Below are 72,089 nucleotides of genomic sequence, written 5' to 3'. Positions count from 1 at the left end.
ATGCATTTGGTTAGGTATGCTTATGTATTATATATGGATAAAATACTTAAGCATGTGCTTGCAAGTAATATGTAAAAAACATAATTATACTTAATCAAATACATTATTGCCATTATTACTTTGTGGGGTTTTTTTAAAGTTTTTATTTAAATTCCAGTTAACAAACAGTAAACTGTTGAGGCTGTCTGGTAATTCAACCTAAGTATTCCCTGGATATAGCAATATCCTCAATGCTCAAGGCTACTCCTTTTTAATATTCTAGGACCTCGGAATGTTCTAGGACTGTTCTGTAACATTCTTTTCACCTACAGCTTGTCTTCCTCGTATTTTCCTCACAAAGAATAAAACAGAAATACAAATAAACATGTAGTACGTTGTTATAAATAATACATTATTAAAATATTAAAAAGTAAATAAATTCTCATTAACATACAGCATACTATTAGTTTCAAGTGTAAACTATAATGATCCAGCACTTCCTTACATCACCAGTGCTCATCACAAGTGCACTCCTTAATCCCTGTCGTCTATTTCACCCATTCCCCTGCCCACCTCCCCCCATAACCATCATTTTGTTCTTTATAATTAAGAGTCTATTTCTTGGGGCGCCTGGGTGGCTCAGTGGGTTAAGCTGCTGCCTTCGGCTCAGGTCATGATCTCAGAGTCCTGGGATCGAGTCCCGCATCGGGCTCTCTGCTCAGCGGGGAGCCTGCTTCCCTCTCTCTCTCTCTGGCTGCCTCTCTGTCTACTTGTGATTTCTCTCTGTCAAATTAATAAATAAAATCTTAAAAAAAAAGAGTCTATTTCTTGATTTTCCTTTCTCTCTCTCCTTTTGCCCTTTGCTTGCTTGTTTTGTTTCTTAAATTCCACATATGAGTGAAAGCATATAGTATTTGTCTTTCTCTGACTGACTTATTTTGCTTAGTATAATAACCAAATACAATGTTGCTGTTGTTTTTTGAACAAACTGTTGTCTGTTAGATCAATTAAGAATAAGTAGAATGAAAGTTTTCAGTCTACTTTTCACCTATTTTCTTTTTTTAAAAAATATATTATTTATTTATTTGACAGAGAGAGAGATCACAAGTAGGCAGAGAGGCAGGCAGAGAGAGAGGGGGAAGCAGGCTCCCTGCTGAGCAGAGAGCCTGATGCGGGGCTCGATCTCAGGTCCCCAGGATCATGACCTGAGCTGAAGGCAGAGGCTTAACCCACTGAGCCACCCAGATTCCCCACCTATTCCTTTTCAGTGCTCTTCCTTTATGTATATCTGTCAGACATATATTATGTTCCTTCTCTCTGAAGAACTTCTTTTAACAGTTCTTGCCAGACAGGTCAACTAGCAATAAATTCCCCCAATTTTTGTTTGTTTGAGAAACTCTTTTTTCTCTCCTTCGCCTTTGGAGGATAATTTCATAGAGTACAGGATTCTAGTTTGGTGGTTTTATTTTCTCAACATTTCAAATATTGCACTTCACTCTCTTGTTATTTGCATGGTTTCTTAGGGGAAATTAATGTAATTCTTATATTTGGTCCTCTACAGATAAGGTGGTTTTCTTTTCCCCCCTCTGGATTCTTTCAGGATCTTTTTTCCCTTTCATTTTCTGTCATTTGAGAATGATATGCCTAGTTGTTTTCTTGGCATTTATCCTGTTTTCTATTCTCTTTGCATCCTGGATCTGTGGCTTGGTGTCTGATATTAATTTGGGCAAATTGTGTCATTATTATTTCAAATATGTCTTTTGTTTCTTTCTCTCTTTTCTTCTCCTTCTGGTGTTTCCATTATGCATATGCTACCTTTTGCACAACTACCTTTTGTAGTTGTCCCACAGTCCTTGGTATTTTTTTCAGTTTTTGTTATTTTTTCCCTCTCACTTTTGGAGATTTCTGTTGACATATCCTCGAGTTCAGATTCTTTCCTCAGATGTGACTAGTCTCTAATAAGGCCAATCAAAGGCAACCTTCATTTCTGGGACAGTGTTTTTGATCTCAGCCCTTCTTTTTGGTTGTTTCTTTGGATTCAATCTTTGTTCTCATATTCCCCATCTGTTTTTGTATGCTATCTACTTTATCCATTGAAAATTCTTAGCATATTAACATAGTTGTTTTAAATTGCCCGTTGGGTTTTTTTTTTTTTTATTTTATTTATTTGACAGAGAAAGAGAGATCACAAGTAGGCAGAGAGGCAGGCAGAGGGTGGGGGGGGGGTAGGCTTCCTGCTGAGCAGAGAGCCCAATTTGGGACTCGATCCCAGGACGCTGAGATCATAACCTGAGTTGAAGGCAGTGGCTTAAACCACTGAGCCACCCAGGCGCCCCGCCAGTTGGATATTTTTAACATCCTGGCTATGTCTGGTCCTTAATGCTTGCTTTGTTTCTTAAAACAGTTTTTTACCTTTTAGTGTTCCTCCTTATTTGTTCTTGCTATCTAGACATGATGTACCAAGTCAAAGAAGCTACTATTGGGGCACCTGAATGGCTAAGTCAGTTAAGTGTCTGCCTTCAGCTCGGGTCACGATCCCAGAGCTCTGGGATCAAGCCCCACATGGGGCTCACTGCTCAGTGGGGAGCCTGCTTCTCCCTTTCCCACTCCCCCTGCTTGTGCTCTGTCTCTCTGTCACTCTCTCTGTCAAATAAATAAGTAAAATATTAAAAAAAAAAAAAAGAAGAAGCTACTATTAATAGGTCTATAGTGCTGTGGTGATAAGATACAGGGACAAGGGGAAGCATCTATAGTCTTATTGTTAGATCTCAGTTTTGATGAGCCTATGCTGCTGAACTGGGAATGCACAAGTTTTGTAGGGAATTTTTCTTTTCTCCCTTTAGGTGAGACAGGATGGCTGGAGTGACCTGGAGTTAGGTTACTTCCCTTCTTCTCCATGGAAGGCTAGAGCTGACAAGTGTTAGTTATTTTCTTTCCCACAAGTCAATTAGGCTCTGATTATATCCCAGCAGGTTGAGGTCTTGTTAACTAGTTTCCCCTGAGGGCAGGCCTTATTAAAAACAACGTGCTCTGGCCTCTTTCAAAATGGTTCCTTTCCAGTCCTGACGCCAGAAGCCCAGGAGGTCTTTTTCCTGGATGTTTACTGTGGGAACGCTGTCAAGCTCTTAGATGTAAGTCTTACAATATTGTGGAAGCCTCCATATGAGTACCTCCCACTGGAGTTTTTAATTTTCAGATTTGTCTACGCTGAGTCTCCAGAAATTTGTCAATTACAGTTTCGGTTTTCCCCCCTGAGCACTGGTTCTCCAGGGCAGTTTCCTCTTATGAGTCTGCTCCCATAAGCTGTGACTCACTGATTTCACTTGTCTGTCTTTATAATTTTGGACCAGGAGTTTGCCCTGTATCCTATCCTCTCCTACGGATCCAAAGGTTTGTTAATGTTTTAGTTTTTTCAGCTTTTTACTTGTTGTTAGGATAGAGTGGTGACTTCTAAGCCCAATTTACTTAGACCCAGAAACTGGAAGTCCTCCTTTATTGATTTTTAAGATTCTATTGATTAAATTTCACATAACTTAAGTACACTTATGTATGAGGAGTAAATGGATTAGAAGGATATTATAAAAAATAATTATGTTGTAGAACTATTAACTAGAGTGGATTTCAAGGGGTCATCTGCTATAGGAATGATTATTTCTAATATATAAAAGACTCAAACATGGGTAGAGAAGAAGTTAATATGATGAAAGAGAGTATCAGTAGAAAGATATGAGAGAGTGAGAGGAGTTCAGAGACAAGAAGAGTAAGAAAGTTGTTATTTTTGTACCCTTGGAATGGTGAATTCAGAATGTTAATTTAGGGGCGCCTGGGTGGCTCAGTGGGTTAAGCCGCTGCCTTTGGCTCAGGTCATGATCTCAGGGTCCTGGGATCGAGTCCCGCGTCGGGCTCTCTGCTCAGCAGGGAGCCTGCTTCCCTCTCTCTCTCTCTCTGCCTGCCTCTCCATCTACTTGTGATTTCTCTCTGTCAAATTAATAAATAAAAAAATCTTTAAAAAAAAAAAAAAGAATGTTAATTTAAATTCTCTACAGAAGCACAAAATTAAAACAAAAATAATGGAATGCATTCTTTCAAATGTAAATATAATAAATTAAAGATCCCTATTAATGGTCTCTCATTGTCACTGACTCATCGTTGGAGGGGCTCACACATGCTTCTCTTTCCTTGGCCCCATCCTATTCACGAAACTCTTGAGCTCTTAGGACTTGTTACCTCATTACCTTCAAGAAAAATTGTATGATGTCTTACTAAGTTTGTTTCAGATCTCAATAATAAAACACAGTTGACTTTGCATGAATAAAATCACTTTTTCTAGATAATTATCAATCCAGTTTATCATTATTTTTACCTGATGTTTCACATAAGTTTGTTTGTTTTTATTAACATATAATGTATTATTTGCCCGAGGGGCACAGGTCTTTGAATCATCAGGTTTACATATTTAGTACATTTTGAAACTTACTAAGTATTTTATAAAATGTTATAAAAATGTTACAGTAACTTTAAGATTTACCCTATAACTCTTGTGCATTTTGTGAGAAAGTTACTAAGATTTCTAAAGATGGGTCTCCACCATATGAAAATGTTAACTGATCTGCATTATTTGGCCATCATAGTGAACAAAATTTGACTTGTAGTCACACAATCCAGAACATGAGCCATTGCTTTTCAAAAGATTTTCTTTAACTCACAAGTTCCTCTATAGGGAATGGAACAATGTGGATACCACCTGTTAATCACATTTGTAACCTTGTGTGTACTTAACATAAAACCTGCAATTAGTAAGTTTTTAATACACTATTTTAAAAACAAAATATACAAAACTTTTTCTCTCATTGATTTTTTTCCATGTATTTCAGTTACTTTGTTGTAAAATGGGGGAATAAGGAGAAAAATTATATTTAGGAGTTGTTCTGTTTTCAAATCACTGAAGAAATAAGACCGAGATGAAAGTATTTATAAGCCTAGATATTTCCCCCAATATTGATACACTCTCATAAAAGTAACTAAGGTGCTCAAATGTTGTAGGTACTCACTAACCTCAACTTGTTTCAAATGAAGTAGGAGAAGGAAACCTGATGGCCATATCAGTTGTGGATATCTATTAGAAATCTGAGCAACTTTCTGCCACACTTAAACATTATTTTCAAGGTTGCTTAAGCAATGCAACAAGTTTGCTTAATTAACATAAGTCAAATCCTTATAATAGCCAGTCCTTAACGATAGTAAAGAGCTCTTTGGTTGCAGGAAACAGAACTGCCTCAAAAGAGTTCAAATTAAAAGGATGTTTATCATAAAAAGAAGAATTCTCTCATGGAAGCCAACAGCAGGAAATAAAGCCAGGCTTTACATGAAGTAGAAAATTGGCTGGCAGCCAGTCTCTCACATTCTGTCCTTCTGGGGATAATCCATCTTCTCCCAGAAAACCAGCTCTCTTTGTAAAGTCCTAATTTTTGTTTTTCAGTAATTGTAACTTGCACCAGAATCTACCTGATTATTTTTCTGACATTATTTCTAGTCTCCATGAATTTACAGCTCCAGTCCCCACTAAATATGCTGATTCATTCTCTATTTTTATATTGCACATTATTCAGAAAGAGACATAGTTATTTCAGATTGGATCATTGTCCATCCTGATCAAATCAATATGGCTAGAAAACTATAGTGGTATGATACCAGGGCTTGCCCTTACTGCTCCTGTTGGCCAGACCTGACTGGGTTAAAGAGGGTGCAGGTGGGAAGAGAAGAACTTCATTTCTAGTTATGCTTAAAGTACATTTCACTTATACTTATTTGTGATAGAATATTAAATTACATACACACCTCATTCTATTTTCGTATTGTTTCATTGCAAACTATCAGAGTAGGTATTTTTACTTACTTTTTTTTTTTAAGGATTTTATTCATTTATTTGACAGAGATCACAAGTAGGCAGAGAGGCAGGCGGGGGGTGGGGGGTAGGGGTGGGCAAGGAGCAGACTCTCTGCAGAGCAGAAAGCCCAATGCAGGGCTCAATCCCAGGACCCTGGGATCATGACCTGAGCTGAAGGCAGAGGCTTTAACCCACTGAGCCACCCAGGCACCCCTATTTTTACTTACTTTTAAGTATTATAAATATCTGTGTATAAGGGCGCCTGGGTGGCTCAGTGGGTTTAAGCCTCTGCCTTCAGCTCAGGTCATGATCCCAGGGTCCTGGGATTGAGCCCTGCATCAGGCTCTCTGCTTGGTAGGGAGCCTGCTTCCTCCTCTCTCTTCCTACCTCTCTGCCTACCTGTGGTCTCTGTCAAATGAATAAATAAACCCTTAAAAAAATAAAATAAAATATCTGTGCATATAAAGGAAGCATACCTGAGTCAATCATTTAAACTCCCTCGAGGATACAGTACTGGAAATTGACACCCGGAAGCCACTACATCAATGTTAAACAGAAGGAATGCTATTTGATACACCTATGATATACAAGTTTAAAACCTATGAATATACTATTTTTTTAATAATTTGAAACCAAAACAGATCAGGCATATTTCATGTGACACTTAAGATTTTAAATATATTTTTCCAACTCCAGGTCCTCCTTTATCCTTGATATAATTGATACTCAAGTAATGATTAAACAAACACCATTAACTGCTTCAGAGTAAGTGCTTTAGATTATTGGCCAAGGTTAGGTGATGTCAAAGATACAAAGATGTAAAAGGAAAAATTAACTCTTTCTGAACTCATCATGTCTCCCCTTGACCTTGCTGACTGTGCTGTAGCCAAATAGGTATCCTGGCTCTGGAAATCTTTCAGAAATTGGAAACCCAGGACACTCTTCCCATGTTTAGACCTCTTCATTGTCTGTACCCTAACTGTGACATTCTCTCCCTCTAGATTCCATCATCTTTGGTATTTGTTCTAATTTTACCTTCTAATGACCCCTCACTGTCCTACTTAAAATTGTGACTGTAACCTTTACTACTCTGAAATGTCTTCTGCATTATTTCTCTTTTTATCATTTATCATCATTTCATCTACTACCTACTTAAATTTTTGTCTGTCTCCTGCAACTAAATTATGCCCTTCGTTGGCAGGCAGTTTTATCTGGTTTTTTCCTCTGATAAAATCCTACCTAAATCAGAGTGTGACCCATAGTAGGTATCCACTAAATATTTGTTGCATGAATGAATGGCTCAGAGGAAAAAGAAAACCCAAAAACTGTCTAAATATAATACAACAAATGGCCTTTTAAGTTGAAGGTATGTTCACATTCAGACTCACGAACTTGGGGCCACTAGAGACTAAGTCTGGGCTTTATGATATAACATCATGTGATATCAAATAGGAAATGTAGCCTGAAACCAAAATTAAAAGAAAATATGATTTTTAGGGGCACCTGGGTGGCTCAGTGGGTTAAAGCCTCTGCCTTCAGCTCAGGTCATGATCCCAGGGTCCTGGCATCGAGCCCCACATCAGGCTTTCTGCTCAGCAGGGAGCCTGCTTCCCTTCCTCTCTCTCTCTCTGTGCCTGCCTCTCTGGCTACTTGTAATCTCTGTCTATCAAATAAATAAATAAATAAATAAATCTTTAAAAAAAGAAAATATGATTTTTAGTTTCAAATACATATGTCTGTACATGATAAATGCAAAGCTCTTCAGTTTTATTGGGATTATAAATATGCTTCAAAAAATTGATGTAAACTCCATAGTTATGATTGGCAGAACCCCACTGATACCCATTAGCGATTGAAACTGTCACTTTTGAGTTTTCTTGGTCTATAAATTTCCTTTGGAAAAAATTCTAAGTCACTTTAGAATGCAAGTGGATGGGTCTTAATACTCTAGTCTTCACTCTTCACTTTAAATCTGAGGTGTCCTTACAGCTATTAGAATTAACTGTAAAAGAAAATATCCATAGAAAATAGATTTTAAAATTTTAAGTCTTGCTGGTATATATAGTAATCCCAGTATCGGTGATACATATCACATATGGTTATGTATAGAAACCCAGCAGAGGGTTATGTATAGAATTCAAATCACTATACATCTAAAACAATATAACTAAAATAGTATGTCAGCTATACATCAGTTTAAAAAAATGGTTTTGCTCCATAACCCCTCTCAAGACATTAAAAAAAGTGTCTCAAAGCAAAATTGGCCAGTCTTTATTTTGTTTGTTTTTTTTTAAATTTTTTATTTACTTTCCTTGTGAGTTTTCTCAAGTTTAGTTCAAGTGTGTATCTGAAGTACTCATGTGGACATTTTGGATACCAAGGAGTTTCTCCATTTTTAATTTCTTTCTTTATTTTTAATTCCAGTGTAGTTAACATACGGTGAATCTGTCTAGTCTTAGACTTTTTTTCATCGGGAGATTTTCATTACTAATTCAATTCCTTGCTGGTAATCCATATGTTCACATGTTCTATTTCTTCCTGCTTCAGTTTTGCAGATTGCCATTTGTTGGTAGATAAATTTTCATAATATTCTGTTATGATTATTTGCATTTCTATGGTGTTGGTTGTTATTTCTCCTCTTATATTTGCTATTGTTTATTTGATTACTTTCTCTCTCTTTCTTTTGATGAGTCTGGCTAGAGTTTATATCAATTTTGTTGATCTTTTCAAAGAAACAGTTCCTGCTGTCATGGATCTGTTCTATTGATTTTTAGCATCTACATTTTTTACTTCTGCTCTAATTTTATTTTCTTCCTTCTGCTTGTTTTGGGTTTTGCTTGTTACTCTTTTTCTAGCACCTTTTAGGTGTAAAATTAGATAGAGATTTTTCTTGTTTTTTGAGGTAGGCCTGTGTTGCTATAAACTTTTCTCTTAGAACCATCTCTGCTGCATCTCAAAGGTTTTGGGCCATTGTGTTTTCATTTTTGTTTGTTTCCACATGTTGATTTCTTCCTTAATTTCTTGGTTGACTCATTCATTCTTCAGTAGCATGTTATTTAACTTCCACGTACTTGTGGTCTTTCCTGATTTTTTCTTGTGCTTGACTTCTAGTTTCATAATATTGTGGTCAGAAAAGATGCATGGTATGGCTCTGATCTTTTTGAATTTGTTGAGACTTGTTTTGTGGCCTAATATGGGGCTCATTCTGGACAGTTTTCAATGTGCATTCATAAAGAATGTATATTCCTGTTTTCAGTATGGAGTGTTCTGAATGTATCTGTTAAATCCATCATATCCAAAATGTCATTCAAAGTCATTGTTTCCTTGAGTTTGTTTGAACTGTCCATTGATGTAGGTGGGGTGTTAAAGTCCCTTACTATTATTGTATTATTATCAGTTACTTCCTTTATAGTGGTTACTAGCTGCTTTATGTATTTGGGTGCTCCCATGTTGGGTGCATAAATATTTACCGTTATTATGTCTTCTTGTTGGATTGTCCCCTTAGTGATTATATAGTGTTCTTTGTCTCATTACACTCTCTGTTTTAAAGTCTTTTGTGTCCCATGGAAGTATTTCCACACCCACTTACTTTTCATAGCCATTTGCATGATAAATGCTTTTCGATCCCCTCTCTTTGAATCTGCATGTTTCTTTAGGTCTGAAATTAGTTTCTTATATTCAGCATATAGAAGGGTCTTGCTTTTTTATCCATTCTGACACCCAATGTCTCTTGATTGGAGCATTTATTTCATTTACATTTAAAGTAATTATTGTAAGTATGTATTATTATAATTTTGTTTAATGGTTATTTTGTTTTATGATTCTTTTTGTAGTTTTTTCTGTTATTTGTTTTATGGTTATTTGTTTTATGGTTGTTTTTGTAGTTTTTCTCTGTTCCATTCTTCCCTTGCTCTCTTCTCTTAAAATAAGTTGGCGTTTTTTACGTGCTTAGATTCCTTTCTCTTTATTTTTTGCATATCTATTAGTGGTTTTTGATTTGAGGTTACCATTCAGTTTTTATAGAACAACTTCTGCACTTAGCAGTCTATTTTAATTTGGCCACTTAAGTTTGAACCAACTCTTTTACTCTATACTTTAGATTACTTTTATGAGTAGCTTAACTGATTTTTAAAGATATACTTATTTTTACTGCTCTATTGTGCTTTTTACTTAGTCCTGCTTGTGATCTTTCTTTTCTGCTCACAGAGCCTCCTTTACAATTTCTTGGGGCTGCATTAGTGGTCATAAATTCCTTTAACTTTTGTTTGACTGGGAAACTATCTCTCCTCCAATTCCAAATGATAGTCTTGCTGGATATTCTTGGCTGCAGATATTCCTTTAAGTATTTGAAATATATCCTCCCTTTCCCTTTTAGCCTGCAAAGTTTCTGCTGAGAAATACACTGACAGTCTTATAGAATTGCCGTTGTATGTAACTCTTTTCTTGTCTCACTGCTTTTAACATTCTATTACTACTTTTTACCATTTGAATTACTATGTGTCTTGGCATGGACATCCTCGGTTAAATTTGGGGGAGGATTTCTGTGCATTTTCGATCGAAATTCTATTTCCTTCACCAGATTCAGTTATTATTTCTTCAGATACATTTTCATCCTCCTTTTCTCTTCTCTTTCTGGAATCCCCATGATGTGAATGTTACTACATTTTATGGAGTCACTGAGTTCCCTAAGTCTCTTCTCATTTTGTATAACTTTTTTTTCTCTCATCTGCTTGACTTGATTACTTTCCATTGCTCTGTCCTCCAGGTTACTGATTAGTTCTTATCCTTTCTCTAGTCTATTTAATTCCATCTAGTGTTTAAGTTTCATTTATTGTGTTCCTTTTTTCTGGTTCTTTCTTAACTCTTTGTTAAGGGATCTTACTAACTCATCTCACTAATACTCTCCACTCTTGACTCAAGTCCAGTCAGTATATTTATGACCATTTCTTTAAATTTTCTATCAGGCATATTACCTATCTCCATTTCACTTGGGTCTCTTGATGTGGTTTTGTCCTATTCTTTCATTTGGGATGTATTCAACTGTCTCATTTTGTCTCATTCTCTGTTTCTCAGTGATAGGAAAGTCTGCTCTATCTCCTGCTCTTGAAAGTAGTGACCTGGGGCACCTGGATGGTTCAGTGGGTTAAGCCTCTGCCTTCAGCTCCAGTCATGATTTCAGGGTCCTGGGATCGAGCCCCACATCGGGCTCTTTGCCATGCGAAGTGTGCTTCCCCCTCTCTCTCTCTGCCTGCCTCTCTGCCTACTTGTGATCTCTCTCTCTCTCTCTCTCAAATAAATAAAATCTTTAAAAAAAATTAAGTAGTGACCTTATGAAGAGGACGTCTTACATTACCCTGCAATTCGATGTCCCCTGTTTACTCGAAACTGGTTCTTCAGAAGTGCCTCTTACATGTGTGGTGTGTGCCCTGATGTGGCTGAACCATGTTTTCTTTCAGTCCAGTTATCTGCAGTGGCTCTCTTTTCCTGTCTTGGGCAGGATTCGATCCCTGTTGTGTTAGTGGGCCAGTCTGGGGCCGCATGGGGCTTGAGGGAAGTCAGACCAAATATTTTCCAGAGAAGCAGTAGCACCAAACTGCATGGTACTTTACCTGTGTTGTCCCTTGAGAAACTTCTTCGGTGGGAGGGGCCTGCAACCAGTTGTTTGTCCCCAACCTACAGCTGGAGACAGTCTGACTGGTTTGTGTGATTATTTTTCCCTCTCCCCAGGGCAGGAGTCACTTTGGAGTAGTGACTCCATGCTGGTCCTCAGTGAGAGGAGACTTATTGCTGCCAGGACCCAGGCCCCATAAACCACAGGAAGGAGGCAGTGTAGGGTTGTGGTAAGGTTTGAGCTGTTCTCAAACAGCTAGGGGAGGGGGCCCATGCTGCTGAGACACGCAGGCCTGGCTGAAGGGGGTGGATCCCCAAACCGCACGGGGCAGGGCACCATATAAGCAAGTAAATGTCCACAATGCTGGTTTCTGCAGGTGGCCATGTGTTTATGTTAGAGAAGAGGGAAGAAAACATTGCCTTTTTGCTCCTTTATTTTTGGAGGAGTCTCCCAGAATCTCTGTCCTTCCAGGGCACACTCTGAGAGCAGTAATTCTCCCTCCAGTATGCCCCAGGTGTTTTTCAAACTGCTGTTTCTATGCTGTATGTTCATAGGCTGTTTGTTCTGCTGTCTCTTTAAGGTCAGGGACTTCCCGCTTCCTCTGGCCCTCTAGGCTTTCCCAGAAAGAAGCCCACTGATTTTTAAAACTCCAGGCTGTAAGTCCTGCCTCTAGTAAAAACTCAAGAAATTTATCCCCTGGTTTTCACAGCCAAATACTATGGGGATTCATCTTCCCTTTATAGGCTTCCTTGTGTGATAGTCTGTTTCTTTCCCTTCTTCATGCCTGTGGGTCCCTCCCTCCTATGGGCAGTTCTGTGGTCCTTTTTGCCCCCACTGTGTCTCCACCCTTCCTACCCTCTTCCTTGTGGCTTTTTGTCTGCATTTACTTGGGGAGTTCATTCTGCCAGACTTTGGGTCATTTTCTGCATTATTTATACGGATATGAGTGTTACCTAGTTGTATCCCTGGGACAAGGTAAGTTTAGTGTCCTCTTACTCCGTCTTCCCAGCAATGACCTCATTTGTTTTTTTAATATGTCAGCATTACAGGTTTGCCATATTTTAAAGTAATTTGAACTCAAATGTGGAGACAGTTAACAAAGGAACCCAGATCTAGGCTGTGTGTTCTCATTACTTCTTCCTGTCACATGTGGGTTGGTAAAATATACAGAATCTCCAATATTTAGCTGGATGAAAACAATACCTCTCTTGGCTCATCTTTAATTTGGTGACTAGACCCACAAAGGCACTTTGGCAGCCCTTTGTTTTTCTTGCAAAAAGCAATAAACATTTATGCCAGCACCACAAGCCACAGCCTCAAGGGCAATAAATAGAGAATCAAACAAATAAATGGGAAGAATAGAATAAACTATGCTTCCCCAGGGATGGCTATAATTAATGAGTGATTTTAAAAAATAAGTGGATTCTTTCCCTTTTAAAAAAATGTGATTTTTGAAAGGAGGAAATGGATGAACCATGTATTTCATAGATAAAATGGAAACTTGAAGTACAATAGCTTAGTACATTTGTAAATGCCTCTCCTAATCCTCCCACTACTATGGCCCTTGAGATGACACAGGCATATTACTTCTGAGTTATAACAATAGAACGTACCTATTCTTAAAGCTGTATGTTCCTACCTTGACTGATTGATTTAAAAGTAGCCGGAGTAATCTGCTAGTAGATTCAGATAATACTAACACATTGACTAGGATCATTATCCATGACACTCTAATATTGCTATTTCAATCTCATGCTTTTTTAACTGAATCGAAGATGTCATTTAGTCACAAACTCTATGGGGATAGAAACAATACAAAAGAAAATTTTGCCATTTCAAAATGCTTATTAAGATAAAAACATTATGGTTACTAGGTACCAGGTGTAGAAGTGACCTTTTGGAATATCTGCCAGATAACAGTGATTCACCCTTTTTGGGTGAATTGTTTATACAAGTCTTCATGAGTTCTAGTAAGTTCTCACAAGTTAGAGTACCGAAAAACCATGTCATTCCTATCGGACTGGACACCATCTCCAAACTGGGCTGGATTCTTTCTCCTGAGAATTTGTTATTGGGACTGAGGGCCAAAGAGTTACTCTCTGTATGGCTGGGACTGTAATGTTTGTAGGGAATGTCTATAAGTGATCAAGAGAAACTCAGTAGTTTGCAATAATTTCTATTCTTTCTGGAGGTCCAACTTCATTCTTGTTTTCAAGTTCCTATGGCAATGCTGAATTTGTGTAACAACTCTCATTCCCACCTTTTAAGTTTAAGGAAATTCTAGCAAGCTTCTTTACTTGGGAAAAAATAAATTCTAAACTATGGGATTATGGGAAGAGAAATCAATATACTGCTTATGAAATTCTTGTGAGTCCTTTGCTCCAACAGAGCCTGTCAGAGTGGAAAATGTTAATTTGATGGGACAAGACAACGTGGCTCTGAAAAACAAAGTAAAAGAAAAAATGTTGTTAATGGCATGAACTCTACAGGGAGTAAAGACTGAATTACATCATATTAAGGTAGGCTTAAGTACTTTTCTCTCCTAAGGGTAGATTTACTCAGACCTTTTGCGTGCATTAAAGAGCAGAACAAAGATTCTGCCCATTGGGTCTTCTGGACTAAAAGAGTAGCCTTGACTCCATGGTTGTCTTTTATAATTCTGTAATCTAGCCTTAAAGTAGTTAGAGGTTATAAGGAGAAGAATTAAGTGTGTAATTTATTCATTCATTCAACAAATCTGTATTTACTGCCTATTATGTGACCAGCAATGTACTAAGTACTTAGGATTTAGAGGCAATCTGGATCGACTGTGTTTTTGTAAATTGGAAGGAGATAAATGTTGCTGCTCTCCTGGAAGAGGAGAGGGAGGATTTCTTGGTTCCTAGGCTACAATTTTTCAAGAAGATGGTTCTGGCTTCAGCTTGACTGATTTTAAGAATTCGGATTGTTATCAGTTCTCTCCATCTCTGTGGCTCTATTGTCCTGTCTATTTTCCTGATGATAGGCTCATTCCATATGACAGTAAAAATAGTTACTATCACCTTTGATCACAGTTAGTGATCTGTATTAGATCTTCCAGGGCACCTAAGCACAATTGAATATGCAAGAATTTTGTTAGGGAAAGTGCCTGAGAGAGAATTGGGAGGGAACTGGGGAAGACAGGGTAAGCTATAAGACCACACTGTAAATCTGACGTGGAAGGAAAGTTAAGTAGAAGTGTTCTAGGTTGCTATGTAATCTAAAGAATGTTCATAGAAGGGCCATCAGGGAGTCCTCAAGTCAAAGCTGGTTGTTAGAGAACAACTGTGTTGCCCAGGCATGAGTCTGCTTTACATTCATGCTGCATACCAACACAGCATGCCAGCAGTAGAGAGTATGGCCTTGATGGAGACGTAGTTAGAGATTTCAGAGTGCCGCAGCTAGGGCAGTTAGCTAATTAAGCTCCGTTGTTTGGGAGGTCTGTGAGGCTTATTCCCAAGGAGGTTTAATGATCTCTAAGTAAGAACACAAGCTTCTCTAGTACAGTATAAAAATTGGTACTCCAAAGCTCCCCCTGCCATTCACTGAATCATAATTAACTTAATTTTCTTAAAACATAATTAGCATAATTAACATTAATCAAAATAACTAATCACTTAGTTATTTTAGAAATCATAATTCCTGAGGTGGGTAATATTGGGTCCCATATTGGGTCCCATGATTTCATAACCACATGTTAATCCATGGAATAGAGGAGAGGTGGTTTCTAAAAGGAATATTACACAGAAAACTTAGTAGATATGCACTCATATGCATGAGTTTATATACATATTAATGTATGCGTATGTGCATGTGATGCACCAAGACGTTAGTGCTTTATTTGACCTTTAGTTTTAAAATAAGACAAATGAAATAAATAGTAAACAACTTGAAGATAAGTTTTCTAAAGATAAATCCATAAAATAAAAAGTGTTAGTTAAGTTTAATATTGAAGTTGAGATAATGGATTCTCTAATATGATCATATTAGTATACATTGCATATATTATATCAATCTGTAGTGACCTATAGTATATGTATAAATTATATAGAGATTATAAATTGACCTTATCTTTTGAGAAGAGGTGATTTGATGAGACAGTTTTCCGCAAGTCTCTTTCATTTTTGCACATCTTGTGAATAAGAGGCATTTAGAGCTTTTGCTCCAGCCAAACTTTTCAAAGATGTTTATATAGCTAACGTCATAGAAAATAAAAATCATGTCTCCTCCATAATGGAGGGCATGTTGGTTTTCTTTGTTGTGTAATAATGATAACATCTTCCTCTGGAGCAAACGGTTAGGCAGTTTGCTTACAGCCATTATAAATGAATAGACTCCCTAAGTGTAGGGTTTCTTAGCTGTACTGCAAGCGCTCTTCATGCACACTATCTACCTGGGACCCACAGCATTATCCTCAGGACACTTGCGCGGGAAAAGGAACTGACACAGCAAGAAGTTCAAGCTGCCTGGTGTGCTATGAATAATTACAGTGCTGTGTTCCTCACCCAGGAGTCTCATGTTACACAAGCATTCCATGAAACTGTGAGAGACTAACTCATTAGCTTGCAAGTAGGTTGAAATGTTATTCTTTACAATTTTTTTATTAATATATAATGTATTATTTGCTTCAAGGGTACAGGTCTGTGAATCATCAGTCTTCCACAATGCACATCACTCACTATAGCACCTATCCTCCCCAATGTCCATAACCCAGCCACCCTATCCCTACCCACCCTGCCGCCCAGCAGCCCTCAGTTTGCTTCCTGAGATTTAGAGTCTCTTATGGTTTGTCTCCCTCCCGATCCCATCTTGTGTCATTTTTTACCCTCCCTTCCCTCCCCTCCCTCCTTCCTTACCCACCACAGCCCCTGGCCCTGCCTCTCAAATTCCTCACATCAGAGAGATCATATGATAATTGTTTTTCTCCAATTGACTTATTTCCCTTAGCATAACACCCTCCAGTTCCATCCACATTGTTGCAAATGGTAAGATTGTATTTCTTTTGATGGCTGCATAGTATTCCATTGTATATATATACCACATCTTCTTTATCCATTCATCTGTTGATGGACATCTTGGCTCTTTCCATACTTTGGCTATTGTGGACATTGCTGTTATAAACAGCAAGTGCAAGTGCCCTTTTGGATCACTACATTTGTATCTTTAGGGTAAATACCCAGTAGTGCAATTGCTGGGTCGTAGGGTAGCTCTATTTTCAACTTTCTGAGGAACCTCCATACTGTTTTCTGGAGTAGCTGCACCAGCTTGCATTCCCACCAACAGTGTAGGAGGGTTCCCCTTTCCTGCATCCTCACCAACATCTGTCGTTTCCTGACTTGTTAATTTTAGCCATTCTGACTGGTGAGGTGGTATCTCACCTTGCTTTTGATTTATATTTCCCTGACGCCAAGTGATGTTGAGCACTTTTGCATGTGTCTGTTGGCCATCTGGATGTCGTCTTTGCAGAAACGTCTGTTCATGCCTTCTGCCCGTTTCTTGATTGGATTATTTGTTCTTTGGGTATTGAGTTGGATAGGTTCTTTATAGATTTTGGATACTAGCCCTTTATCTGATATATCATTTGCAAATATCTTCTCCCATTTTGTCAGTTGTCTTTTGGTTTTGTTCATGTTTCCTTTGTTGTGCAAAAGCTTGTGATCTTGATGAAGTCCCAAGAGTTCATTTTTTGCCCTTGCTTCCCTTGCCTTTGGTGATGTTTCTAGGAAGAAGTTGCTGCAGCTGAGGTTGAAGAGGTTCCTGCCTGTGTTCTCCTCAAGGATTTTATTGGATTGCTATCTCACATTGAGGTCTTTCATCCATTTTTTGTGTGTGTGGTGGAAGGAAATGGTCATTTCATTCTTCTGCCTGTCACTATTCAGTGTTCCCAACACTATTTGTTGAGGAATCTGTTTTTTTTTTTCCGTTGGACATTCTTTCCTGCTTAGTCGAAGATTTGTTGACCATAGAGTTGAGGGTCCATTTCTGGGCTCTCTATTCTGTTCCATTGATCCATGTGTCTGTTTTTGTGCCAGTACCATACTGTCTTGATGATGACAGCTTTGTAATAGAGCTTGAAGTCTGGAATTGTGATGCCACCAGCTTTGGTTTTCTTTTTCAACATTCTTCTGGCTATTTGGGGTCTTTTCTGGTTCCATATAAATTTTAGGATTATTTGTTCCATTTCTTTGAAAAAAAACTGGTAGTATTTTGATAAGGATTGCATTAAATGTATAGATTGCTTTAGGTAGAATAGACATTTCACAATATTTGTTCTTCCAATCCATAAGCATGGAATGTTTTCCCATTTGTGTCTTCCTCAATTTCTTTCATGACTACTTCATAGTTTTCTGAGTACAGATTCCTTTCCTCTTTTGTTAGGTTTATTCCTCGGTATCTTATGGTTTTGGGTGCAATTGTAAATGGGAACGACTCCTCAATTTCCCTTTCTTCTGTCTTACTGTTGGTATATAGAAATGCAACTGATTTCTATGCACTGATTTTATATCCTGCTATTTTAATGAATTCCTGTATGAGTTCTAGCAGTTTTGGAGTGGAGTCTTCTGGGTTTTCCTCATAAAGTATCATGTCATCTGCAAAAATTGGAAGTTTGACTTCTTCTTTGCCAATTTGGATGCCTTTTATTTCTTTTTGTTCGTCTGATTGTTCTTTTTGTTGTCTGATTGCTGAGGCTAGGATTTCTAGTATCATGCTGATTAGCAGTGGTGATAGTAGACAGCCCTGATGTGTTCCCGACCTAGGGGAAAAGCTCTCAGTTTTTCCCCATTGAAAATGATATTTGCTGTGGGTTTTTCATAGTTGGCTTTGATGATATTGTGGTATGTATCCTCTATGCCTACACTGTGAAGAGTTTTGATCAAGAAAGGATGCTGTACTTTGTCAAATGCTTTTTCAGCATCTATCGAGAGTATCATATGGTTATTGTTCTTTCTTTTATTAATGTATTGTATCACACTTATTGATTTGCAGATGTTGAACCAACCTTGCAGTCCAGGAATAAATCCTGCAGATGGGTCATGGTGAATAATCCTTTTAATGTACTGTTGGATCCTATTGGCTAGCATTTTGGTGAGAATTTTTGCATCCATGTTCATCAAGGATATTGGTCTGTAATTCCCCTTTTTGATGGGTCTTTGTCTGGTTTTGGAATCAAGGTAATGCCGTTCTCATAAAATGAGTTTGGAAGTTTTCCTTCCATTTCTATTTTTAGAACAGTTTCAGGAGAATTTGTATTAATTCTTCTTTATTTTTTTTTAAAGATTTTATTTATTTACTTGATAGACAGAGATCACAAGTAGGCAGAGAGGCAGGCAGAGAGAGAGGAAGGGAAGCAGGCTTCCCCTCTGAGCAGAAAGCCTGATGTGGGGCTCAATCCCAGGACCCTGGGATCATGACCTGGGCCGAAGGCAAAGGATTTAACCCACTGAGCCACCCAGGCACCCCTTAATTCATCTTTAAATGATTGGTAGAATTCCCCTGGGAAGCTGTCTGGCCCTGGGCTCTGTTTTTTTGAGATATTTTGTTGACTGCTTCATTCTCCTTGCTAATTATGGGTCTGTTCAGGCTTTCTATTTCTTCCTGGTTCAGTTTTGGTAGTTTATATGCCTCTAGGAATGCATCCATTTCTTCTAGATTGTCAAATTGGCATATAGTTGCTCATAATATGTTCTTATAATTGTTTGTATTTCTTTGGTGTTGGTTGTGATCGCTCCTATTTCATTCATGATTTAATTAATATGGTACTTTTGTCTTTTCTTTTTGATAAATCTGGCCAGGGGTTTATCAATCTTATTAATTCTTTCAAAAAACCATCTCCTAGTTTCGTTGATATGTTCTACTGTTCTTTTGGTTTCTGTTTCATTGATTTCTGCTTTGATATTTATTATTTCTCTTTTCCTGCTGGGTTTAGGATTTCTTTGCTGCACTTTTTCTAGCTCCTTTAGGTGTAGATTTAGATTGTGTACTTGAGACCGTTCTTGTGTCTTGAGAAAAGCTTGTATTGCTATATACTTTCAGGACCACCTTTGCTGTGTCCCAAGAATTTTGAACAGTTGTGCTTTCATTTTCATTTGTTTCCATGATTTTTTAAAATTATTCTTTAATTTCCTTGTTGGCCCATTCATTCTTTAGTAGGATGCTCTTTAGCCTCCATGTATTTGAGTTCTTTACAACTTTCCTCTTGTGGTTGACTTCTACTTTCAAAGCATTGTGGTCTGAAAATATGCAGGGAATGATCCCAGTCTTTTGGTGCTGGGTGAGACCTGATTTGTGGGTCCATGATGTGATCTATTCTGGAGAATGTTCCATGTGCACTAGAATGTGTATTCTGTTGTTTTGAGATGGAATGTTCTGAATGTATCTATGATATACATCTGGTCCTGTGTGTCATTTAAGGCCTTTATTTCCTTGTTGATCCATTGCTATAGTGATCTGCCCATTTCAGTGAGGGAGATATTATTGTATTATTGTTGATGTGTTTCTTTGATTTTGTTATTAATTGTTTTATATAATTGGCTGCTCCCATATTAGGAACATATATATTTAAAATTGTTAGATCTTCTTGGACAGACCCTTTAAATAGGATATAGTGTCCTTCCTCTCTTAGTATAGCTTTGGCTTAAAATCTAATTTATCTGATATAAGGATTGCCACCCCAGGTTTTTTTTTATTTCCATTAGCATGGTTAAATGTTTTGCACCCCCTCACTTTAAATGAGGTGTCTGGAGGTGTCTTTGGGTCTAAAATGAGTTTGTTGTAGACAGCATATCAATGGGTCTTGGTTTTTTTCTCTCTCTCTTTTTTAAATCCATTCTGATCACTGTGTCTTTTGATTGTGGCATTTAGCCCATTTACGTTCAGAGTAACTATTGAAAGATATGAATTTAGTGTCATTGTATTGCCTATAAGCTGACTACTACTGCATATTGTCTCTGTTCCTTTCAGGTCTGTTACTTTTAGGCTCTCTCTTTGCTTAGAGGACCCCTTTCAATATTTTGGTATGGCTGGTTTGGTGCTTGCAAATTCTTTTAGTTTTTGTTTGTCTTGGAAGCTATTTATCTCTCCTGTTTTAATGAGAGCCTAGCTGGAATAGTATTCTGGGCTGCATATTTTTCTCATTTAGTGCTGTGAATACATCATGCTAGTCTTTTCTGGCCTGCTAGGTCTCTGTGGATAGGTCTGCTGCCAATCTACTATTTCTACCATCATATGTTATACACTTCTTGTCCCGAGCTGCTTTCAAGTTATTCTCTTTGTCACTGAGACTTGTAAAGTTTACAGTTTGATGATGGGGTGTGGACCTATTTCTATTGGTTTTTGAGGTGGGGATTCTCTGTGCCTCCTGCATTTGGATGCTTGTTCCAGTCACCAAATTAGGGAAATTCTTTGCTGTAATTTGCTCCATTATACTTTCTGCCCCTCTCTCTTTCTTCTTCTTCTGGGATCCCAATTATCCTAATATTGTTTCATTTTATGGTATCACTTATCTCTCAAATTCTCCTCTTGTGGTAGTTGTTATTCTCTATTTTTCCCAACTTCCTTATTCTCCATCATTTGGTGTTCTATATTACTAAATCTCTCTTCTGCCTCATTTATCCTAGCAGTGAGAGCCTCCATTTTTTATTGTACCTCACTAATAGCTTTTTTGATTTCAGCTTGGTTAGATTTTAGTTTTTATTTCCCAGGAAGGTATTTTATTTCTCCAGAAAGGGATTCTCTATTATCTTCCATGTTTTTTTCAAGCCCAACTAGCATGTTGATAATCGTCATTCTGAACTCTAGTTCTGACATATTACTAATGTCCATTTTGATTAGGTCCCTAGCCATTGGTACTGCCTCTTTTTTTTTTTTTTTGTGAGTTTTTCCACCTTGTCATTTTATCCAGATAAGAATAGATGAATGAGAGAACAAAAATACTAAAAAGGTAACAACGACCCCAGAAAAATATCCACTAACCAAATCAGAAGAGACCCAAAACTGGGGGAAGAAGAAAAGGGGGAAAAAAGAGAAAAAAATACATACTTACATATATATGTGTGTGTGTGTGTGTGTGTGTGTGTGTGTATACACACATATACATATTAGATTGGTGAATAGAACAGAGCCACACACTTGATTTTGGGTATATTTTGGTCTGTTAGAAGAAACTACCTCCCAAAATTTTAAAGAAAGAAAAACTTATATATAAAAAAATAAGGGTAAACACGATGAAGGGATGAAATATTACTATAAAGATGAAAACTTAAAAAGAGTCTAAAAAAGGAATTGATTAGATAAAAAGTTTGTTGAAAAAAGAAAAAGGAAAAAATGTGATCAGACTGAGACTGGAACAAAGCCATGTGCTAGATTTAGGGTATATTTTGATTAGAAGATACTGTATTCCCAAATTTTAAAGAATGAAAAACCTATATGTATACAAAAAATAAGGCTAAATACAAGGAAGGGATAGAATATGACTATAACAATGAAAACTTTAAAAAAAAATTAAAGGCTTTGATGAGATAAAATAGTTAAAAATGTTAAAATAGTGGTGCCTGGGTGGCTCAGTTGGTTAAGCAACAGCCTTCTGCTTAGGTCATGAAACCAGGAGTCCTGGGATCAAATCCCATATCGGGCTCCCAGCTCCATAGGGAGTCTGCTTCTCCCTCTGACCTCTCCTCTCATGCTTTCTCAAATAAATAAAATCTTTAAAAAATGTTAAAATAGGAAAGATTAATTTTTTTTTAAATAGAAAAGTAAAGCAATTAAAAAATTTAACTTTGAAAGACTAAGGAATCATGGGGGAAAAGCCATGATTTCTATGTGTTTCTTTCCCCTAGCTCTGGATTTCTGCAGTTCTCATTGATCAGTGAACTTGGTCTTGGCTGGATGTTCTTGCTGATCTGGGGTAGGGTCCTGTTGCCATGATTCTCAAATGTCTTTGCCCAAGGCAGAATTGCATCTCCATTACAGGGGCCAGACTAAGTAATCTGCTCAGTTTTGGTCTCAGGAGCTTTTGTTCCCTGAGTGCTTTTCATACAGCTTTGGAGGATGAGAGTAAAAATGGTGGCATCCCAGTATCTGGCCCCGTAGGAGTCAAGAGCTCAGGGCCCCCCTCCTCAGTGGAAATACACTTGCATACACCCAGAGTGATCAGCAATTCTAGAAACAGAAAATCTATGACTTTCTGGAAAGTAGGACATGTGGAGAAATGAACCTGAGGTGATAAACAGGAAGAGAGACTGTGAGGGGAAGGGCCAGCTCCCAGCAAGTGGTAGAAGAACAGAGCACAAAATCGGAACTTTTAGAAGTCTACTCCAACTGAGGGATGTTGCTCCAGAGGCTAAGTGCAGGGTGGGGATGGGAGAGCCCTCATGGGGACAGTGTGGTCTCAGGACCTGCAGGGTCACAAAAAGACTGGGGGTGCCTGAGTGTGGCAGAGTTCCCAGGTATCAGAGTGGGAAAGCTGGCTGCAGAGACAGAGCCAAGGAATGGGCTCCCAGCTCGGGGTTACCTTAAAACATGATCCAAGGCACAGTTGGGCTGCTGCTCTTTGAGCAGGAACCCCATAAGTGGCAGATACAGGGAGACCCCATCCTTCCTCCTCCCAGAGAAGTGACATGGGATCACTCTGCAGGAATCAGCTGGGTTTGGAGACTCCAAAAGAGGCCATGAACCAGAGATCACAGGCTGGATGAGCATGGAGTGTGGCCAGAGATCATGGAGACTGAAGTGACTGATACTCTGGGTGTATGCAAATATACTGTCCAGGATGAAAGCCATTCGGAGTGGGTATCTTGTGTCCGATTCTCACCCAATAGCAGCAATCCCATTATTGTCTCCTGTGGCTGGGACAAGCTGGTCAAGGTATGGAACTTGGCAAACTGCAAGCTGAAAACCAATCACATCGGCCACACGGGCTACCTGAACACTGTAACTGTCTCTCCAGATGGATCCCTCTGCGCTTCTGGAGGGAAGGATGGCCAGGCCATGCTGTGGGATCTCAACGAAGGCAAACACCTCTATACACTCGATGGTGGGGACATCATCAATGCTCTGTGCTTCAGTCCTAACCGATACTGGCTCTGTGCTGCCACAGGCCCCAGCATCAAGATCTGGGACTTGGAAGGCAAGATCATTGTAGATGAACTAAAGCAAGAAGTTATCAGTACGAGCAGCAAGGCAGAGCCACCTCAGTGTACCTCTCTGGCCTGGTCTGCTGATGGCCAGACTCTGTTTGCTGGCTACACAGACAACCTGGTGCGTGTGTGGCAGGTGATCATCGGCACCCGTTAGAAATATGGCAGAGCTTTAGGAATAAAACATTGGTTTTCTGAAAAAAAAAAAAAAAAAAAAAAAAAAAAAAAAAGATGATAGAAGATCATCTTCTCTTCTATCTCCTGTTGAGTTTGTAGGTGTTCAGAATGCTTTGGTAACTACTTAGTTGAACTCTTGGGACCTGATGATATTTAGGTCTCCTATTCTTCTGCCATCTTGCTCCTCCCCCACTCCCCACTCATTCTTCACAGTTCTTAATAGATGCAAGTAAATGAATGAGATTCCAAATATGTAATATACTATTTGTGATAGACAGCAGTATGCATGACATTCAGGATTTTGTAACTGAAGGAAACCTTTAGATCATCTAGTTCCCAACTGAAAAGTTAAAACAGTTAAAAGAACACACACTAGAGAGGTTAACAAAATTGTTCAAAGTAACAAATTGATAAGAATCAGTTAAATTCACTGTCAAGTTTGCTTTATTCTACCTGCATTGAGTTAACCCCTGTCATTTAAAATGTGAAAGTTAAAAGCAGTGAATAAAAAATTTGGTACCAATGATGGAGAACACTGAGCACTGAGGACTAGTATTCTTTCAGTATTCATATGAATGAGAGCAAATAATTACACAAAGTATGTTTTTTGATGCCTATAAGAATCTTCTTTAACTGGTTATCTGTTCTATAGGCACCCAAATTAGAAAGATATTAGACTGTAACAAAATATGGTAGGATGCAAAATTTCTTTCATGTATAGACACACTGTGTTTAGATTTCTTTCCTATCTTGTTCATAATCTCATAAATCTCTAGGTCATTTTATTTACTAACACACTGTAATTTTAAATTCTATATCATGGTCCTTTTTCATTGATCTACTACCTTATATTTTCAACTGTTTACTAAAACAAGAGTTGGCAATGTATTTGATTTGTCCTGGTTTTCCCCTGGTCATTATGTACCAGAGCACTTTCTATTTATGTCCAATGAATGTGGAACTGCTTAACTACAACTACACAGACTGCAGCTTGTTTGCTGTTGAAATCTTATTTGCAAACTTCTATTTGGTGATTCAGCTTCTGTTCTTAATTACTCCAATTTTACATCTTCCAATATTTACAACTAAATATTTGCCTTACTAAAAACTTTCGAATTCAAGACAAGGACCAAAATCATGTAATTAGCAAGTAGAAACAGGTTTATCAGCCTAATGTCAGACAGAAGGGATCTGGACTTTAAGATAACCCAATGTACTAAATATTTATGTGAAGGAAGACAAAACAATAACCTGAAGTTATTTACTGCTGCCAGGTCAGAGGTTTGAGAGAGAAAACAGTTTAGACTAAATAGTTGAACATCTTTGTTTTTAGTGGGGAGAGGCAGTGACATACTGAGTCCAATGTTTATTACATTTTCCATGAATTACCCAAAGGAAATGCCAAAAAAAAAAGTCCGATCCCATTCAGAGTTCTCCATTATATTTCAATTTTGTTCTTACTGGACTGTATATTAAAACTATTTTTAAAGTGATTTGTATTACTTTTAAAAAGATAAATTTTTCTTGCAAGTGCCTAAAGAATATTTTTAATAACTAATCATGAACTGGGATTCAAAGAAAATCTCAATTTCCGAAAGTAGAAATCACAGCTTAGCTTACCTTTGAAAACCACAATGCAAAAAAAAAAAAAAAAAAAAAAAAAAAGTTAAAACTTTTTTAAAAGCTAGCAGTAAACATCATCAACAACAGAGACTTATAAATTTTAACAATACCTTTCTAAATAAATGTTAGATCAAGTAGCTCAGAAATATCTAGATGTTAAGAACAGTAAGAATAGTACATAGGCATCTTCTTGGATACAAGTAAGAGTAAAAATCACAAGATTTTAGATTCAGATGCTTCCATTAAGACATGAGAAAGCTTGAAATTAAGTGGGAACTAAGAGTCTTAAGACATTTAAGACAACAAAGTAGACCAAAATACAGAACTTAGTGAAGACCAAACAAATTGGCAAACCTGGTAAATAAAACTAGTAATAATTTAAGAAGGCAAATATCATACACAATACTGGGGCACTTGAGGGTGGCTCCGTCAGGTACATGTCTGCCTCAGGTCTTGATCCTAGGGTCCTGGGATCAAGTCTCCACATTAGGCTCCCTGCTCAGTGGGGAGAACCTGCTTCTCCCTCTTCCCTGCCACTCCCCTGCTTCGGCTCACTCACTCACACACTCACTTTCTGACAAAGAAGTAAATTCTTTTAAAAAAAATACACAAAATTTTGGCACATCTGGTCTCACTGAAGGTTAGCATATACAATTATTTTGTATTTTAAATCTTTCACCACTGTTTTATTTTCCTCAATGTCTGGTGAAGTTTTGGTATCGTTAGGATTTTTTAAATTGAAGTATGATTAACATACAGTGTTATACTAGAATGTATTGCTTTAACAATTCTATACATTACTCAGTGCTCATCATGCTAGGTGTATTCTTAATCCCCTTTATCTATTTTACCCATCCTCTCAACTAGCTCCTCTCTGACAACCACCAGTGTGTTCCCTGTATTGAAGAGTCTTTTTTTTTTCCCCCTGTTTGTCATTTTATTTGCTAAATTCCACATGTGATCAAAATCATATGGCATTTTTCTTACTGTCTTATTTCTTCTTTCACTTAGCATCACACCCTCTAGGTCCAACCATGTTGTTGGAAATGGCAAGATTTCATTGTTTTTTTATGGGTGAGTAATAATCTGTTGCATGTACATACTACTTCTTTATCTATTCATCTATCAGTGGATACTTGGGTTGTTTCTGTATCTTAGCTACTGTAAATAATACTGCAGTAAACACGGGGGTGCATATATCTTTTCAAACTAGTGTTTTCTTTGGTTAAATACATAGTAATAGAATTACTGGATTATATGATAATTCTATTTTTAATTTTCGAAATTTCCATACTGTTTCCACAGTGGCTGAGCTAGTTTGCATTCCCACAGCGGTGCACCAGGGTTCTTTTTTTCTCCACATCCTCACCAACATTTGTTTCTTCTGTTTTTGACTATAACCATTATGACCAGCATGATACCTCATTGTGGTTTGGATTTACACTACCCTGATGACTAGTGATGTTGAGCATCTTTTCATATGCCTCTTGCCCAGCCATCTTTATATCTTCTTTGGAAAAATGTTTCTTTATGTCCTCTGCCCATTTTTTAAAATTTAAATTCAATTTAGTTAACAAATAGTGTATTAGCAGTTTCAGGGGTAGAATTTAGTGATTCATCACTTGCATATAATACCCAGTGCTCATTACATCAAATGCCCTCCTTAATGCCCATCACCCAGTTAACCCACTCACCTCACCCTCCCCTCCAGCAACCTTCAGTTTGTTCCATATAGTTAAGATCCTCTTAAGATTTGCCTGGCTGTTTTTATCTTACTTTCTCTTTTCCTTCCCTTCCCTTTCCTTTGTTCATCTGTTCTGTTTCTTAAATTCCACATATGAGTGAAATCATATATTTGTCTTTCTCTGACTGACTTACTTTGCTTAGCATAATACCCTCTAGATTGCATCCACATTTTTGTAAATGGCTAGAGTTCATTCTTTTGGATGACTGAGTAATATTCCATTATAAATACACACATTCCATTTTATGCACACACACACACACACACACACACACACACACACACACCACTTTATCCAGTCATCTGTTGATGGACATCTGGGCTCTTTCCATATTTTGACTATTGCTGTTATAAACAATGGGATACATATGCCCCTTTGAATCCCCGGTTTGTGTATCCTTTGGGTAAATACCTAGTTTTGCAATTGCTGGGTCATAGGGTAGCTCTATTTTTAACTTTTTGAGGAAACGCCATACTGTTTTCCGGAGTGGCTCTACCACCTTGCATTCCCACCAACAGCGTTAAGAGGGTTCCCATTCTCCCTGTCCTCACCAACATCTGCTATTTCTTGATTTGTTAATTTTAGCCATTCTGACTTGTGTGGGGTGGTATCTCATTGTGGTTTTGATTGGTATTTCTGTGATGCCGAGTGATGTGGAACATTTTTTCATGTGTCTGTTCGCCATTTGTATGTCTCCTTTGGAGAAATGTCTATTTGTGTCTTCTGCCCATTTCTTGACTGGATTATTTGGGTTTTGGGGGGGGGGGGGGGTGTTGAATCTGGTAAGTTCTTTATAGATTTTGGATACAAGCCCTTTACCTAATATGTTATTTGCAAATACCTGTTTCCATTCTGTAGATTGCCTTTTTGTTTTTTTGAATGTTTCCTTCACTGTGCAGAAGTTGTTTTTATTTGTTTGTTTTATCTTATTGTAATGCCACTGGTTCATTTTTGTTTTTGTTTCCCTTGCTCTTGAAGGCCTATCTAGCGAGAAGTTGCTGTGGCTGGGGTCAGAGGTTGCTGTCTATGTCCTCCTGTAGGATTTTGATGGATTCCTGTCTCACATTTAAGTCTTTCATCCATTTTGAGTTTATTTTTTTGTATGGTGTAAGAAAGTGGTCCAGTTTCATTCTTCTTTGTGTGGCAGTCCAGTTTTTCCAACACCATTTGAAGAAACTGTCTTTTTTCCATTGGATATTATTCTCTGCTTTGTCAAAGATTAGTTGACCAGAGTTGAGGGTCCATTTCTGAGTTCTCTGTGTTCCATTGATCTGTGTGTCTGTGTTTGTGCCAGTGCCATATTGTGTTGGTGATTATAGCTTTTTAATAGAGCTTGAAGTCTGGAATTGTGATGCCACCAGCTTTGGTTTTCTTTTTCAACATTTCTATCACTATTTGGGGTCTTTTATGGTTCAATACAAAGTTTAGGATTATTGTTCTAGTTCTGTGAAAAAAAAGTTGATGGTATTTTAATAGGGACTGCTGTGTAGATTGCTCTAGGTATCATAGATATTTTCACAATTTTTGTCCTTCCGATCCATGAGCATGGGACATTTTTACATTTCTTCGTGTCTTCCTCAATTTCTTTCATGAGTATTCTATAGTTTTCTGAGTAGACATCCTTTCCCTCTTTGGTTAGATTTGTTCCTTGGTATTTTATGCTCTTGGGTATAATTGTAAATGAGATCAGCTCCTTAATTTCCCTTTCTACTGCTTCATTGTTAGTGAATAGAAATGCAACAGACCTCTGTGCATTGATTTTATATCCTGCAACTTTGATGAGTTCCTGTATCAGTTCTAGCAATTTCTGGGTGGAGTCTTTCAGGTATTATACATAGAATATCATGTCTGTGAAGAGTGAAGTTTGATTTCTTCTTTGGTGATTTTGTTACCTTTTATTTCTGTTGGTTGGTTGCTAATGCTGGGACTTCTAGTACTACGTTGAATAACAGTTGTGATAGTGAACATTCCTGCTGTGTTCCTGACGTTGGGGGAGGGGAACTCTCCATTGGGGTTGATACTTGCTCTTCCGCATTGAAGATGATATTTGCTGTGAGTCTTTCATATATAGCTTTTATGATGTTGAGGTGTGTTCCCTCTATCCCTACATTGTGGAGAGTTTTTATCAAGACAGCATGCTGTATTTTGTCAGATGATGCTTCTGCATCTATTGAGAAAATCATACAATTCTTACTTTCTTTTATTAGTATGATGTATCAAGTTGATGGGTTTGTGATGTTGAACCAGCCCTGCAGCCCAGGAATACATCCCAATTGGTCATGGTAAATAAACCTTTCCATGTACTTTTGGATCCTATCAGCTAGTATCTTGTTGAGGATTTTTGTGTCCATGTTTATCAGAGATACTGGTCTGTAATTCTCCCTTTTAGTGGGGTCTTTGTCTCATTTTAGGACCAAGGTAATGCTGGGTTCATAGAATGAGTTTGTAGGTTTTCCTTCCATTTTTATTTTTTGGAACAGTTTGGAACAACAGGTGTTAATTCTTCTTCAGATGTTTGGTAGAATTCCCCCTGAGAAGCTGTTTGGCCCTAGATTTCTGTTTGGTGGGAGATTTTTGATTAATGACTCAATTTATTTGCAGATTATGGGTCTGTTCAGATTTTCTATTTTTATTTCAGTTTTGGTACTTTACATGTTTCTAGGAATTTATCCATTTCTTCTAGATTACCTAATTGTTGTCATATAATTACTCATAATATGGTCTTATAATTGTATGTATTTCTACAGTTTTGGTTGTGATCTCTCCTCTTTCATCCATGATCCTATTTATTTGGGTCCTTTATCTTTTCTTTTTGATAAGTCTGGCTAGGGGTTTATCAATCTTGCTAATTCTTTCAAAGAACTAACACCTACTTTCATTGATCTGTTTTTTAAAATTTCTATATCATTGATTTGTGATGTGATCTTTATTACTTCCCTTCTCCTGCTGGATATATAAAGCCTCTAGGCTTTATTTGCTGTTCTTTTCCCAGCTTCTTTAGGTATAAGTTTAGGTTGTGTATTTGAGACTTGCTTCTTAATGAAGGCCTGTATTGCAAAATACTTCTCTCTTAGGACCACCTTTGCTATAACCCAAAGATTTTGAACTGTCATATTTTCATTTTCCTTTGTTTCCATGTATTTTTAAAATTCTTCTTTAATTTCCTGGTTGATCCATTTATTCTTAAGTAGAATACTCTTTTACCTCCATGTATTTGTGGTCATTCCAATTTTTTTCTTATGGTTGACTTCAAGTTTCATAACATTGTTGTCTGAAAATATGCAAGATATTATCTCAGCCTTGTATTGTTTGAGTTCTGTTTTGTGACCTAGTATATTATCTATTCTGGAGAATGTTCCATGTGCACCCAAAAAGTATGTGTATTCTACTACATTAGGATGAAATGTTCTCAATATGTTTGTTAAGTCCATCTAGTAAAGTGTGTAATTCAAAGCCCTCTTTCCTTGTTAATCTACTTAGATGATGTATCCATTGCTGTGAGTTGGGGGTTAAAGTCCCCTACTGTTATTTTATTATTAGCCCTGAGTTTCTTTACTCTTGTTATTGATTTATATATTGGGCTGCTCACAAGTTAGGAGCATAAGTATTTAGTTTTTTAGATCTTATTGGATAGACCATGTTATTATGCTATAATGTCCTTCTTCATCTTTAATCACAGTCTTTCATTTAAAATCTTGTTTGTTTGATATAAGGATGGCTATGTAGCTTTCTTTCAATGCCCATTATTAGCATGATAAGTGGTTCTCCCCTCACTTTAAGGCTGGAGGTATCTTTGGATCTAAGTGAATCTCTTGTAACCTGAAGAGATTCAGGTTTGTTTGTTTTTTATCCATTCTGATACCCTTTGTCTTTTGATTTAAGCATTGAATCCATTTACATTCAGAGTAATTATTGAAAGATACGAATTTAGTGCCACTGTGTTACCTGTAAAATCACTATTTTTGTAGATTGTCTCTGTTCCTTTCTGGTATTAGTTACTTTTGGTCTCCCCTTTAATATTTCTTGCAGAGCTGGCTTAGTGTTCATGAATTCCTTTATTTTTTGCTTGTCTTGGAAACTCTTTATCTCTCTTGCTATTCTGAATGACAGCCTTGGTGGATAAAGTATTCCTGGCTGCATAGTTTTCCTATTTAGCATGTTGAATATATCATGCCAGTCCTTTCTGGCCTGCCAGATCTCTGTGAATAGTTCTGCTGCTAGCCTTATGTGCCTACATTTGTTAAGGACCTCTTGTCCCAAGCTGCTCTCAGGACTTTCTCTTAATTTTTGTAATTTGCAGGTTACACTATAATATGTCATGGTATTGACCTATTTTTGTTGATTTTTGAGGGGAGTTCTCTGTGCCTCTTGGACTTGAGTGACTCTTTCCTTTCCCAGATTAAGGAAGTTCTCATCTATAATTTATTCAAATAAACTCCCCCCCCCTCTTCTGGGATTCCTGTAATACAGATATTATTTCTCTTTATGGAATCAGAGAGCCCCTTAAGTCTACCTTCATGATCTAATAGTTTTCTTTCCCTATTATTTTCAGCTTCGGTATTTTCCATAATTTTCTCTTATGTATCAATGACTCACTCTTCTTCATTCATCCTTATTTTTATGGCCTCCATTTAAGACTGCATCTTGATTACAGCATCTTTAATTCCAGCCCGATGAGGTTTTTAGTTCTTTTGTCTCTCTAGTAAGAGATTCACTAGTGTCTTCTATGCTTTTGTCAAGCCCAGCTAATATCTTTATTACTGTTGTTTTAAATTCTAGTTAAGCATCTTCCTTATATCCATTTTGATTAAGTCCCTGGCTATGAGTACTACCTCCTGTTTTTTTCGGGTGACTTTTCCTCCTTGCCATTTTGTCTAGAAAAGAAAGGAAGAAAAAGAAAACAACAACAAAACTTAAGTGTTTCTGGTATATGCTAGAACCCTCTGCCCTCGGGTTTTGCTGCTCTTTCCTGTGGGTCCATCCTGTACAGAGTTAGTTCCTCCTTGCTTATCGTGGGGAGCCCTTGGACCTTTAACTAGGTCTGTTTTGTTTTGTCTGTAGAGGTAAGCCTGATCCAACACAAGAAAAAAGGAAAAGGAACAAAAATGCAAACAAATAGGCAAATAAAACACTATAAGCCTAATTCCAAAGAACAAGAAAGAAGGACAAAAGTAAAGAAGGAGGAGGAGAGAAGGAAAAAAGCCTGATATGAAAAATAAGAGAAGGAAACAAATCAATACATGGACAAAAAATTAAAAGCCTGATACCAAAAAAAGATGAAGAAAAAATATATATATATAAAATACTAAAAAAAAAATTTTTTAATTAAAAAATAAAAAAAGTAAACCTGGTCTTCTTTCTCCCAGAAGCTGACATTTTGGAGCATTGTTTAACCGGTAAACTTGTTACGTGCAGGGGGCCTGTATTGGTCTTCTGAAGGAGAGGCCTGCTGGGCTGGCTCACAGGCTGACTTGCCCTTGTAAAGATGCCCCTGCCAGGCACAGGGGGATGGGCTTTAGTATAAGGGACTGCGGCCTCAACCGGAGGCATTGTGTTTCTGAAATCCAGCTGTGCTGGAGGGCAGGGTGTGGAGGGCTGGTGGAGGAGGAAGACAATATCACCTGTGCTCTTTTCCAGGGAGGGCAATCCAGGACATCTGTTCGGGAAGCCCTCACGGAAAAGCTAACAATCTCTTGTGTCCTGGGCTTTCATCACTTTCCTACCCTTAACGTGTCTGTGCCTGGGCTTCTGGCCTGCCAAGAGCCACAGATCTCCTGTATTATATCTCTGGCCAGTGGCTGCGATTCAAAACTCCGAGTTTTAAAGGGCCTGACAAGATGCAGACCCACTCCTCTCCCCTGAAGGAGAGACTCACAGTGCGCCCACCACCGTCTTGTCCCCACAAAGCTGTCACACGGTACGCACACGGAGGCTAGAACTTACCGTGATGCGCAGTAAAAACCTGGAACCAGGTTATCTGCTCTGCATGCAACTACTTTCTGTCCCAGAAAAGCAGTCGCACAGAGGCTGGAGTCAATTAATGAAGACCGTGAAAAGCAGCAACCAGGTTATCTACGGTCTGCCCGTGTCTCTCCCCTCTGCTCAGTTCTGTCTGAGAAAAGCAGCTGCTTTGTGTGCAGGTGGTGGTTTAAATCTATTGTGGCTCACAGCAAGTAGCTACAAGGTTATCTGCCCTCTGTGCCCACCTCTGTCCCTGCCGTTGAGTGCCGCTCAGTGGCTCCCAGCTGGCCTTTTGTCCGTAGAGAGGCAAAATATGCTCTTCCAAATATACTCCAGGCAGGAGAGCAGTTTCTCCTAGTGCTGCCCAGAGATCTCCTCACCTCGGCTGATTGTGCAGCCCCTGCCCACTGCTCTCTTTGCCACTCTCCCTTTCTCTCTCCCTCTCCCTAACTTTGTTCTGCAGCTTTTCTCTGCCCCAGTTCATGGCTCCAAACCTCTCATCTGCCACATTCTCTCCCTCCAGCTGTGCAGATTGTTTTCTTAAGCCACATTGTATTCCTAGTCATTCAAATAGATGTTGATCTAACTGTATTAGAGGAATGAGGCAAGCTCAGGGTTACCTGCTTCCCCCTGCTACTCCACCATCTTCCTCTGTTCATTTTTAAACCAGATTATTGGGTGGGTTTTCTTTGTATTGAGTTGTGGAAGTTCTTTCTATATTTTGGATATTACCCTTTATTGGATATATCATTTGCAAATATCTTTTCCCATGCAGTAGCTTGCCTTTTTGTTTTGTTGGCTTCCTTTGCTGTGCAAAAGCCTTTCATTCTCATGTAGTCCCACTAGTTTAATTTTGCTTTTGTTTCCCTTGCTTGAGGAGACATCCCTAGAAAAATATTGCTACGGTCAATGTCAAAAATTAATGATTATGTTTTCTTCCAGGAGTTTCCTGGTTTTAGCTCTTATATTTAGGTCTTTAATCCATCTTGAGTTAATTCTTGTGTATGGTGTAGGAAAGTGGTCTGGTTTCATTCTTTTGTATGTAGTTCTCCAGTTTTCCCAGCACCATTTGTTGAAGAAACTGGTTTTTCCCCCATTGTACACTCTGGTCTCCTTTAACATAGAATATTATTGTAAGCATGAGGTTACTTCTGGGCTCCCTGCTCTGTTCCGTTGGTGTATATATATCTATTTTTATGCCAGTATTATACTGTTGTGATTAGTACAGCTTTGTGTATCTTGAAATATGGAATTTTGAGAACTCCAAGTTCTTTCCTGGGATTTCTTTGGCTATACAGAGTCTTCTGTTGTGTGATAGAAAGTTTAGGATTATTTTTTTCTAACTATGGAAAAATGTTGGTGTTTTGGTAGGGAGTGCAATTTGTAGATTACTTTGGGTAGTATGGACATTCTAACAATGTTGGTTCTTCCAATCAGTCCATGAGCATGGAAAATCTTGTGTCATTTCCATTTCTTTTAGCAAAATTTTAGTTTTTGAAGTAAGCTCTTTTGCCTCCTTGGTTAAGTTTATTTCTAGGTATTAGATTATTTTTGGTGCAACTATAAATGGAATTTTCTTAATTTCTCATGATGCTACTTCATTATTGGTGTATAGATCTGCAGATGATTTCTGTATATTAATTTTACATCCTGTGAGTTTGCTGAATTCATTTATCAATTCTGGTAGCTTTTTGTTGGAGTATTTATATTGTTTTCTATATAAAGTATCATGTGACTTGCAAGTAGTCAAAGTTTTACTTCTTCCTTACCAATCTGGATATGTTTTCTTCTTCTTACCTGAAGCTATGGCTAGAACTTGCAGTACTGTGTTGTATAGAAGTGGTGAAAGTGGACCTTCTTGCCTTGTTCCTGATCTTAGAGGAAAAGCTATCAGTTTTTCACCATTGTATGTGATGTTAGCTGTAGGGTTTTCATATGTGACCTTTATTACACTTAGTTCTCCCTACACCTACATTGTTGAGAGTTTTTATGAATAGATGTGGTATTTGTCAAATGATTTTTCTGCATCTCTTGAGATGATCATAATGGTTCTCTTTTTTCTAGGATTTCTCTTATTTATTTGACAGAGAGAGATACGGTGAGAGAGGGAACACAAGTAGGGGGAGTGGGAGAGGGAGAAGCAGGCTTCCTGCCGAGCGTGGGATCATGACCTGAGTCAACAGCAGACGCTTAACGACTGAGCCACCCAGGCTCTCTGATCATAATGGTTTTTATCCTTTCTCTTCATAATGTGACTTACACATTAACCGATTTGCATTTCTCAAATAAATCCCTCTTGATTGTGGTGAATGATTCTTTTTTTTTTTTTTTTTTTTTTTTTTGGTAAATGTACTGTTGGATTTGGTTTGATAATATTTTGTTGAGTACTTTAGCATTTATGTTTATCAAAGATAATAGCCTGTATTTGTTGTGAGGTGTCTTTATCCAGTTTTGGTATCAAGGTATTGTTGACTTCATAGAATGAATTTGGATGCTTTCCTTACTCCTTTATTTTTTGGTAGAGTTTGAGAATAGGTATTATCTGTTTGGTACATTTCACCTGAGAAGCCATCTGGTCCTACACTTTGGTTTTTTGGGAGTTTTTAGATTACTGATCCAATTCCATTCAGAGGTAATCAGTCAGTTTACATTTTCTATCTCTCATAGTTTTTTAGATATTTCTAAGAATGTACCCATTTCTTCTAGGTTATCCAGTTTGTTGGCATATAATTTTTCATAATAATCCATTGCAATCCTTTGTATTTCTTTGCTGTCAGTTATTACTTCTTCTCCTTCATTTCTGAATTTGAGTCCTCTCTCCTTTTTCTTGGAGTCTGGCTACAGTGTAACTAATTTTATCTTTTCAAAAACCTGGCTTTCTTTTGGCATCCATTTGTATGACAGAACAGTCTATATTAAGTTAATGGGCATTTAAGTTTAAACTCATTCTTTACTCCTCCCCTCCCCACATTTTAGGTCTATGCTCTATTTTATATCCTTTTATTTTGTGAGCTCCTTTACTGATTAAAGAAATACTCATTTTTACTGCTCTTATGTTTCCTACCTTCATACTATCACTTTTGGACTTTCCTTTCCACTCACAGTACTCTTTATTATTTCTTGCAGGGCTGGTTTAGTGGTCATGAACTCCTTTAGTTTTTGTTTGTCTGGACAAGTCGGTCTCTCCTATTCTGAATGATAACCCTGCTGGCTAGAGAGTATTCTGGGCTGCAGATTTTTTTGCTTTCAGCCCTTTGAATATATCCTGTCGGTCCTTTCTGGATTGAAACTTCTGCTAAAAAAGAAATCTGCTAAAAGCCTTATGGGGGGTTAAAATTTTTTTATCATTTGATTTTGTTATTTTAATTATGGGTTGGTATAGGTCTCCTTTTGTTGATTTTGCTGGGGGTTCTCTGCCTCCTACATCTCTTCCCCTGTTATAGCAGTTTTCAGGTATTATCTCTTCAAAAAAATTTCTCTCTTCTTCTGGGACTCCTATAATGCAGATGTGACTATGTTCGATGGGGTCACTGAGTTCCCTAAGTCTATTCTCATTTAGTCTTTCTTTTCTCTCTTTTGCTCAGCTTAATTACTTTGTATTACTATCTTCTAGGCCATTAATTCATTTATCTGCCTCTTTGATCTTGCTGTTTATTGCATCAAGCATGTTTCTGGTCTCCTTTATTGCTCTTTGTTTCTGATTGGTTCATTTTTTATCTTTCTGCCAAGGGTTTCCCTGATGTCTTACATTCCTTCCTCCAGTCCAGTGAGTATCCTTATGATCCTTGCTGAAGTACACCCTCATGCATATTACTTACCTGTGTTTCACTTGGGTCTCTGGCTGTGGCCTTGTCCTATTCTTTAATTTGGGACAAATTTCTCTATCTCAACATTTTGTCCAAGTCTCTATGTCTGTTTGTGTTAGGAAAGTCAACTATGTCTCCTGTTCTTGAAGGTAATGGCCTTATGAAGAAGAGGTCCTATAGTGTCCTGCTATGCAGGGACTCCTGTTCTCTTGGGCCTGGTGCTTCTGGCATTGTCTCAAATATCTGTGGCATGTGCTCTGCTGTTTTGTCTTGGCTGGCTTATCCCTTAAGCCAGTCCTCTGCGGAGGCTGTGCTGCCTTCTTGTGGGCTGTGTTTGGTCCCTGGCCTAATTTGGCACATTGTAACTAGGTATGCTCTGGTCTTTGTCTGAAATAAGACCTCTAACCACTGCCACCAGATCCAAGGCCCTGCAGAACTCACAGCTGGGAAATGTGGTGTTGGCAGAGATTTACATTCATCCTCTGGTGGGGCAAGGGACCACCCCCCAACCACCCAACTGGGACTGAGGCATGTATGACTAAGAAGGCCAGTTTCACTAAAGAATGGGAGACTATGACTTGGTGTAACCACGTTTGGTAGCAAGGGATGGAACAAGCCCCAAGTGGCCTGTGCTGCTGCTAAGTGGTGGGAAAGGAAAATGGCACTGGCCAGTCCCTTTTTCCCTAGAAGATTCTCTCCATGAACATAGGGGTGGCATCAGGTGGGCATGGGTGATTTCAAATATTCTGCGTCCTTTGCAGAGTTCCAAGTGGCATCGTTTCCATCTGGGGGGCAGGCGGAGTCCTCTGGTGTGTCTCAGGTGTCCACAATCTATAGAACTTGGGTACCAAGCCTCTGGGGACAGAAGTCTGAAAACCCAGCCTAGGGTTAGAGTTAGGACCTAGGGACACGACACACCCAATCTGCTGTCACTGAGGTGAGCTGCCCTGGGGGCAGAGTTGAGGGTCAGAGGGTCAGGATCTGGGTTTGTGTCCAGGGGGCTGCTTAACTTGGGGATTTCTTCAGGGGGGCAGATTTGCGGTGCTCTGAATCAGTTGTGGACTTCCAAATGGCACAGTTTCCTTCTGGGTGACAGGGGGAGTCCTCTGGTGTGGCTCAGGTGTCCACAATCTGTAAAACTTGGGGGCCAAGCCTCTGGATACAAAAGCCTGAAAACCCAGCCTAGGATTAAAGTCAGGGCTTAGGGTCATGGCAAGCCCAATCTTTTGTTGCTGGGGTAAGATCCATGGGGAAGCGGGGCAGACTTGAGGACGTGGGTCAGGGTGAGTGTCAGTCTCTGGGTTTGGGTCCAGGGGCCACTGAACATGGGGGTGGCCTCAGGTGGGCTTTGCAGATTTCTTGGCTCTGAATCTTTTCTGGACTTGCAATGGTATAGTTTCCTTTGGAGTGGGAGGCTGAATCCTCCGGTATAGCTCAGGTATCCCAAATCTGTAGGACTTTGGTGCCAGGCCCCTGGGGACAGAATCCTGAAAACCCAACCTAGTGTTAAGGATAGGGTCTTAGGGGCACAACAGGCCCAATCTGCCAGGATGAGATGAGCTGCCCAGGGGGGCTGAGTTGAGGGTCAGGGTGGGTGTCAGGCTCCCAGTTTGTGTCCCTGGTGTCGGGGACCGCCTCCAGCAGGGAAAGTCCCCGCCATTACAAGATGGCGCTTGGCTCACTGCCAGCAAAATACGCTGCAAGTAAACAACGAACTTTCTGGTGAAGCCCGCCTAAAGGAGGACATAGTCATTGGCTGTTTCAAATTTAATCAGCATAGTAACAGGACTCTGATTGGCTCTCCCCATTGCTTGGCCCCTTATTGATCACCCTGCTGCATATAAGCTAAGGAAGTTGATGAAATAAACGGGAATGAAGCATTAACACCATACCAGGCTTCTTGTTGTCCTTGCGGGTCGAGGGCGACAAATGGTGCCAAAACCCAGGAAATATTAAGAAAAATAGAAAAACCTTGCAAGGGAGAAGTCCGCAGGTAAGTGGGGTGGGAAACTTGTACAAGTCTGCAATAAGAAGCGAGGCAGCCTTAGAGCCGGGATTTAGCGGCGAGTATACGTGGGACAGCCATTAGGTTGGGGTTCTAATTATGGGGTCTGGACTGTCAAAGTCGAGGTTAGAGGGTTCCCTAAAGGACCTTCTAAAGGCCAATGGCACACCGTTAAAAACGAAAACTGCTAGGATAAAAACGGTCAAGCAGCAGCTGAAAGACATTCAGCCCGTATGGATTCTTCCCCCAAGCCCTTAGTTCTTTGGAAGGATATCCTTATGGGACAATGGAAAGGCCTGGATCCTGTATTAATCTGGAGCAGAGGTTCCGTTTGTGTTTTCCCACAGGACAAAGAAGTGCCGATTTGGATTCCAGAGAGATTGGTCTGGAAGGCCCCTGAGAAAGAGGATGAGGACAGAGGAAGCCGTGATCCTCCTACTGTCGTGGGGGACTCTGATATTCCTAATTACCCCGACGGCGACACGTGAATTATGGGCTATTCTGAAGGCTTGGCCCTATCCTTTACCTTTAACTAATTACTGAGTGTTGGTTCTATTGTTCGTTTTTCTGCGCTCTGTGTTACCCCTATAAAATTCTCTAACCTTAGTCAGATTAGCAATTCCTCCCAACAGCTCTCCCAGTATTTGCAGGGTGCTTGGTCTGACGAAATAGTATGCGTGTGCAACCAGCTTCCCTCCCAGAGCTATTTCCAACATTCAGCAATATGTTCCAGTTCACCAAACAATGGGCTGGCACAATTGGTCTTCTTGTCCTCCTTCTTATTGGCATTCTGCTTCTATTCAGATAAGTTCGCCAATGGAGAACACAGCAGCGAGAGCAGAGCCGAGCTATAGTACAAGCCCTTATGTCAATAGAGGCTGGGACATCTCCCCAGATATGACTAAGCATGCTAGATCAGTAGTCAAAGACGGGTCAGATCAGTAGAGAAACATACCAACCTAAGACAGGACAGAGATCATCGATATCTTGTGTCTGATGACGGGTAAGGATGTTTTCGGCTACTGACGACCTAAGACAGACATGATCTCTGCCATAAAACAAAAAAGGGGGAGATGTCGGGGACCGCCTCCGGCCGGGAAAGTCGCCGCCATTACAAGATGGCACTTGGCTCACTGCCAGCAAAATACGCTGCAAGTAAACAACGAACTTTCTGGTGAAGCCCGCCTAAAGGAGGACATAGTCATTGGCTGTTTCAAATTTAAACAGCATAGTAACAGGACTCTGATTGGCTCTCCCCATTGCTTGGCCCCTTATTGGTCACCCTGCTGCATATAAGCTAAGGAAGTTGACGAAATAAATGGGAATGAAGCACTAACACCATACCAGGCTTCTTGTCGTCCTTGCGGGTCAAGGGCGACACCTGGGGCCACTGAAAATGGTAGTGGCCTCAGTTGGGCACCACGGTTTTTCCTGTTATGAATCATTTGCGGACTTCCAAATGGCACGGTTTCTTTCTGGGTGGTAGGCAGAATGCACTGGTATAGCTCAAGGATTCCCAATCTGTAGCGCTTGGGGCCAGGGCTCTGGGGATAGAAGCCTGAAAACCCAACCTCGGGATAGGGTAAGGACTTAGTGGCACTCCAGACCCAATCTGTGGGTGCTGAGGTGTGCGCCCCTGGGGCCCGAGTTGAGGACATGGGTCACAGTGAGTGTCAAGTTCCAGGTTTTTGTCCAGGGGGCCGCTAAACATGGGGGTGGCCTCAGGTGGCCATAGATTTCTACTGCTCTCAATCTATTGCAGAGCTCCAAATGGCATGGTTTCCATGTGAGTGGCAGGTGAAGTTTTCTGGTATGACTCAGGTGTCCCCAGTCTGTGGCACTTGGATGCTGAGGCTCGGGGAGAGAAGCCTATAAGCGCAACCCTGACTTAGGTTTAGGAGCATGGCAGGCCCAATCTGTGGACGCTGAAGAGAGCTCCCCAGGAGGCTGAGTTGAGGGCAAGGTCAGGCTGTGTCAGGCTGCGGATTTGTGTCCCGGAGGCCACTGAACATGGGAGTGGTCTCAGGTGAGCATCGCAGTTATCTCCTGTTAGGAATTGTTAGCAGACTTCCAAATGGCATGGTTTCTTTCTGGGTGGCAGGCAGAATGCTGGTATACCTTAAGGGTCCCCTGTCTGTGGCACTTGGGTGCTGGGGCTCTGGGGACAGAAGCCGGTAAACCCAAGCTAGGGTTAGGGTTTAAGAGCATGGCATGCCCGATTTTCAGACACTGAAGGCAGTTATCCTGGGGGCTGCATTGATGGCGTGGGTCAGAGTGTGTAGTTCTCTCCCTGGGACCTCTGAACATGAGGGTGGCCTTAGGTGGGCATAGCATATTTCTCCTGTTATGAATCATTTGTGTACTTCCAAATGGCACGGTTTCTTTCTGGGTAGCAGGCTGAATGCACTGGTATAGTTCATGGGTCCCCAATCGGTAGCACTTGGGTGCTGGGGCTTGGGGAGAGAAGCCTGAAAACCCAACCTAGGGTTATGATTAGGGCTTAGGTACATGGCAGGCCCAATCTGAGGGCTGAGGCAAGTTCTCCTGGAACCTGAGTTGAAGGGGTAGGTCAAGGGTGAGTATCAAGGTCTGGGTTTGTGTCCAGGGTGCCACTAAACATGGGGGCATAGCCGATCTCTACTGCTCTGAATCTATTGCAGAGTTCCAATGGGAAAGGTCTTTTGTATGGCTCAGGTGTCCCTAGTCTATAGGGCTTGGGTACTAGCCTGTGGGGACAGAAGCCTGAATATCCAACCTAGGGTTACAGTTAGGGCCTAGGGGCACAGCAGGTTCAATCTGCAGATGCTGAAGTGAGCTCCCCTGGGGCCTGAGTTAAGGGGATAGGTCAGGGTGGGTGTAAGACTGGGGGTTTGTGTCCCTGGGGCCACTGAACATGGGGGTGGCCTCAGGTGGGCATAGCAAATTTCTCCTGCTCTGAATCCCATCCAGAATTTCAAGTGGCACAGTTTCCTTCTGGATGGCAGTCAGAGTCCTTTGCTATGGCTCTGGTGTCCCGTCCGTAGGGCTTGGGTGCCAGGCCTCTGGGGACAGAATCCTGAATCCCCAACCTAGGGTTAGGGTTAGGGCTTAGGGGCACGGCATTCCGGAACTGCTGGCATGGAGGCCAAGTCCCTGGGCAGGTGAGCTGAGGGCATGAATCACTGTGTCAGGTTCCAGTTTCTTGTCCAGGGGTCCGTTGAATGGGGTGTGGCCTCAGGTGGGCATCACAGATTTCTCCTGGTCTCATTTATTTGTGGAGATCCCAGTGGCACAGTTTCATTCTAGGTGGCAGACAGTGTCCCCTGGTATGGCGCAGGTGTCCCCAATCTATAGGGCTTGGGGGAACAGAAACCTGAATGCCAGTCCTAGGATTAGGGCCTAGGGAATGGCAGGCCCAATATGGTGGCGTTGAAGCAAGGTCCCCTGGGACCTGAGTTGAGGACGGGGGTCAGGATGAGTGTCAAGCTCTGAGTTTGTGTCCAGGGGACCGCTAAACATGGAGGTGGCCTCGGGAGGGAATACGAAATTTCTCCTGCTCTGAATCTATTGCAGGGTCCTAATGGCACAGTTTCCTTGCGGGTGGCAGGCAAAGTCTTTTGGTATCACTCGGGTGTCACCAGTCTATAGGTCTTGAGTGCCAGCCTCTGAGCACAGAAGCCTGTATACCCAACCCGCAGGTAGGGGTAGGTCATAGTGGCACGGCAGTGGAATGCACTGGTGTATAATTCATGGGTCCCCTATCTATAGCACTTGGGGGCCGGGGCTCTGGGGATAGAAGCCTATAAACCCAACCTAGGATTAGGGTTAGGGTCAATATGCGGACACTGAAGTGAGCTCTCCTGGGGGCTGAGTTGCAGGTATGGGTCAGGGTGTGTGTCAGACAGGGTGTTTCTTTCCCTGTGGACTCCAAACATGGGGGTGGCCTTAGGTGGGCATAGCAGATTTTTCCTGTTATGAATCATTTGTCGAGTTCCAAGTGGCATGGTTTCCTTCTGGGTGGCAGTCAGAGTCCTCTGGTTTGGCTCTGGTGTCCCCAATCTGTAGGGCTTAGGTACTAGGCCTCTGGGACAGAAGCCAGAAACCCTAACCAGAAACCCTATGGTTAGGGCTTAGGGGCACATGGGGGCACCTGGGTGACTCAGTGGGTTAAAGCCTCTGCCTTCAGCTCAGGTCATGATCTCAGGATCCCGAGATCAAGCCCCGCATTGTGTTCTCTGCTCGGCAGGGAGCCTGCTTCCCCCCATCTCTCTGCCTGCCTCCCTCTCTCTCTCTCCCTACCGAACTCGGGGAGCTGATGTGAGCTCCCCCTGGGACTGTTGAGGGCATGGGTCGGTGTATGTGTCAAGATCCAGGTTTTTGTCCAGGGATCTACTGAACATGGGGGTTGACTTCAAGGGGACATTGCAGATGGCTCCTGCTCTCAATCCTTTCCTGAAATCCAAATGGCATGATTTCATTCTGAGTGGCAGGCTGAGTCCTCTGGTATGGCTCAGGTGTCCCCAGTCTGTGTGGCTGGAGTACTAGGACGGAAGCCTGAATACCCAACTTAGGGTTACAGTTAGGGCCTAGGGGCATGGCAGGTCTGATCTGGTGGCACTGAGGTGAGCTCCCAGGGCCCTAAGTTGAGGACTTGGGTGAGCGTGAGTTCAAGCTTCAGGTTTGTGTCTACGGAGGCACTAAACTTGGGGGTGCCCTCCGGTGGGCAGAACAGATTTCTCCTCCTCTGAATCTATTGCAGAGCCTTAAATGGCATGGTTTCCTTGTGGGTTGTGGGTGATGTCTTCTGGTATGGTTCAGGTGTACCCAAACTGTAGGGCTTAGGTACCAGGCTCCTGGGCACAGAAGCCTATATACCCAACTTAAGGTTAGTGTTAGGGACTAGGGATATGGCATGCCCAATCTGCGGGCACTGATGCGAGCTCCTCGGGAGGCTGAGTTGAGGGTGTGGGTCAGAGTTAGTGTAAATCTCCAGGTTTGTGTCCCCGGGTCCACTGAACATGGGAGTCACCTCAGGTGTGCATCACAGTTTTCCCCAGCTAAAATTGCTTGCGGACTTCCAAATGGCATAGTCTCTTTCTAGGTGGCAGGCTGAATGCACTGCTATCACTCATGTGTCTCCAATTTGTAGCACTTGGGTGCCAGAGCTCTGGGGACAGAAGCCTGAAAACCCAACCTAAGGTTAGGGTTAGGGTTTGGAGCATGGCATGCCCAATCTGCAGGTGCTGAAGTGAGTGAAGGGGGCTGAGTTGAGGGCGCAGGTCAGGGTGTGTGTCAGGCTGGGCATTTCTGTCCCTGGGGCCACTTAGCATGGGGTTTGCCTTTGGTGGGTGTAGCTGATTTCTCCTGCTCTGAATCCTTTGCGAAGTTCCAATTGGCATTGCTTCCTTCTTGGTGGCAGTTGGGAGTCTTCTGCTATGACTCTGGTGTCCCTAGTCCCTAGTCTGTAAGGCTTGTGCTTCAGGTGTCTGGGGACAGAACCCTGAAAACCCAACCTAGGGTTAGTGTTAGAACTTAGGGGCACATGGGACGCCTGGGTGGCTCAGTGGGTTAAAGCCTCTGCCTTTGGCTCAGGTCATGATCTCAGAGTCCTGGAATCGAGCCCCACCTTATGTTCTCTGCTTGGCAGGGAGCCTGTTTCCCCCTCTCTTTCTGCCTGCCTCTCTGCCTACTTGTGATCTCTTAGGGGCACAACATTCCCAAACTTCTTGCATTAAGGCAAGCTCTCTGGGGAACTGAGATAAGGGCTTGGTACAGCATGTGGGTCAGTGTCCAGGTTTTTGTCTATGGGGCCACAGAATGTGTGGGTGTTCAAGTAGTCATGGCAGATGTCTTGCTCTCAGTCCTTTGTAGAGATCCAAATGGCACAATTTCGTTCTGATTGGCTGGTGGAGTCTTCTGGTATGGCTCAGGTGCCCACAATTTATAGGGCTTTGATGACAGGCCTCCGGGGAGAGAAGCCTAAGGACACAGCTATCCCAATCTGCTGGCTCTGAGCTTAGCTCCCCAGGGGGCTGAGTTGAGGGCATGGGTCAGAGTGAGTGTCAAGGCATCTGCTGGATGTCCAGACATCCTCTAGATATAGGGGTGGCCTCAGGTGGGCATAAGCAGATTTCTCCTGCTCTGAGTCCTTGGAATTCCAAGTGTCACATTTCCTTCTGGGTGGCAGGCAAAGTCTTCTGTTATGGCTCAGGTGTCCCCAATCTATAGGCTTTGGTAACAGGCCTCTGCAGGCAGAAGCCTGAATACCCTGCTTAGGGTTAGGGTTAGAACCTAGGGGTGTCGTAGGCCCGCTGAGGCCTGTGTGTGTGCTGAGGTGAGCTTTCCTGAAAGCTGAGTTTAGGATATGGGTCAGGGTGAGTATCAGGCTCCAGGTTTGTGTCCAGGGAGTCACTAATTGTAGCGGTGCCCTCAGGTGAATGCCCGTCAGGTACACACAGTATTGGAATCAAAAACCTCCCACTGTGTCCCAGGCTCACTCTTCAGATCACTGTTTCCACATATATGTGTGTGGGCTGTGGGCCATGTCTTTTCTCCAAGAGCAGTGCAGCGACTTTTAGGGTCTATGGGAACAAGTGTACTGAACTTTAGAACTCAAAGCTTTAAACTGTACTACTTGCAGGAACTCCAGAAATTCAGCCCCTATCAGAGGCTTTCCAAGCTAATTGCTGTGGGGATTAGTTTTCCCCTGCGCTCCCTTGCATGTTATTCTGTCTCTCCCTTTTCTGTGACAGGGTTTCCCTCCCCACTGTAGCAGCCAGGATCCATTTATCTGCCACGCCACATCTCTGTAGTAGCTACCTTCTTTGTTATGGCCTCTTGTCTCCCTTTAGTTGTGGATTTTGTTGTCAGTCTTCAGGTCCGTTTCTGGGGTATTGGGGATGATTTTGTAGTTACTGATATTTGTGGGTTGAGGTGAGCCTTGCTCTGCTGCCATCTTACCCTGTCCTGGATTCCCTTTTCTTTCTTCTTACTACAGATTTTCAATTTGTTGTTGTTCATAAACAACTTAGGTTTATACCAGTCTCTTTTAAGTTGATGCTTAAGTTTAAACCCTTTCTCATGGGTTGCATTTTTTACTCATTCCTCACATTTTATGTATATGCCATACTTGACATCCTCTTATTTTGTGAAATTCTTGACTGATTTACGTAGATAAAATTTATTTTCCTGCATATGTGCTTTAACCTCCATACCAGTTTTGTTAAGAGAATAATCTACTTTTATTTGGATTTAGCTGTGAAATTTTTTAATTTCATAATTATTTTACTCCTGATTATGGCTTTGCCTCCCCAAGAATTCTCTTTAACTTTCGTTGGTCTGGGGAACCATTTCTACATATATTCTAATAGAGACCTTTGGTGAGTAGTGTGTTCTTGGTTGCATTTTTTCTTTTCAGTACTTTGAATGCATCATGGCACTCCTTCTGGTCTGTAGATTTTGTGCTGAAAACTTATTAGCTTTATGGGGTTTTGCTTGTATGTAACTTTTCTCTTGTAACTTTAAAATTCTCTTTATCGGTACTTTCTGCTATTGTAATTACTATATGCTTTGGTGTAGATCTCCTTGGGTTAGGTTGGTTGGGGTTCTCCATGCCTCCTGGATCTGGATGTCTGCTACCTTTCCCAGGTTAGGAAAGTTTTCAGCTATTACTTCAAATTTTACTGCCTATATATCTCTCTCTATTCTCCTTCTGAGATCCCTACAATGCAACTATTGTTATGCTTGATGAAGTTGCTGAGATTCCTTAATCAGTTTTTATTACTCTTTTTCACTTTAGCTTGGCTGATTTCCATTATTCTCTCTTCTACATCACTGATCCATTATGCTTCCTCCAGTCTGCTAATTCCCTCTAGTGTATTTTTAACTTCAGTTATTGAGTTCTTCATGTTTATTTTTTATATTTTCTATCTCTTTGCTGAACATTGCACTGAGATCTTACACACTTCCTCTCAAGTCCATTGAGTGGCTTTGTGGACCGTTACTTTAAATTCTCTCAGGTGTATTGCTTGTCTCCGCTTCATTCAGCTCTTTTGCTGTGGTTTTCTGCTTGTCTTTCATTTGGTTTATTCCTTTATTCAGTCTGTTTCTAAGTATTAGGGAAGTCAGGTACCTCTCCTGCTCTTGAAGTAGCCTTTGGAAGAAAAGTTCCTCGGGTGCCCTATAGCACAAACCCCCTGTTCAGCAGGACCAGGTGCTTCAGAGCTGTCTCCTATGAGTTGTTTGTGCCCTACTGTTGTGACTCACGTTTGCTTTCAGTTGCAATAGGCTACTAAGCCTATTGTGGGTACACTGGTTTGGTCCCTGTGCTGTTAAGGGGCCAGTGCAGGGGGCACAATGGTCCTATAGTTGGATGCTGTCAGCAGTCAGACCCATGCCTACCCCCACATGTCTGCCAGAGTTGTAGTCTCATGGACCTGCAAAGCATTCTGACTTCCTTGTCCCAGGGGACTTCTGCTGGTAGGCCAGGGCCTTCAGTCAGGCCCAATGCCTGCTCCCAGCCTGTCTGCTGGGACTGTGGGTACGAAGGTGAGTGTGTGTGTGTGTGTGTGTGTGTGTGTGTGTGTGTGTGTGTGTGAGAGAGAGAGAGAGAGAGAGAGAGAGAGATCTTCCCCTCTCCTTGAGGTAGGAGTCACTTTGGAATGGTGCCAGTTCCTGCTGCTGCTTGTAGGGTGTGTTGAGACAGAAGCTACATTGCAGACACCTGCCGATTTGTGAGTTGGATGGGTCAGATACGCAGAGCATGGGGGTGGAGCATAAAGTCTTAGGCAAGATAGATGGAGTATGCTTGTTCTACCAAGTGTCTACTTATCCAGCCTGTGGATGGAGGGAAATGGTACCTGTCAAATATTTTGTTCTTGGAGAACTCTTCTGTCCCTTCCCCTCTAGCATAAATAGGTATTAGTCAATATTCATGTATACCCTAGGCACTTTTCAAATTGCTGCTTCCATGCTATAACTCAGGCAGGTTATGGGCCTTTAAGGGCCCATAGAGAATCAGTTTCCTATGGCCCTCAGCTCTCCTGAAACTAAGTATGTAAATTTTAAGTACTCAGTGTTATGCCCTGATGATTGCAAAACTAACAAAGTTAAGCACCTTTGGTTTTCAAAGACAAATGTTAAGGGGACTTGTCTTCCTGGTGCAGGTCCCCTGTGTCTCAATGAGGGTTTAATTCTCAATCATGTCTCCACCCCCCTCCTACTCTTTATTTTTATTTATTTATTTATTTATTTATTTTTTATTTGACAGAAATCACAAGTAGATGGAGAAGCAGGCAGAGAGAGAGGGAAGCAGGCTCCCTGCTGAGCAGAGAGCCCGATGCGGGACTCCATCCCAGGACCCTGAGATCATGACCGAAGCCTCAGCGGCTTAACCCACTGAGCCACCCAGGCGCCCCCCCCCCTCTTTTAGCTGTGGCCTCTTATCCACCATGAATTGTGGGAACTCTGTTCTGCTGGTCATTTTCTGAGCTCACTCATGTGACTTATCTCAGTGTGTCCCTTGGAAGAGGTGAGTTCAGGATCTTCCTAATTCCACCGTCTTCCCTTAAGTCTTTTGCTGCCCCCCCCCCACCCCACCACTCCAAAAATTAGTTTCCATATAGTTTCTACAGTGGCTTCACTAGTTTATATTCCCACCAACAGTGCAAGAATTTCCCTTTTTGCCACATCCTCATCAACACTTGTTCCTTGTCTTTTTGATTCTAATCACTCTGACCTGTGTATAGTGATAATCTCATTGTGGTTTTGATTTGCATATTCCTGATCATTAGTGATGGTGACCATATTTTCATGTCTGTTGGCCAGCCATCTGTATGTCTTCTTTGGAAAAAGTGTCTATTCAGGTCCTCTACCCATTTTTAAAATCAGATTATTTGGGGTTTGCTTTTGGTGTTGAGATGTGTAAGTACTTTATATATAGTGTAGATGTTAACCCTTTATTGGATATATCATTTGCAAAAACCTTCTCCTATGCAGTAGCTTGCCTTTTTGTTTGTTGGCTTCCTTTGCTGTGCAAAAGCCATCATTTCCCTGGAGTCTCACTTGCTTAATGTGTTTCCTTGCCTTAGAAGATACCCCTAGAAAAATGGTGTTAGAGCTAATGTCAAAAAATTAATGCCTGTTTTCTTCCAGGAGTTTTGTCTTAGTTCTCACTTTTCTGTCTTCAGTTGGTCTTCTGTATTGGTATGGTGTAAGAACATGAGGCCCGATTCAGTACTATGTAGAATATAAGTGGTGAAAGTGGACATCCTTGTCTTGTTCCTGATGTCAGAGGAAAAATTCAGCCTTTCACTACTGAGTATGAGATTAGCTTTGTGTTTTTTCATATAGTCTTTATTATGGTGAGGTATGTAGCGTGTAAACCTGTATTGTTGAGTTTTTATTACAAATGGTGTTGTATTTGCAAAGTGATTTTTCTGAATCTACTGAGATCATGTGGTTTTTATCCTTTCTCTCAATGTGATATAGCCCATGACAGATGGATTTGCCAATACTGAGCCACAGCTGCAACCCTGGAGTAAATCCCTTGATTGTGATGAATGATTTTAACGCACTGCTGTATTTAACGTATTGTATGTATTGTTGGATATTGTTTGCTAATGTTTTGTTGAGGATTAATCTGATACCAAAAAACATATATAAATACTACCAATAAAAAAAAAAACCCAAAAGCCTACAGGCCATTATCTCTGATGAACCTAAATACAGAAATCCTCAAAAAAATACTAATGAGCCTCACATTCCATTTTAAATCTTTTACCTGCAAAAAGACAAAAACAAAAAACTGAATATAAATTTTATTTAACATACTATATACCAAAAATAGAATTTCACCAATATACAAAATTGAGATATTTTACATTATTTGTACATCTTCAGAATCTTGGACTTTATACTGATAGCACATGTTAATTTGTATTAGCCATATTTTAAGGGCTCAATACCCACATTAAATTGTAGGAAAAGAAACTGGTCTGTGTCTTTGCATTGTTTGGTCTTACTAATTTACTTGGGGACAAACATGTGAATACTACTCCCCAAATTCTATATTCTATCATTACAGATTTGGATCAAGATATACTACTAGCAGAATTTAAATATTAAAATTAAACCATGTGAAACCAGTGCAATATCAGATACTAGAAAAAAACAGAATAGTTGCCATGTGAAGTTCATTTCATCTACCCATCCTCTTAGAGATATTAACACAGCTAACATGAATAGTCAGTCTTGTTAGTACTTATCAGAATTACTAATTCTCTGTATTTACTCACGTATGTGTGCGCATCTGTATCTCCTCTGACACTCCATAATGGAAGGAACTACATCTTTCCTTAGATGTGTTACACACAGCCATATGGTCAGGTACTGTTAATTCAATGAATGTGGCCATGCTTTGATTATTAGCTTGAAACAGCTTGTCATTTCATTACTCAGTGTTTTCTAGTAGTTAAAAAAGTCCACATTTTCTCAATGGAATTTTTTCTTAATCATTAAGTAGTTGAGAAATTCCCACTTGGACCAATAGCATTTATCATGTCTTAATCAGACTCTACGGCTCCAAACACAGCAAAAGCAGAATAATATAAGGAAACAGCCTTCTCTATCAACCGCCCTCCATCTGGAAGGCAAGAATAGTCAACTGTTAATAGTGGCATGGTTCTTAAGAGCTCTGGAGACTTCAGGAACTCCTTTGGCAAACCATTCTAACTTGAGCCCAGAAACATGGTAGTAGCCATGACCTGCACCCACTCCCCCAATCTAAAAATCATGACTAAAGGTCAAACCCATTAAAAAGAAAAAAAAAAAAAAAGCTCCAACTCATTCTTAAATGATTATGAATAACACTATATTACAAAGTCCTTTTGCCAGTCTTCAGAGTATAGAAATAATTTTATTTGAAATGTAAAAACTGGGAAAATGTTAAGATTTGAAAGAATAACTCTTACCTTTTTATTTTGTATACAATAAAATGGCTGTTTAATAATATTGGTGTTTCCCACAGTAATGATCACATTAATAATTTAAGCACCAAAAACTCCTAATCAAATGTTTCCTGTTTTGTAGACTACAGGAATATACCAGCATTTCATACTATTCCCACATTTAATCCATCTTTTATCTAAATCTTTAAAAAGCTGAATATTTAAAATTCATTAAAGAAAATTACTTTTCTCTTTTCTTTTTAGGTGAGTGTTCCAAAAGTGGGGTAAATTCAGCTTCCTCACTGTGTTTTCTTTTCTTTTTTTTCTTTTTATGGTCACTCTGGTAACCGCTGGAGTCACTGCCTTGGAAAACAGGATCCTGGTCCTGATCTTCCTGGTGCTTTTTCTTCTTCTTCTTCTTTGGTGCATCCTTCCAGAGGTCATTATCAATCTGCAGGTCTGTCTCTTTGTTCATTGTGGCATCAGCATAATCTGCTAGCTCTCTATTACCACTTTCCACTTCATATGACTCTGGGTCTTTCTTTTTTTTCTTTTTCTTCTTGAGAGGTTTTTCAGTAATTTCTTCAGGGCCAGTTTCTGTTATTTCTTCAGAAACTCCAGAGCACTTGGTCTGTAAACTGAATTAACAGTTGAAAAAAATTTACAGAGCAATAAACAAAAGGAGTAAGATGAAATCAAGAATATACTGTTTTTTTTTTTCCTAAATGACAGCAGGACAAGATAAAGTATGGCATAAATTTCTAATATTCTGTTATCCCTTAGCCCATTAAAATGTCTGAGAAAGGTTACAATTTTTTCCAAAGTACTTCTTCCGGATTGTTTTCATACACAGAAATGGCAAATTTTATCAAAAGTAGCTTCTAAATTTAGGTTTGGTTTAGAAAAAATTGGTTACAATAAACCTTACCCTACCATGTGTGGCTTAAGAGCCACATATCTGACCAGTGATAAAATATAGTTCCATCATCTATGAAATAAATGGAGTTCATCTACTCTATCAATCCTCATTTCATTTTTTTCTCTTAATAGTGCTTGAAGCGATATTACTTTCAAAGTTATGAGTTAACACTAAAATAAAAACAAGGATCAATGCAGTAGCCCTCTGGAACTGCAGAGTCCTATGTAGTAATATTAGCTACATATAAGATACTACACAAATACACCACACATTTCTATCATCACAGAAAGTTCTATTGGACAACAGTTCTAAAACGTTAACCCATACTTTTAATAATCAAGGGAAAATAAAAAAAAAAAAAATTAACACCAACAATACTCCCAAAGCTATTTTTTCCTCTTCACTCCATTCTCAAGATGACAATAGTTCTTACAAGAATTTCAATACCAGAAAATTAAATTATCTACCTGGCATAATGACAATCAAATTTTTTTGTTTAAGCTGTGTAAAAATAGAAGCCTAAGAGCTATGCAATATGATCAAGCTTTTGGTTAACAAATTAAACTAGAAAATAGTAAGACCGAGTTAGTAAAATACAGAAGAGTTAGCTAGATGTGTAGAGCTTCGGAATATTCAGTGCTTTGCCACAGCACTTAAGATTCCTATTTACATTGATTTTATGGTTTAGAAGCATGGAAATTCTAATAAAATTTATTTTAAATGAGGGGCTTATATTATTCAGAATTAAACAGAAATGACTAAGTATCAAAATTAAAATAATCTGATTAGGAACTGACCTAGTGATATTTAATTTTCCCCGAATGCAGAATACTCCAGCAGCATCTGAGTCCAAACGAAATACTTCAAATTCTAGTTCATCACCCACGTTTATCTCCAGGTTCTGCCACTGTTCAGCAGGCATATGCTCAGGTTTAGGGATGGAGGCATTGAAACACCCATGTACTAAACAGCCAATGTGGCTGGAGGACACTTTATTAACTGTACCCTGGGAAGAAAGGAGGAAAAAAAATAAAAATCAAGAAATCCAAAGACTTTAAAAATAAGTGAAAACTTCTTAAGCTTCAAACTGATCTTCAAAGAGAAAACATCCAAAATATGCTGTAATTTGATATAGGAAAAGTTTTTAAAATTTACGTTATACTAAACAATCATTTTAGAATACTAGTTTTTAGAAAGCCCAAACTTAGGCAGTTGATATGCAATTACTTACTAACTGAATAAAAAACTATTCTTCCTACCCCTAAAGAAGCAAAAACAAAACAAACTCCTTAGCTCCCACTACAGGATTCCCTGGGGAATAGATTATAACCATACTGAAACCAAGCAGAAAATACTCTTTGATATAACCTAAATGTGAAAAGACCTCAAAGCAGGAAGCATATGCTTTCTATAACTGGGAGCCATATTATATTTCTATAAACAGTCTGAGTTTCAAAGCTTAAAGAACCTTATTTCGCTTCTTCCTTAACTTCAGCAATGTATCAGAAGACAGTTTACCCTTCCTATGTAGATCCTGAGCAGGGCTACTTTGAATCACAATAGCATTTTTAGAAGCTTTAAAATACATGCTATATGATTTTAAGCTCAAAGTTTTTTAAAAAGCCTTAGTTTTCTTCCCCTAAGAATCAACATATGTAACATACATAAATGAACATCTGAAATGCTTTTCTAAAATCATCTGTTTTAAACTTTGACGCTAACATGTATACAGCCATGTTTAATGTTAGCAACATAGAAAATTCTTTGGGTGTCATTATCAAGGGCTGGTGTTCCCAATGGCACATGCTGGATGGTACGGACAAACTGCAGCTATGCAATGGAGTACTTATTCAACAGTAAAACAAAACAAAACAAACCTATCAAGCCATGAAAAGAAATGCATACTGCTAAGTCAGAGGCAGCAAGCTGAAAAGGCTACATACAATAGGATTCCAACTATATGAAATTCCAGAGAAGGTAAACTATGGAGACAGTAAAGAAGATCAGTAGTTGCCAGGATTCAAGACGATGGAAGGAGGGAGAGGGATAAACAGATAAAATACACAGAATTTTTAGAGCCGTGCCCAATTATTCAATACACTACAGGAACAGGGGACACATGTCATTGTGTTGTACATTCCATGGGTTTTAGGAGGTACAACAGAGAAAACTATTTATTTTAAAAGTCTAGAATTAATGTAGTGATATCAGCTTAACCGTAACCAATGTATTCCCACTAACGTAAGATGTCAGTGATAGGAGTAACTGTGTGCTGTAGTGGGAGAGCGAAGAGAGGTATTCTTTTTCAACTCACTTTTTCTGTAAATCTAAAACTGCTGTAAAAGAATAAAGTGTATCAATTTAAGAAATAACACAAAAGTAAACTCTTCAATTTAGAGTTCTGGAACAACTAAACAACCATATGAATAAGAAAATGGATTTCAAGGGCCTACTTCACACTACACACAAAAATTAAAGATGGGTTATAGATCTAAATGGAAAACCTAAAACTAAAAAATTCTACAAGGCTTACAGAAACTATCTTCACAATCTAAGAGTAGGCAAGTTTCTTAAATAGGATCCAGAAAGCAGTAACCATAAAAATAGGACAAATTGGACCTCATCAATATTAAAAACTTCCGTTTATGAAATGATACCATTACAAGTTAAGAGACAAGTCCCAGACTGGGGGAAAGTACTCACAATACATTTATCTGAAAAGGATTTGTAGAAAGACTATAAATAGAACTACTCAAAACCTCAATAATACAAAAACCCACTTAAAAATGGGCAAATTGGGACGCCTGCAGCTGCAGTTGGTTAAGCAGCTGTCTTCGGCTCAGGTCATGATCCCGGGGTCCTGGGATCGAGTCCTGCATGCAGCTCCTTGCTCGGCGGGGAGCCTGCTTCTCCCTCTGCCTCTGCCTGCCTCTCTGTCTGCCTGTGCTCGCTCTCCCTCTCTCTCTGACAAATAAATAAATAAAATCTTAAAAAAAAAAATGGGCAAATTACTTGAATAGGCCCCTTACTGAAACACATGAAAAAGAGCTCACAGAAGAAATGCAAATTAAAATCATAATGAGAAACTAGTATATGCCCCTAAGTAAAATTAAAAGACTGACAAAACCAAATGCTGTCAAGGATGCAGAACAACTAGTAGTACTAAATGGGAAATTAGCCTGTTTTTCGTAAAGGTAAAAAAATACCTACCCTCTGACTTAGGAGAAATGAAAATGTACATTCACAGCTTTATTCATAATAGCTTCGTACTGGAAGCAACTCAAATGTCAATCAATAAAGATGGGCAATTAAATTACGATACAATCATATAACCAAATACTATGAATAACAAAAAGAAATAAACTACCAATACACCAAACAGCATGGATGAAATGCAAAAACACGTTGAGCAAAAGAGGTCAGATTTTCAAACACTGTGTAATGAAAATTCCATTATCATGAAATTCAAGAATGAGTAAAACTAATTTTATAATAAATGCATTCAAAACAATGATTGTATCTAGAAGAGAGAGGACTGAACCGGAAAGGGCATGAGGCTCTTTCCAAAATAGAATGGTATATATGCTCTTCACAGAAATGACTGAACTGCACACTCTGATCTGTGCATTTTGTTGTATGTAAATTATTCCTGATATTTAAAAAAAACAAAAAACGAACTGTCTAAATTTATTTAAAGACTGGAACTTATTGTAGGAAAGTAAAAGGACTGATTTTTTTATTTCATACTTTCTGTATAGTATTTCCATGTGTACATTTACAGTAACTTACACAAAGCAGATACATGTGGGAATTTTTAAGTACAAATCTACTGCCAATTTTATTAGAGAAGAAAAGCTATACTATAGCCATATAACTGTTATGGAGGCTGGTTGTAGGATCCCAGCTGGGCAGGCCCACAATACTCTACCACTTTAATAATGAACAACTTCTTAAAATTAAAAATGTCTTATAGATTCTGACAGTAAAATTTGACCTGTATTTTAGTAGCAATAAAGTGTTAGTGATTAAGCAATTCCTATAACATTTTTCATTAAAAAAATAAATGTATGTGTATGTAAAAGTGCAAACACACGGGAAGTGCTGGTAGATGAGAAAGACAAATGCAGAGCATAATGGGGTATAGTTCAGTCAACTTCACATCAATCTATGTATTTCCTGCTTCTCCTGAAAAACTAAAAGACCTACCCCACAGGGCCATGGCACATTATAGGTGCCCTGACCTCATCCTTCATTCACTTTCATTACCTGCCTGCTCCCACAACACTCTGAATTTTCAACTCCTCTTTGATACACTACTATATGATTTGAATCCTTTATAAAGAAACTATTTGTGTATAATTAAGAAATAATAAACTTCATTGTTATTTTTTTTTCCACTGCTTAAGATCATTCTGGTGCTATCCAAAGAAGAGAATAAATTCTGAGACACACTCTCTGCACATTCAAGGAGTTTTAGAAGAATGGAGTTTTTAAAAACTTACCAGTGTTGAACTGATGGTAAATTTTTTAGGAACCAACAACACCAATCCATTTGCTTCCCAAGTCTCTTAAAATTTTTCATATTACACTATTATACAACTATACAAAGAAAGCTTAGGGGGAAAAAAGAATATATATATATATATATAAATACATACATACCATAAGCTTTTGTCCCGGTTCAGGACAGAAAATAACAAAATCTGCTTCTATGTTAAGATGAATGTGTCCTTGATCATCATAAATATCTCCCAGTTCACCCACTACTTTGATGTTGTCATATGCAATGGGGACACCTAAAAGGCTATTAAAAAAGAAAATAAAATTTTAATCTTCTCTTAAAATAAGCCATTATCATACTGATTAAATATACTGAGTCTAAAAATTATATACCTCTTAAACATAACCTCATATGCCAAAACACAACAGCATATGATTAATCCCTAACAACTTGAGTAATTCAATTTCACCAAAGGGTTTCAGATATACTGATGAAGTTAAAAATGATTACTCAAAATAAGTACCCAGAAACAAAATGTCCAATTCTACATGAGCAGTAGGTTGATCTATTAGCTATGCACTTGAATTCCAGTCATGCGAGAATGAGAGGGAAAAAAAGACTTGCAAGAAAAATTTCTCTATTTCTGAGTATAACTGGATCAAGGTAATTTTGGTATTATCTACCATAAATGAATTTCTGCACAGATGACCCTCAGTAAGAGAAATATTAGAGTCACAGGTGAAGTTCCTGAATATTAAAGCCAATGACTTAAGGGAGAAAAATCCTCAAACTGCAACTGTTAGTAATAAATAGAAATGCTAATAAATGAAATACATAGTTTTACTTATTAAGACCTGATTTTGCCACTTAGTCTACACAGTATGACAGGACTGGGGGCAATTACTATGTCTAAATGTCATTTCCAAGTATTTAAGAAATTTTAATTACTAAGGAGGTACACCTGGTGGCTTCACTACCACACCCAATACTTTGTTCAAGAAAACTTCCCAGACTCTCCAAGGCAAGGCTGAAATCACTCCTCCTCTAAAAGACAGAGTGACGGGGTGCCTGGGTGGCTCAGTCATTAGGCATCTGCCTTCAGCTCAGGTCATGGTCCCAGGGTCCTGGGATGGAGCCCCACTTCGGGCTCTTTGCTCGGCAGTAGGTTTGCTTCTCCCTCTTCCACTCCCTGTTTGTGTTCCCTCTCTCCTTGTCACTCTGTCGAACAAATAAAATCTTTAAAAGACACAGTGCCACAGCATCACACTGAACTTAATCTCATTTTATTGACTATTTGTGTATATTTGCATTCCACACACTACTGTAAGATCCTTGAGAGCACAGAACATTTTTGTCGAACTCTACTAAATTTCTAAAACTACTCACATAGCATAAGAGAAAGAATTTATCCCTAACAGCTGTTGCTTAAATAAAACAGCCAGAAACCACTGGAAAGGAACTTTAATAACTATCAAATCAAGACCAAAAACTCAAAAGGCTTACTCCAGAAAGCATTTTTTTCTTTCTTTCTTTTTTTTTTTTTTAAAGATTTTATTCATTTATTTGACAGAGAGAAATCACAAGTAGATGGAGAGGCAGGCAGAGAGAGAGAGAGAGAGAGAGAGAGGGAAGCAGGCTCCCTGCTGAGCAGAGAGCCTGATGCGGGACTCCATCCCAGGACCCTGAGATCATGACCTGAGCCGAAGGCAGCGGCTTAACCCACTGAACCACCCAGGCGCCCCAGAAAGCATTTTTTTCAACTGTTAATTTCAGCATGTGTTTTCCCAAGCAGGAACTACATCACTAGGACAGTCATCAAGGCACAAAAAACCCAGAAGTCTACATGACCTCTGGAAGAGGTAATAAATGGACTTATAAATAGGTGGACACTGAATCTAATTCTAAATACTATATATATATGTGCATATATACATATATATACGTATTCACACTTATACATATACACACTTTTAAATATATGTGTATATATATGCATATATACATATATATACATATACACACTTCTTTATATATATATACACATGTATCTAAATGTGTATGTGTGTTAATACATATATACTTTATATATTTATATATACACACATGCACACACACATATATAACATATCAGCATCAAGTCATATTTGCATCATTTCAGTATACATTAAAATTTCCAGGAAAGAAGTAGCAAATTCAAGGGTAGATTAAATAGGAAACTCTATTGAGAACTACTCACTACTTCAGAAAAGCATTTCACCAATGGAGAGACTGTATTTTTTCTGGGTTGTCAACTCAAAACCTCTGCATCAATCTACCTTCGTAACAGAGCTTTGGACATACAAATTTTTTTCCAAATAAAATACTGAAAATATTGATTGCTAAACATAGGTTTGTCTACTTTTGTCTTATTACAGAAAAAATAAGGATAAATTTGGATCTGTTCATAAACATGTTTTATGCTTATTGAAAGACTGCACCAGAGAGGAGGAATGACCCTGGGTGGGAGGGACTCCTTGAGGGCAGAGAGGGGAAAGAAGACCTCTTCCCAGGTTGGTGGGCTGCACTGACAAGACAAATCCCTGTAACATTTGGCTTTGAAAACCGGAGGGGCCTGGCTTCTCCTTGTTATTTTGTTTTTTGTTTTGTTTTAAAATAAATAATCAACATGTTATTTTGTTTTTAAATAAATATTGATTTACAAATCAATAGCCTCAATACCTTAAGAAGTAGGAGGGGAATAGAAAATGGAGTCCCTGGGGCACCCGGGTGGCTCAGTGGGTTAAAACCTCTGCTTTCTGCTCAGGTCATGATCCCAGGGTCCTGGGATCGAGCCCCACCCACATCGGGCTCTCTGCTCTGCAGGGAGCCTGCTTCCTCCTCTCTCTCTGCCTGCCTTTCTGCCTACTTGTGATCTCTGTCTGCCAAATAAATAAATAAAATCTTAAAAAAAAAAAAAGAAAACAGAGTCCCTGCCCTTGAAGAGACAGCACAACAAACAGCCCAGCTGAGATACAGCGGTTTGAAAAATACCTCGGGTACACAGGAAGGAGATTTATTTAATAATCTCAGAGCATGGGATGGAGAGGCAGGGAACTTGGGGAGATTTCTTCAATAACAAAAGAGCTGGTGGGCACCACTTTCCTCCCCAGTACCCACCCCATCCTGAATACAGGGACAGCTGCAGGACCCAACACAACACTACAACCTCCACTTAGTTTGCTTTTTAAAGCATGCCCCAGCCACACATTTGTGTGGATCTACTCCCTCCAGTCCTCTGAAGGAGTTTTCCCAGGCTGCTTTATCTCCTCCCCTACAGCAGACCAATGTAGTCAATCTTGCTCACACTGTGTGTAGCACACCCAGCTCCCCCGTTCTCCTTGTAGATCTTGTCTGAAGCCCATCCAAAGTAGTGCTGCAAGCCTTGCACTGTGCCTGTAGCCCCAACAGGGGCCAGCACCACTCTAAAGTGACACCTGCCCCTGGGAGAGGGAAAATTACAGCACACACCAGTGCAACATCAGCCCCAGGAGTGGACTGGAGACAGACATCTGGTCTAACTGCAGACCCAGCCCACCAACAGAAACTTCAGATGACCACACAGGGAAAGCACTCTTGACTTTGGTGCTAACACAGCTCTGGCAAAAAACTGCTCTGGCTCCATCCAAGCCCATGGTGGCCCCAGACCAGCCTACTAACAACACAAGGATCAAACCCTGCCCACCCAGGCAGAGAGAGCCATTGAAGGTGACTAGCCTGAAGGAAAACATGGCTCAGCCACAAAAGCAGGGCATACACAACACACATAAGAGACACCCCTGAAATGCCAGGTTCTGGTGAATAGGAAACACTGCACTGCAGGGCATTACACGACCTCTTGTTTATTAGGGCATTACTTGCAAGAGCAGATGACTTTCCTAACAAAGAATTAGACAAAATGAGAAGGAGTAAGTAATATACCTAATAGAGAAAGTAGTGATCATAAAGATGATCACTGTATTTGAGAAAAGAGTGGAGGATATCAGTGAGGCCCTCAACAAAGAAATACAAAACATACAAGAAACAACTTAGATATGAAGAACTCAATAAGTGAAATTAAAAATATACTAGAGGGAATAAATCATAGCTGGAGGATGCAGAAGAATGGATCAGCGACCTCAAGGACAGTGTAATAGAAAGCGATCAAGATGAACAGGAGAAAGAAACAGATCATAAAAAATGAAAATGGATTAAAGGAACTCAGGACACTATCAAGTTTATTAACATTTGCATTATGAGGATCCCAGAAGGAAAAAAAGAAATGGGAGCAGAAAATTTATTTGAAGAAATAACAGCTAAAAACTTCCTAAGTCTGGGGAAGGAACTAGACATCTAGATCTAGGAAGCACAGAGGTCTCCAGACAAAAGCAACCCAAAGATGTCCACACCAAGACACAGAGTAATGAAAATATTAAAAAAAAAAAAATGATAAAAAGAGAATTTTAAAAGCATCAAGAGAAAAGAAAACAGTTACATAAAGGAAACTCCTTAAGGCTTCAGTGGAGTTTTCAGCAGCAAGGAGTGGCTTGATATATTCAAAGAAAAAAACCCATAAGGATACTCTATCCAGCAAGGCTATTATTCAGAATTGGAGAGATAAAGGATTTCTCAGACAAAAGTTAAAGGAACTCATCACCATTAAACACAATAACAAACAAGGAAGTAATCAACAGTAATGTAATAGCAGAGACTTTAATACCCCACCTCCATCAATAGAGAGATCATCCAAACAGAAAAATCAACAGAACAGTGACTCTGAATGACACATCCGAACAGATGGATCTAACAGATATACACAGAACATACCATTCTAGAGCATAAAATACATTCTTTTCAAATGCACACAGAATAGTCTCCAAATCACAGATTAACAAAATTGATAAATCTTAGCCATACTCATCAAGAGAGAAAACTCAAAATCAGAATTGAAAGAGGAGAAATAACCATCAGAGAAATACAAAACATTTTAAGACATTATTAAAAATTATATACCAACAAATTAGACAACCTAGAAGAATTGGATAATTGCCTAGAAACTAAGAACCATCCAAAACCAAATAAAAGAGAAACAGAAAATTTGAACAGACTGATTACCAGCAATGAAATTGAATAAATAACCTAAAAATGCTCAAAAAATAACAGTCCAGGGCCAAATCACTTCAGAGGTAAATTCTACCACACGTTTAAATACTTATTTTCAAAGTGTCCTAAAAAACAGAAGAGTTAAAAAAAAAAAAAAAGCGTCCATATTCATTCCGAAGCCAGCATTATTCTGATACCAAAAGAAACACACAAAAAAGAACCATAGGCCAATATTTCTGATGAACATAGATACAAAATTCCTCAACAAAATAAATCCATCAATATGTTAAATAAATTATCCCCATGAACAGGTGGGATTTCTTTCTGTGAAGCAAGAAAGGTTCAATACTTGCAAATCAATGTGATATACCACATCAAAAACAGACTAAAAACTGTCATTTCAGGGCAGCTGGGTGGCTCAGTTGGTTAGGCATATCTGCTTTGGCTCAGGCCATGATCTCATGGTCCTGGGATGGAGCCCCAAGTCGGGATCCCTACACAGTGGAGTCTGCTTCTTCCTCGCCCTTTGCCCCTTGCCCTGGCTTGTGCACATGTGCATGGTCTCTCTCAATGGATAAATAAAATCTTTTTTTAAAGTAACTAACTAATTAATTAATTAATTTTAGAGAGAGGCAAAGAGCATAAGCAGCAGGCAGACAAAAAGGGAGAAGTAGACTCCCTGCTGAGAAGGGAGCCCCATGCAGGATTCAATTCCAGGACCTGGGATCATGACCTGAGCTGAAGGCAGATATTTAACTGACTGAGCCACTCAGGCTCCCTGGATAAATAAAATCTTAAACAAACAAAAAACAAAAATACCCCCCTAATTTCAAATGAGGTAGAAGAGGCATTTAATAAAGTGCTACAGCCATTCAGGATGAAAACCCTCAATAATCTAGGTTAGAGGGAACATACCTTAATATAATAAAGGTCATATATGAAAAACCCACAGCTAACATCATACTTGATAGTGAAAAACTGAGAGCTCTCCCCCAAAGAACAGGAACAAAATAAAAAATGTCCACTCTCACCACTTTTATTCAACAGAGTTCTGGAAGTGCCAGCCACAGCAATCATACAATGAAAAGAAACAAAAGGCATCCAAATTGGCGAGGAAGAAACAAAAATTTCATTCACTGTACATGACATAATACTATATATGAAAAACCTGAAAGACTTGGGGAGACTGGGCGGCTCAGTTAGTTAAGCATCTGCCTTTGGTTCACCTCATGATCCCAGGGATCTGCGATCTAGCCCCAAGTCTGGCTCCCTGCTGAGCAGGGAGTATGCTTCTTCCCCTCCCCTCTCCTGGTGCTCTTTCTCCTGCTCTCTCTCAAATAAATAAAATCTTAAAAAAAAAAAAAAACAAACAAACAAAGAAAGAAAAGCCAAATAACTACTAGATACTGTATACTACATACAAATAACTACTAGATCCACCAAATAACTACTAGAACTGATACATGAATTTGGTAAGGTCACAGAATACAAAATCAACATACAGAAATCCATTGCACTTTTATACACTAATAATGTAGCAGAAAAAAATTAAGAAAACAATCCCACTTACAAATGCACCAAAAATAGTAAAATGCTAAAGAATGAACTTAACTGGGGGCATCTGGGTGGCTCAGTTGGTTGGGCGACTGCCTTTGGCTCAGGTCATGATCCTGGAGTCCCACATCAGGCTCCCTGCTCACCAGGGAGCCTGCTTCTTCCTCTGACCTTTCCCCTTTCATGTTCTCACTCTCATTCTCTCTCTCCCTCAAATAAACAAAATATAATCTTAAAAAAAAAAAAAGAATGAACTGAAGTAAGGAGGTGAAATACCCATTCTCTGAAGACTATAAAACACTGATGAAAAATTGAAGACAGGGTGCCTGGATGGCACAGTTGGTTAAGCATCTGAGTCTTGGTTTCAGTTTAAGTTGTGATCTCAGGGTCATGAGATTAAGCCCCACATCGCACTCCACACTCAGCATGGAGTCTGCTTCAGTTTCTCTCCCCTTCTTCCTTTGGCGCCCCCCCCATTTCTCTAAAATTTTAAAGAAACTTAAGACAATGCAAACAGATGGAACGATATTCCATGCTCATGAATTGGAAGAACCAATACTGTTAAAATACCCACAGTATCCAAAGCAATATAGAACTTTAATGCAATCCCTATCAAAATCCTAACAGAATTTTTCACAGAACCTGAACAAATAATCCTAAAATTTCTAAGGAACCACAAAACACCCCGAATAGCCAAAACAATCTTGAAAAAGAACAAAACCAGAAATGTGACAATCCCAGATTTCAAGTTATACTATAGTTATAATAATAAAAACAATATGGTAGGGGCGCAAAATAGACACATAAGATCAATGGAACATAACAGCCCATGAAACACACCCATGAATATAAGCTCAATTAGTGTGCAACAAAGGAGCCAAGAATGTCCAATGGGAAAAAGACATTCTCTTCAACAAATGGTGTTGGGAAAACTGGACAACTACATGTGAAATAATGAAATTAGACCACTTTCTTACCATACACAAAAATAAACTCAAATTGGACTGAAGACCTAACTGGGAGACTTGAAACCATAAAAATCCTAGAAGAGAGCACAGGCAGTGATTTCTCTGACATCAACCCTAGCCACACTTTTTCTAGCTATGTCTCCCGAGGCAAGAGAAACTAAGAATAAAACTACCAGGACTACATCAAAATCGAAAGCTTCTGCATAGCAAAGGAAACAATCATCAAAACTAAAAGGCAACCTACCAAATGGGAGACAGTATTTGCAAATGACATATCTGGTAAAGAATTAATATCCAAAAGATACAAATAACTTACATAAGCCAACACCAAAAAAACCCCAAATAATCCAATTTAAAAATGGGGGGAAAGCATGAACGTTTTTCCAAAGACATACTGATGGCCCACAGATACATGAAAAGATGCTCATCATCACTCATTAGCGAAATGCAAATCAAAACCACAATGGGCTATCACCTCACACCTGTCACAATGGTCGAAATCAAAAATACAAGCAACAAGTCTTGGCAAATGTGGAGAAAAGGGAACCCTTTTGCACTTTTGTTGGAAATCAAACAGGTGCAGCAACTGTGAAAACCAGTATGGAAGTTCTGCCAAAAATTAAAATAGAATTATCATATGATCTAGTAATTCCACTATCAGAGGTGTTTACCCAAGGAATACAGAAACACTAATTTAAAAAGATATATGCATCTCTATGTCTATTACAGCATTATTTACAACAGCCAAATTATAAAAGTAGCCTAAGTGTCCATTAACAGATGAAATGATAAAGAAGTGGTATGTCTACATACAATAGATTACTAAGCCATAAGGGTGGCTCAGTTGGTTAAGCAGCTGCCTTCAGCTCAGGTCATGATCCCAGCATCCTGGGATCGAGTCCCACATCAGGCTCCTTGCTCAGCAGGGAGCCTGCTTCTCCCTCTGCCTCTGCCTGCCATTCTGTCTGCCTGTGCTCGCTCTCTCCCTCTCTCTCTCTGATAAATAAATAAAATCTTTAAAAAAAAAAAAAAAGAATGAAATCTTGCCATTTGCAACAACATGGATAAATGCAGGGTATAACACTAAGTGAAAAGAGCCACTCACAGAAACACAAATACCATATGATTTGGTCAAATGTGGAATTTAGGAAACAACACAAACGAACAAAGAAAAAACACACAAGCCAAGAAACAGACTCTTAATGAAAAAGGACAAGCTGAGAGTTACCACAGGGGAAGTGGGTGAGGAGATGGGTGAAACAGGTAAAGGGGATTTAGAGTGCACTTACTATGATGAGCACTGAGGAACGTATAGAAATGTTGAATCATTATATTGTACACCTGTAAACAATACTGCTTACTACTTAGTTTTCACTAGAAAGTAAAGTTTCTAAGCATTAAGAATTCTAACCAATGTTGGGTGCCTGGGTGGCTCAGGTCAGGATCCCAGGGTCCTTGGATAGAATCCCTCACCGCTCTCCAACAATAGTGGGAAGCCTGCTTCTCCCTCTCCCTCTGCCATTCCCCACCACTTGTGCTCTCTGTCAAGTAAGTAAATAAAATCTTAAAATCTTAAGAAAAAAAAAAAAAAGAATTCTAAAAACGTCATTAAGACTACTAGAGGGGCAGCTGGGTGGCTCAGTCAATTAAGCATCCAACTCATGATTTCAGCTCAGGTCGTGATCTCAGGGTTATGGGACTGAGCCCTGAGTTGGGCTCTGCACTCAGAATTTGGGATTGCTTGGTATTTTCTCTCCCCCTCTCCCTCTGCCTCTCTTTCCCGCACAGGCCTGCTCTCTCTCAAAATAAAATAAATTATTTAAAAAGACTAGTGGAAATAATGAGGAAAGCAACTGTGTATGTAAAGAAAATAAGATATGTGCTTTGAGTAAGAAAGTATGAGAAATGAGAATATATATTTGTCGGGGGGGGGGGGATAGTAATTTGTCCTAAAGTAAGACACTCATTTAAAGAGGGGAAAACAGGAGAAAATCTTAATGTAAAAAAAGAAATAAATTTTTAAAAGTTGCAGGAATAGGGGCGCCTGGGTGGCTCAGTGGGTTAAAGCCTACGCCTTTGGCTCAGGTCATGATCCCGGGGTCCTGGGATCGAGCCCCACGTCGGGCTCTCTGCTCGGCGGAGAGCCTGCTTCCTCCTCTCTCTCTGTCTGCCTCTCTGCCTACTTGTGATCTCTGTCAAATAAATAAATAAAATATTAAAAAAAAAAGTTGCAGGAATAATGTGAAAAAAGAATAATGTGCAAAGAATGTATAGTTACGACAAAGATTGGAATTAACAGTCGGGGGCACCACTTATGCTAAAATTAAGTTGCTTTGATGGCTGGGTTTGTGGAAAGGATCACTTTTGCTGATGCCTTCAGTTGATGACTCACCTCTGTACCAGGTCATTGAGAAACTATACTATATTTTCTTTTGTCTTACAGGTATATTAACCTCATGTGGCTGCTTATATTACTGCCACAGGTATGCAGCCCAACTCCCAGTATCTGGCTCTAGGGTCATCACAGAAGAATGGCACATAAGCTGTACATGCCATACACACCATACAGGCCCTAAAGACGTCGGAGGTAGAGTGCACGAATACTGACCCCATGTTTGGCCCTCCATCTTGTTCATTTCCAAGTGATGACCTCCCTCAGGGGTATGGGTTCCAGGTTCCCTGGAGGTGAAAGTGTCCCGACCAGAATAGGTGAAGGCTCCTTCTGATCTTCCCTGAAGTTATTTAGATAACTAGTAATGGTATATGTGCTGCCGAAGGGAGATAACTAGTAGTGGTAACATCCTTTCCTCCCCGCTCTTCTGGAGGACATGTGGCCCCATGAAGTCTGTTAAGTGTCAGACCTCTGACCTCACTACAATGCCCTCTGCACATTCCTTCCCACTCTAAATGTGAACTAGGGTCCAGCACTGTGGAGCATAGCTATGTAGCTGCCTGGATCATCACCTGCCCCCCCCCCCCCCCCCCCGCTGTAAATTACCCAGAATGAAACTCAGTGTCAACTGTATGGAGTCCCCCACTTTGTTTTCCAATCTCAAAGTGCCTTCTAAATTTCAGGGATACTTTATTGTACCTCCTCCACTTCCCAACACCCCCTTTTCCTCATTTCTTAAAGTGAAGTAAGTCCTCCTAATTCTACAGGATGGCCCCAAAGTCTGTAAACCTACCTATACAGGATAAATGGCTGACTGACATTACATATCTTGATAATATTCAATGAGTGGTCCCTAATTAGAAATGCATAGTTCGATGTGTGCTGCTTTATTTGCACTGAGTAAGTCAGAGTCTTTACCCCACAGGGTTAGTGGGATGCCCCAATGTGGTAACAGGAGTCGGGGGAGAGGAGGGTGCAGAGTGGGCAGTCCTCATCTGTTCATAGTGCAACCTGCTCCACATGGCCACAATGTCCCATTCAGTTACAGAAATTATCATTCAGTCAGTTCCTTATATCTCTGGTGTAATGGCTCTGACGAGACACTCCAGGTGGCTTCCCCCTAGCCTGTCAAGCAGAGGCACTGATTGGTTCCAAAGAGGTAAAATACTTCAAACACTGCCTCTTTCCAGATTTTGCAACCATTTTTATATCCTTAAATCTCTCAAATCCATACTCTAGTCATCTTTTCTTGGACAACCGTAACAATCCTTAATTGGTCTCCACGTCTCCAGTCTCACTCTCCTTAAGCCACTGGCGAATGCTACCAAGTGTGGTTTCTTAAACTGTGTATCTGATTGTTCCAGAGACCACATATGCACTCCTCTCTCCAGAGCGCACCATATTTCAGAGTTGGAGGGCACCAAGAGGATGAAATGCTAAGCCTGCTTAAGCAAAGAGAAAAAGAAAAAGAAAAACAAACAAAAAAAAACCCAACTGGCGGAGAGGAAGAAGAAAAATGTCCATCCTGAGTTGCCACTGCCTCCACCCCTCCACCTCTGTTTTGCCCTCCTCTCCAGCGGCATGCAGTACCTTTCCCCTAACATAAACCTTGCTCCCCATACATAGTACTTACAATCCTCTGGCCACAGCAGTCTACTTTACATCTGCTATCCATTTGTTTATGCCACACTTTTTTGCTTTAAATACTACCATCTCAACCCTTCTCCTGTTAGGTTGTTCTCAAAGGTCTAATATAAAATTCACTACTCTTCCTCTTAATGTAATTTACCTTAGATTTGTCATATTTTAACACTTTGTTGGATTTATCTGGCTTACCTTTCTGTCTTTGTTAGAGCTTACAGTTTCTTGAAACAGGGATTTTGTTTGTTCTTAATCCCAAGACCCTGGTATCCAAAATAGGCACACAACCAGTGTGTTGGTGTTCGGAGTAAGCTGTACATTCTAGACTTGTTTGATTATTAACCTTCTCAGGATCCCTTGAGAAAGTGAACACTTTGGATACCTTGCCCAAGAAAACAGACTGCAAATTTCCCAAAGGGGAGGGAAGGGGAAGTCGTGGAATTCATGAAGAGCAGTAAGAAATCGGTAGAAATCCCACTCGTCCTAGTTTTAGAACCCTTGCTCCTGAGGCAAAGCCGTCTACTGCAGTATTAAAGTACACATGCCCCCCCCCCCCGCGACCCTCCACTTTTGTAACTCCAAGTTTTTATCTGAATATATTAAATGGACCACAAAGGTTTTTTTCACCCTCAAACCCAACAGACAGGCCAGTTAGACAAATTAAACTGTTTTTAAAAATCAAAACAAAACAAAATGTGTACTTTCCTCATCCATGATCAGGTCCAAGACAAAAGAACCCAGCGCAAGTACCAAAGCCAAAATAAACAACAGAAACTCTTTCACGGCTTACAAATAAACGACCGTACTAATGCTTTATAAGCACTTTTCTACAGAATGAGAGACTATTTAAGTACTGTATCCGAAACTTCCAACGTCAAATGGGAAAATACAGAGAACGGGGCCTACCGGGTCTCTAGAGCCCTGGACTAGTCTTACCCCTACACGCCAGTTCTACAAGCTTCTCCACCCGCTCCGCCGACACAATCCACGTCACCTTTGCGCTTCCCTTCTTGCCTGCGAAGTGGACCCCGTACGACCCCCACCTAGGGCGATAGGGGCCTTTGGGGCCGCATGAAGACTCCAGACCGCCTCCAGCCTAAGCTCCAGGTGGCCGGCGCTTTCTTTCCCATTCACCCCTTTTCTGCTACGCCATCAGCACCTCTTCCCGCCGCCCCCTCCTGGGCCTGAAAGAAGGGGTGGCAGGCTGCTTTACGGCGCTGTCCGCTCGGCGGAGGCAAAGACTGAGACTGGTACCTCTCGGAATAGCGCAGGAGCTCCGCATCTAGCTGTTCCCGGATACCGGTGCGTTTCCGGTTGAGGTAGCGCGGCGACAGCGCGATGTGTCTTCGGTGCGGGCCCGCCACCAGGCAAGAGTAGCGGCTACTCACCAGCGCACAAGCGGCAGCATAAGTCGGCAGCTCCAGGCAAGGCAAGACGCCGGCCTGTCCTACCACGGGCCCCTCAGAAGCCGCCTTTGGCGGCGGAGCCTCTGAACAACCCGCAGCCATGCGGCTTGTCAGGTTTCCCGCGGCGAGCACAGCTGACGCAGGTATAACTGGCTATCTCAGGACGCCGGCTTTCTACGTCATCCACCAGCGGACACGCCCCTAGGACATTTCTCTCCTTGAGTTGCCTTACGCACATCTGACCAGCAGGGGGCAGCAACTTTTTCAACGCTTGAGACGACTGGAGGAGCTAGGAGCCTGAGCTTAGATATTGAGCATGCCGGAAAAAAGACCAGCCACCCGGTCCTCTATTGAAGGCGGGCAAGCTTTTATTTTCGCAAATGTCCTCTTTGGATTTAGTACGTGGGTTTAATAGGGGTTTACACTTTGATAATTTCCAGTAGTAAGGTGGTCTGGTAAGTTTTACAAGTGTGGAAAATACAGTAATAAACTTTAAAATGTTAGGGAATATATTTTCTGCGGGGAATCCAATCCCAAAAAACAGCTCAGATGCCTCAAACACAACATATCCTAAAATAAACCCTTTCTCCCGTCTGGACTCTCTGCTCACTCTGTGACAACTCATTCAGTAAATCTTACCACCATTTCCCAAATGGCTCAGTTCAGCTGTTATCCTTGGAGCCTCTCTTGTACTGTTAAATATCAAATCAGCCCCAAGGCTTGCGGGGTCCAAAGCGGAAATATTAGTCTATTCAGATACTTACATCTGTCCTCTCTTTCAGAACTACAGAAGTGCCTGTGGAAGTTTAACCCTGTGGTCAAGGGGATCCTCTGGAGCACCTTCTCTGAAATACAAATATAACTATGACTTGTCCACATAGGAACCCCAGTTTCCTCAGGATAGCACAAACTCCGTAATATGGCTCTTAAGTTACTTACAAGACCGTATTAAGGCTGCTGCCAGCCCAGCAGTAGTTTCATTCATCACACTCCCCACTTTACATTATCTGTTAGCCTCCCCCCGCCCCACATTGATTTACTTTCATCTTGCTCCCTTTTTCACCAGCTCCTGCTACCTGGGAATATAGTAACTTTTCTCAAATGGGAACACTCTACTCATATGTCAAATTTTAGCTTAGGTTTTTGCATTCTCTTCCTCTGCAGTGTACTACCATCCTATCCCTCTTCCCCTATCCCCGTCTAATTCAAGATAGGGGATTGTTTCCCCACTTTTGTAAATGACCACCATCAAGCATTTCTTTTTATGTTAATGTTATGTCAGTTGCGTACTTTTCTGACTGTTCCTTCCTAGACTCCAAAGCTCACTTAGGGCAGGGACCATGATAAGAGTCTTTTTCACCTCTGCAACCCTCTGTGACTCAAAATAAAACAGCCAAATGCATAGGAGTGAATGAATGAATGAATGAATGAAATAGCAGGTGACAAAAAGCTCAGAGTCAAATAAGGAAATAGGATTTAAACATAAATATACAACAGGATTACACTGTGTAAGTGCCAAGAGAAATACATAGCATTTAGTGGCGTGACTTCTAACATATCTCCACCTCCCCTAGGTACTGCAAAAGCCTCTAAACCTCTCAATTCACATTTATGCCTGTAAAATGGGGATAAAAATAATGTACCTACCCTGCTCATTAAAGAAATGGTAGGAAGTTCAAATAAGATAATTGAAAAACTCTCTCTCTAGTATTCTTTGATTTCAAATTCAGCAGGAGATATTACTGCAATGAAACTACTCCCAAAGCCCAATGATAAACACAAGTCCATGAATAGGAAATTTAACAGCCTTTACCTGGATTTAATTGGAAAGTTCTTCAAGAGCCCTAAGCAGGACCCCTTTGTTCAGTGTTTTCAGCTTTGGCTACTCATTAAGATCACCTGAGGAGCTTTAAAATCTGATGATGACTTTCTTGTGGTGAAGAGAACTGGGTGTTACACACAACTAATGAATCCTTGAATACTACATCAAAAACTAGTGATGTACTACTATATGCTGGCTAATTGAAGATAATAATAAAAAAATAAATAACCAGCCAACCAAACAAACAAACCAGAATTTGATGCCTTAACAACATCCCCAGACCAGTTAAATAAAAAATTCTCCTTGGAGCCAAGATGCATGTAGATTCTCTGCAGGTGAATTGAATGAAAACAGTTTGTCCAAAGCAACGTAGTAAAAACAATAAGCTGGACATCAGGACAATAGAGCCAAAACAAAACTTACTTAAACTATCCCAGCAATGATTTTGCACAAATTTTAAATAATAGGTAGTTTTATAACCCTTTCTGTGCGCTTAAGAAATTGACTTGTTTGGTTTTGAAAATTGTTTTCTAGTTTTTAGTTTTTTAAAATTCTGGCTTGATTGTTAGCTGCTATCCACAATCTGCAAGATTTAAAAGAATAAAAGAATACATATAAATGTTCACCATTATGGAGTTAATTTACCAAAGTAATCTGTTTCATCTACTACCCAGAGAAGAAAAAAAAGTACAATGAGATTCCTCCCACGTACCTCCCATCCCACACAAGTTCACAAGGTTTATTTGACCAAGGGACTATAGTTGGACTGTACTATTTTTTTTTAAGATATGATTTATTTATTTGACAGACAGAGATCACAAGTAGGCTGAGAGGCAGGCAGAGAGAGAGAGGAAGAAGCAGGCTCCCTGCCAAGCAGAGAGCCCGATGTGGGGCTCAA

The 72,089-nt window shown here is 40.0% G+C and overlaps 2 protein-coding genes across 2 annotated transcripts; one reads left to right on the top strand and one right to left on the bottom strand.

Moving 5' to 3' along the window:
• The first annotated feature begins 23,210 nt into the window (after nucleotides 1–23,210).
• LOC132016301 (small ribosomal subunit protein RACK1-like) lies at nucleotides 23,211–23,831 on the top strand. The gene has a single exon (XM_059397528.1). The coding sequence runs from the start codon at nucleotides 23,211–23,213 to the stop codon at nucleotides 23,784–23,786; it is 576 nt and encodes a 191-aa protein (XP_059253511.1). The 3' UTR covers nucleotides 23,787–23,831.
• Nucleotides 23,832–49,726: 25,895 nt separating this feature from the next.
• POLR1F (RNA polymerase I subunit F) lies at nucleotides 49,727–69,513 on the bottom strand. The gene is made up of 4 exons (XM_059395706.1): nucleotides 69,218–69,513; nucleotides 56,452–56,593; nucleotides 52,587–52,795; nucleotides 49,727–51,508 (listed from the first exon to the last, which is right to left on the bottom strand). The coding sequence occupies exons 1-4, from the start codon at nucleotides 69,469–69,471 to the stop codon at nucleotides 51,112–51,114; spliced, it is 1,002 nt and encodes a 333-aa protein (XP_059251689.1). The 5' UTR covers nucleotides 69,472–69,513; the 3' UTR covers nucleotides 49,727–51,111.
• Between the last annotated feature and the right edge of the window lie 2,576 nt (nucleotides 69,514–72,089).

Source organism: Mustela nigripes, chromosome 4, assembly GCF_022355385.1.
Source record: "Mustela nigripes isolate SB6536 chromosome 4, MUSNIG.SB6536, whole genome shotgun sequence".
In the NCBI taxonomy this organism is placed as follows: Eukaryota; Metazoa; Chordata; class Mammalia; order Carnivora; family Mustelidae; genus Mustela; species Mustela nigripes.
Note: the sequence above shows the minus strand (reverse complement) of the source record. Positions and strands in the feature narration are given on the sequence as shown.

Bases quoted from the DNA above. Each gene is read 5' to 3' on its own strand.
- LOC132016301 (XM_059397528.1), top strand. From the start codon at position 23,211: ATGGAGACTGAAGTGACTGATACTCTGGGTGTATGCAAATATACTGTC.
- POLR1F (XM_059395706.1), bottom strand. From the start codon at position 69,471: ATGGCTGCGGGTTGTTCAGAGGCTCCGCCGCCAAAGGCGGCTTCTGAG. The intron at 52,796-56,451 runs GTATGTATGTAT...CTTTCTTCCCAG, and splicing joins AACCGGGACAAAAGCTTATG to GGTACAGTTAATAAAGTGTC. The intron at 51,509-52,586 runs GTCAGTTCCTAA...CTGTTAATTCAG, and splicing joins GGAAAATTAAATATCACTAG to TTTACAGACCAAGTGCTCTG.